Source organism: Phaseolus vulgaris, chromosome 10 (assembly GCF_051622355.1).
Source record: "Phaseolus vulgaris cultivar YP4 chromosome 10, ASM5162235v1, whole genome shotgun sequence".
Classification (NCBI taxonomy): Eukaryota; Viridiplantae; Streptophyta; class Magnoliopsida; order Fabales; family Fabaceae; genus Phaseolus; species Phaseolus vulgaris.
This window is the reverse complement of record NC_143507.1, coordinates 33,825,320-33,897,408: the sequence shown is the minus strand read 5'-3', so window position 1 is coordinate 33,897,408 and position 72,089 is coordinate 33,825,320. Positions and strand designations below refer to the sequence as shown.

The window sequence follows — 72,089 nt, the reverse complement described above, 5'->3', positions numbered from 1 at the left end:
TAAATTAATCTAAAAAAATTAATTTAAAATATAAATTAATTAATAACTAAATTTTTTATAACTAATAATTAGATATTAATTTAAAAATAATTTATAAATTTTTATTAATAATAAAAACTACTTTATACATCAATAAAATATTTTAAATTTAATTAATATAATAACTAATTATTTTATTCTTTAAAATTAATTTTTATTTAATAAATTATTTTTACTATTTCATCAAAATCAATTAACACAGTTTGAGAGTTGTAAATTATAAGAATGAGGTGAAATTGTTCTGGAGTGAGATGTTGTTAGAAAATTTAATGTGCCGATTCAATAATAAAGATTTGATAATTAAATCCCAAACATATGTCCTCACATGTCTTGTTAGAAGTAGTTGTTCAGTATACTAATGTATCATTTTGTCAACGTCCGATATTATTATATAATAATATCATTAAGGCATAAGTTTATCTTAAACACATTTCCAAACTTTATAATATTACTTACTAAAATAATTTAATAAAAAATAATTAATTATTACATTAACTAAATTAAATATTATTTTAGAAATTAAAAAAATATTAATATCTAATAATTTTTATTATTTATAAAATTTAAAAATTAGTTTCTAAATTAATATTTAATTATTTATCAAGATTTTAAAATAATTTTTTAATCTTTAAAATAATATATAATTTAATCAATACAATAACTAGTTTTTTTCTACAATTAATTATTTATTGATTTTTTTTAGTGTATATACAAAATTGATTTTATTATATAGATTAAATTAATTTTATTATATAGATTAAATTAATTTATTTGCAAGTACTTGAACTATATATTTAATAGTTTCTAAATAGGTCTTTTGGCTATTTTTTAAAATTGAGTACTTAAATTAATATTCGTTTTTTAATTGAGTTTTTCCATCAATTTTTTGTTACTGAAATTACAAGGGTCTAGTTTCTGAATCTGATACTGTCATCTTTGTAAACTAATTATTCTCACATATCTAAATCAATAAATTCTGAACCAGGTATTTGTTGATTTTGCCTTGATCCCAAGTCTCACATCGGTGGGTTCATTGTTTGGGAATGAGGTTTGAGGGTTATAAATTAAACGCTTATCCTTCACTGTTAGATATCCCAATTTGTAATATCTTCTCTCATAATAATAAAAGTGAGCTGTTTTTGCTGTGCTCGGAGATTAGGCTAAACAGGCCGAACTCCGTTAACAATTTTCGGGTGTGTTTTTTCCTCTTTATCTCTTTTATTATTCCGCTTTATTTATTCAATATTATTTGTCGGGTAGCTCTATTAGTGTTTTGATTTAATGGGAAAATTACCCATTTTTTCCAACAAGTGGTATCAAAAGCCGAAGGTTCGCCTTGGGTTGTTTGAAATTGTTTGTAATATTGAATACAATATTTTGAGTTTGTGATGGCAAGAGGTCGTCAGCAAAGTCAGACAAATGGGAGAAGAGGGAGGTCTAAGTCTAAAGGTCGAGCCGTTGCCAAAGATGAGTGTGCTTTCTGTCATGAGAAAGGACACTGGAAGAAAGATTGTTCAAAACTACATAAGAAAGGGAAGGCTCCACAAGATGCAAATGTTGCAGAATGCAAAAATGATATGGAATCAGATATCTCTTTAATTGTCTCGCTTTCAGCATCATCGTATCCAGATGAGTGGATATTGGATTCAGGTTGTACCTATCATATGTGTCCCATTCGGGAATGGTTCTTTGAATTTCAAGAACTCGATGGCGGGGTTGTTTACATGGGTAATGATAATCCATGTAAGACAGCTAGGATAGGTTCAATCAAGCTGCGGAATCATGATGGATCCACCAGAATTTTGCGGGATGTACGGTACGTGCCAAAGTTGAAGAAGAATCTCATCTCATTGGGGGCTTTAGAATCTAAAGGCCTAGTTGAGACGATGCGAGATGGAATTCTTAAAGCAACTTCAGGAGCACTGGTGATGTTGAAAGGCGTGAGGAAGAACAATTTGTATTACTACCAAGGTAGTACTGTGGTGGGGACAGTAGTGACAGCAACTTCTAGCTCTAAGAAGGATGCTGAGGCAACAAAGTTGTGGCATATGAGGTTGGGACATGCTGGAGAGAAATCCTTGCAAATTCTTACCAAGCAGGGATTGTTGAAAGGTACGAAGGCTTGCAAACTTGAATTTTGTGAGCATTGTGTTCTGGGAAAACAACGAAGAGTGAAGTTTGGCACTGCAATTCACAATACCAAGGGTATTCTGGATTATGTGCATTCAGATGTGTGGGGACCTACCAAGACTCCGTCAATCGGAGGTAGGCATTATTTTGTCACTTTTGTGGATGATTTTTCCAGGAGAGTTTGGGTGTTTACTATGAAGAACAAAAATGATGTGCTTGAAATTTTCCTTAAGTGGAAAGCTGAAGTTGAAAACCAGACAGGAAGGAAGATTAAGGTTCTCCGAACAGACAATGGAGGAGAATACAAGAGTGATCCGTTCCTGAAGGTATGCCAAGATTGTGGCATAGTTCGGCACTTCACTGTTAGAAAAACACCACAACAGAATGGGGTTTCAGAGCGTATGAACAAGACACTTATGGAGAAAGTTCGTTGTATGTTGTCTAATGCTGAGTTAGGCAGAGAGTTTTGGGCTGAGGCTGTGACATACACTCAGCATCTCGTCAATCGTTTGCCATCATCTGCTATAGATGGCAAAACCCCGTTAGAGGTATGGTCTGGAAAACCTGCAACTGATTATGATTATTTGCATGTTTTTGGTTCTATTGCATATTATCATATGATTGAATCAAAGTTGGGTCCACGGGCAAAGAAGGCTCTTTTCATGGGCTTTAGTCCTGGAGTGAAGGGATACCGTTTGTGGTGTCTAGAGGCAAAAAAGACGATTATCAGCAGGGATGTTACCTTTGATGAATCTTCCATGTTAAAGAAGGTAAATCCAGAAGGAGCTGATAGTACTCCACAACAGGTGGAGTGTGCCCGGAAGCAGGTGGAGTTTGAGCCGACAATGGTGATCCCAACACGAAATACCACAAGTGATTCTCCTATGGCAGAAGAAGAGTCAGATGAGGAAGAGGTTCCTACCCAAGAATCTCAACAGCAATCATTGCCAATTGCAGTTAGAAGACAGAGACGAGATATTCAGAAGCCTGCTCGTTTCATGGATATGGTGGCCTATGCACTTCCAGTTGTTGATGACATTCCATCCACTTACCCAGAAGCCATTCTGAGTTCAGAGAGTGGTAATTGGGCAGGTGCGATGGAAGAGGAGATGCAGTCTTTGAAGAAGAACAAGACGTGGAAGCTGGCACAATTACCAAAAGGTAAGAAGGCAATTGGGTATAAATGGGTATTTGCAAAGAAAGAAGGATTTTCTAATAAAGAAGATGTTCGCTACAAGGCAAGGTTGGTTGCTAAAGGCTTTGCTCAAAGGGAGGGAATTGATTATAATGAGGTATTTTCTCCAGTTGTTAAACATTCCTCCATTCGAATTTTGTTGGCCTTGGTAGCACAGTTGAATTTGGAGCTTGCTCAACTTGATGTAAAGACCGCGTTCCTACACGGTGATTTGAAGGAGGAAATCTATATGACTCAACCAGAAGGATACAAGGTTGATGGTAAAGAAGATTGGGTTTGTAAACTTAGCAAATCGTTGTACAGACTGAAACAATCTCCGAGACAATGGTACAAACGATTTGATAAGTTCATGAAGGATCAGAAGTACAAGAGAAGCAAATATGATCACTGTGTGTATTTGCGCAGACTTGAAGATGGTTCCTACATTTACTTACTCTTATATGTTGATGATATGCTGATTGCAGCAAAGAGCCAAGTTGAGATTGATAGGCTAATGGCTCAGTTGAGTAAAGAGTTCGAGATGAAGGATTTGGGGGAAGCCAAGAAGATTCTCGGCATGGAGATAAACAGGGACAGAGAGGGGAAAACTTTGGTTGTCACAAAAGCAGTATTTGCAGAAGGTACTACAACGTTTTGGTATACACGAAGATACAAAACCTGTAAGTACCCCACTTGCTCCTCATTTGAAATTGAGTAGCCGTTTATCTCCGACGACTGATGAAGAAGGAGAATACATGGCGAAAGTCCCATATGCAAATGCAGTTGGAAGCTTGATGTATGCAATGGTGTGTACGAGACCAGATATTTCACAGGCTGTGAGTGTTGTTAGCAGGTACATGCATGATCCGGGCAAGGGTCATTGGCAAGCTGTGAGATGGATTCTACGGTACCTCCAAAGTACCTTAGATGTTGGATTGACATTTGAGCAAGATGAATCACTTGGTCAATGCATAGTTGGATATTGTGATTCTGATTATGCAGGTGATTTGGATAAGCGATGGTCTACTACTGGCTATTTGTTCACTTTAGCAAAAGCGCCAGTTAGTTGGAAGTCTACCTTGCAGTCTACGGTGGCTTTGTCTACGACAGAGGCAGAGTATATGGCGATTACAGAGGCTGTGAATGAAGCAATTTGGCTTCATGGGTTGCTTAAAGACTTGGGAGTTGGTCAGAAACAACTTGAGTTATATTCTGACAGTCAGAGTGCTATTCATTTAGCAAAGAATCAAGTCTTTCATGCACGGACGAAGCACATTGATGTTCGTTATCACTTTGTGCGTGAGATTCTTGAAGAAGAGGAGATTGTTCTCCAGAAGATTCACACTACGGAGAATCCTGCTGATATGCTCACCAAGGTGGTTACAAGGACCAAGTTTGAACATTGTTTAGACTTGGTTAATATCTTGCACATTTGAAGTTGGCGCTCGGAGGCGCAAATTTGAAGCACTGCAAAGTTTGTTTTTGTTATGTTTTGAGAATATTTGTTTTAGGTGGGACTTGAAATTAAGCCAAGGTGGAGATTTGTTGATTTTGGCTTAATTTCAAGTCTCACATCGGTGGGTTCATTGTTTGGGAAGGAGGTTTGAGGGTTATAAATTAAACGCTTCTCCTTCACTGTTAGATATCCCAATTTGTAATATCTTTTCTCATAATAATAAAAGTGAGTTGTTTTTGCTGTACTCGGAGATTAGGCTAAACAGACCGAACTCCGTTAACAATTTTCGGGTGTGTTTTTTCCTCTTTATCTCTTTTATTATTCCACTTTATTTCTTCAATATTATTTGTCGGGTAGCTCTATTAGGGTTTTGATTTAGTGGGAAAATTACCCATTTTTCCCAACATATTCCCATCAAACAATTTCTTTTACAAACTCACAAAACTAACACACTCAATTAAATCAGACGAAAAAACCTGATTAAAATTAAATATAAATTCAAAGACTGAATTAAAAAATAATTAAAAAGCCCAGCTAAGAATTATCATTTTGAAATCTACACATTAAATATTGTCCTAATTTGATATTTGGGAGAGTTGAAAGCTTTCATACTTTGTTTTTATCCTATCAAAAGATTTGACCAATTGTGATGTGTACACTATATGGGTGTGGGGGTTGGTAGTTGAAATCCTACACTTAAATATCATTAACTTTTGTCTCGTCCCCATCTAACAATAAACAAAAACCTAGTTGCTATATATTAAAGAAATTACCAAGAAACTTGGCCTCTTGGTGTACCAAATTGGTGAAATGATTTGCTCAATCCAAGGGAAGAAAAAAGGCAACAATTCAAAATCATCACTTCCTTTCTTTTCTCTATTATTAGTACATTAAATAAGTGAAGATCTCTATATAGTTGAGGTGTGTGAAATTAAATTATTGTATCATATAGAATAAATATATAATAAGAAGGTAGTAGTATGAAAAATAGAGAAGACATTGAAAGTAAAGAGTAAATGCAGAATAAATGAGAGATGTTAAATTTTGACTGAGTGCATCGTCTACAGTGCTGTTGGTTGAATGGCTAACCAAGGCGTGTGGGCGTGAATGAATGAACTGTTACAGAGACTCTCTCTGTGTACAACCAAAACCATCACAGACTCAAACTCAGAAATGGTGAGAGAGAGAAAGAAGAAACCCACAAGAAAGAGCACGAGTGGCCATAGGGGCCCAATCATATGCCACATTACTGCTTCTTCTGTTGTCATTTTCCTCATTTTCTTATTCCATTTTTCTGCACTCAACAAAAAACACAGACAACTTCTCAGTCAGACACTGTCTCTGTCATCACCATCTTGTCTCTCCAACCATTCCACGTACTCACTACACAACCATTTCATATAAAACTATAAACATCCATCCAGAGCTTTCAACCATTTCATCTATTTTTTTACTACCAACTTTCTTCAAACTTTGCTGTTAAAAACTTTAATCAGTGTTTACTGTGCATGGTTGATGATAGATGTTTGTGAAACATATTTAGGGTAATTAAGGGACCATTAACTAGTAATATCCACTTGTCCTTTGCTTAGACAAAGTTAATTATACTGCTATAATATAATGTAGACGCTTAACATCTGATATATAGTGTTATAAAGTATTGTATTCTTATCTCTATCTTTGTTGCAGCATGTCCTTAATTTAGGCTAGTTTATTCATGAGGTTTAGAAGATGTTAATACGTAACTCCAGTTGAATAAAAAAAGAGAAAGAATATTTTGACAATTCTAAATAAAATACTCCTATTTAACAAATAATATAATAATATATATTAAGATTTTAAACTAAAAAATAAATATAATTTAAGTTGTTAAGTCAATGTTTTTTTATATTTTAGTAGTATCAAAGTATCATCAATGTAAAAAAAGTTATTTATACTGATGTAGAAAACCAGTTGATTTTAATATAATTAAAGTCAATTATGTAATGATTTACCTTATTCGATAATATATATTGAGTTTATGAGTAAACACTGGAGCTTAATTTTTACAAAACACATTTTTAAAAAGAGATTGGGCATTTTAAATAAGTACTCAGTCTTGAATTAAATATTAAACTTATGACTAAGTTAATAGGCAAAAAGAAATATATGTTGGAAGAATTATTGAATGTGTTAGATGAATTAATATTCTCAAACAATAATTCGGATGAGTGGATTTGGGAGGAATACTAGTATGAGACTATTCTCAATTAGGTCAGCATATAAGTTAAGTAAATTCAATAAAAAAAAAAAGGAGTTTATCAATTTCATATGCAAAGGCTTTATCTTCAGTCACATTTGACCAAAAGAGTTAAGCATGATAAAATTGCAACAAAAGAGTTAAGCATGATAAAATTGCAACAAAACATAATTTGATAAGAATGAACACTCAAATACTAACACTAAATTGTGTCATGTACAAATCAGGAGTTGAAGATACAAGCCATCTATTTTTTTAATGTTATGAAGTTGTTAAAATATGGAATAGTATTGTTAATTGGTTGGGTATCTATTTTGTTCACCATCATATACCTAGATTACACTTTATTGGCTTCGATTTTATGGGTTTTGAAAAAAAGAAAAATAAGATTCTAAAAATTATTTGGTTCGCAACAATCTAAACTATTTGGATTTTGAGAAACAATATCATTTTAAGAATCATATATCAGATTTGGAAACACATTTTCATGATCATTCATATTAAAACTTGACATGGATGATATACAAATTTCCCAAGGCCATTTTTTCTTATTCTATTTGGTGCATAGTCCTATCACATGCATCTTTTTGGTAAGTTAACCCTATCAGGCTTCATTGAGCTTAGATTTTCATTTGCAGGGTTTTTTTTTTTACTAAAGTATTGTTTTTTTATCAGTAAAGAATTAATTAAATTAAAGGAAACCACTTCAGAGGTGTCTCAACCTGTATACAAAAACGAAAACAAAAAATCAACATCAATTTGCTACCAAAGCACACCTACTGTAGTAGTAAACCACAAGCCCCACTAAACCCTAAAACACTGGAAGTATGTTCTGAAGCGATTCGTCGAATATAGATTTTCATGTGCTGGGATTTATTTTTGGACTAGAGTACATTATTTTTGTCTAGAAGTGACCTCTTCATCTTATCTGCAAGCCTGCAGGTGGTTTTTGAAGCAATGACTATGGACTGCTATGTGCTTTTATATCTTTTTGGTTGGAAGGTATGTGTTGAGGATGTTTGTAATCACACTCCTTATAAAAAACTATCAAATGTCAATTTTGATTTAATGGATACTACAAATATTAACATGTTTGTCCACATTTTATTAAGTTGGGTTGGTAAAAAATCAAGCATTAACTTTTAATAAACTTTTTGAAAAATGTAGTTGATGCTAAGTCTAAAGTCCACTTGGTTTAGAGGCAATATTTAAGATCTTAAAAATAATTTAGCAACTACGTATCTTTCACATTTAGATTGATTATAATTTTAGTGACAAAATTCGGAAAGAAAATTTTCAGTAATTAACTTTTAACTTAACAAAGCTAGAAGGGAAAATCTTGAAACTCTATCAACAAGAATAAAGAATAAATAAATAAAATTAAACTATACTTTAAATATTTTCTGATTAATGTTGGGATTTAGAATAGAAATAAATAAAACATTTTTTTTATTTACATGATTGTTGAATTAACATATAGTTAGCTTAAAAATAAAATAAACAGTGTGTAAGTTTTGTCTTTTACCAAAAGGTAAATCTGTGGTTAGCCAGAAAAACGCTATAATAAATATAACTATTAACGATAACGATGGTTTTACCAAATCTTAATATTTAGAATATAATATTAATTTTTTTTAAAATAGAACAACTTCTTTGAAGTTTATAATGGAACAACTTTTCTGGAAAATTAAGATTTATAAAAGTAGAATTATTACTGTTAAAAATTCGAAGAATGCAGATTGTAAATCTATCTCCACATTATGGAATTATTAAATTCAAAAGAAATATATAGATATAATAGCTAAATTCTTTTAGAAATTAGTGCACGCATGGATGGGATCTAACGAGTTCAAAGGTGCATAGACCTTAGTTTTTAATACAAGGTTAATATACATTTTTCGATTAAAAGATAATATATAGACGCTATATTATATATTAAATTAAGTGTTTGAAGATTGAGACCAAAGTTTAGGATCAATGTCTCTTATGCTTTTAGGACCTAAACAATCTATAGTCTTTATTTTTAATCACGTGACTTTTCTATTTGGAGACTTTGTTTGATTAAAAATAATGTACGTAATTTTAGGGTTTTCTTCTGAGTGCAATTTTTATTCGAAATTCTTAAAATGGACAAATTTATTTTTATTCCCAAAATGCGTCAACTGTATTAGAAGAGATTTTGATTAGGTGAAATCGCCCATCACATTAAAAAAAAATTAAAAATTAAAAATTATATATATGATTATGAGATTTTTAATTAAAATCGTATTTCATATATACAATTTTAATATTAAAATATTTTTCCTATATTAAATTTTAAAAAATTAAAATAAAAAAATCTTATATTTGAAATCGTATTTTCTTAAAATAACATAAGAGTTTTTATAAAATAAATCGTATTTTCCTAATACATTTTAAACATTATAACATATTATAACATATAATAATATACATAATTATAAATAATTATATAATAAATAAGTTTTAAATATTTTAATATATAATAATTTTAATATACATGTTTTTAGTATTTAAAATAGAAATACAAATAATAGAAAATTAGATAAATTTAATTTATTATTATAACGTTTTTATATATAATCAAAGAAAAATGAATTTTAATATTTAAAATAAAAATAAAAATAATAGAAAATTAGATAAATTTAATTTACTATTATAACTTTTTTATATAATTAAAGAAAATTAGATTTTTATAAAAAAATTAACTAAATAAGTTTTTAGATAATATTTTTTTATTATACATAAAAATTATTTTGAATTTATAATAAAATTAATGATGTAATACTTTAATAATATAAATTAATTATTTTAAATATTGATTAAATTAAATTTAATCCATAATAAAAAATTAAGTGAGTAAAATCCTTAATTTGAAATGCTAAAATAAAGTAGAAACTTGAAGTAAAATGGAGAACATTAATTGAAAACTTTAATTATATGATATGATGCGAAGAATGGGCTTCCACAATAGATGGATTGCATGGATCAGGGGATGCCTAGAGTTTACAACAATATCTGTCTTTGTTAATGGTAGTCCCACATCGGAGTTTAAACCTGCGAGAGGATTAAGACAGGGTGATCCTTTAGCCCTGTTCCTCTTTCTGGTGGTTGTTGAAGGCGTAGTTGGGTTGGTTAGACAGGCGACTAAAGCTAATTTACTCAAAAGTGTGAAGGTGGGTTTTGATGAAATTGATACTTGTATTCTTCGATTTGCGGATGGCACTCTTTTTCTGTGCCAAGATTCCTACTCCAATGTATTCTTTAAGGTTATTCTTAGGTGTTATGAACTTGCTTCTGGGTTGAAAATCAACTTCTACAAATCAAAGTTGGCAGGTTTTAACGTTACGAGGCAATCCCTTGGAGTATATGCTAAATCTTTACACTGTTCTCTTATGATGGTTCCCTTCATATAGCTCGGGTTAGAAGTACGAGGTAATCTGAGGAAGAAGCAGTTTTGGGAGCCAACAATAAATAAAATTAATTCTAAACTAAGCACCTGGAAGGGACGTTTTTTTATCTCTTGCTGGAAGAATTTGCCTTGTGAAATCGGTGTTTTCGTCGTTATCGCTATTTTATATGTCCTTCTTCAAAGCCCCGGAGGTGGTGCATGGCAAAATTATTAGCATCCAAAGGAGGTTTCTCTGGGGATAAGGGAGGGAGAAGAGTTCTATCTCATGAGTGAGCTGGGAGAACCTGTGTAAACCGTTGGAGGAGGGAGGACTAGGCATTAAAGATATTAGAAAGTTTAATACAACCCTCTTGGCTAAGTGGAAGTGGGGACTTTTAGAAGAAGAAAAAGGGAAGTGGAAAGATATCATCTTATCTAAGTATGGCTTGGTGCATAGATATTATCAACTTCCTCCGAAGTATCAGTCATGGTGGTGGAGAGACCTTTGTAAAAGTTGTGGTGAGGATAAGGAAGAGGATTGGTTTCGAGGTGCATTAGAATGGAAAGTGGGAGGTGGGGATAAGATTATATTTTGGGAGGATGCTTAGTGTGGCGGTGGTTCTCTATTATCTAAGTATCCCAAGATGTATTCCCTTTCATTGGATAAAGGGAAGAAGGTAGCAGAGGTAGGATGGTGGGAGGGTGGGAGGATTCATAGTGGAGGTGGCAGCTTAGGTAGAGGAGGGCTAGGTTCCAATGAGAACAAGAAGAGGAAATGTACTAGTATATATCCACTTTCTGATTTAGTAAGGAGGTTAAGGATGCTCAAGTATGGGGAGGTGATGCATCAGGGGAGTTCTCGGTGAGATATGCTTATGCTTGCCTAGCTAAGCTTGCCTGCAACCCATATAATAGTTTATTCAAGATCCTCTGGCAAGCCAAAGCTTTTCCAAATGTACTGACAACAGCATGGAGAGCCCTCATGGATAGGATTCCTACAAGAACGAGTTTATCTAGAAGAGGAATGTTAATCCCTTTAAATTGTGTGATGTGCTAAGATTCGGATGAATCCTCGCAACATCTTTTTCTTGGCTGTATCATTGCTCAATGGGTTTGGGTTCAGTGTTTCAGATGGACTGAGATTACGTTTGTCCAACACAATGATTTGAGGAATCATTTTGAGAATTTCGTCTTACCTTATGGCTCTCTCAAATAGAACTTGATGTGGAAAGGTATGTGGGCGGCAGTTGTGTGGTGTATATGGGATCAAAGGAACCATATTGATTTTAGGCAAGGAGAGGTGGACGCAGAGGAGATTTTCCAAATGGCACAACTAAAAACATGGCTTTGGATGAAACATAGGATGGATGTTTTTAACTACTCCTTTTTAGACTGGCATTTAAATCCCTTAATCTGCATTAAGATTGTCCTATGAAAGGAAGGATTAGCGCTAGTTTTTAGAGCACAAGTTTGATGGGCAAGGAAGAGTTGGTTTATGTTGTTGGAACCTGTTTTTTCTGAATGAAAAGCACAAGGGGGATGGTGAGTCAAGATGCAATTATACATTGGTCTAAAGATGTTGGTTTGCTATTGCACAGACGTTGGTTTTTTGCTATATAGACGTTGGTTTTCCGCTGTAGTTTTGGTGTTGTTTTTTGCTGGTTTTATGTAGTATAAATGTTGGTTTTCTGCTGCAGTTTTGGTACTGTTTTTTACTGATTTTATGTCGTATAAATGTTGGTTTTCTGTTGCAGATTTGATGTTGTTTTGGTGCTATTTTTGCTACATTTAAGGTGCTTTTTTATGTTCTTTTTTAGCCTAGGCACTTTTGTTTTCAAGTTTAGTAGCAGAGTGTTAAACATAGATTGTTTGAGTGTGTGACCTTGTTCTTTGGTGATGTTTGTAGTCATCTGTTATGTAGGTGATCTCTTTAGTTTTAGGCTCTTTTTTGTTATTTTAAAACAAGAGCCAAAGGAACCTAGATCTTTATGCTTGTTGTTTTGTAAGTTTTCTTTGTATAAGGGTTGAGACACCCCAAAAATGTTTCCTTTAATTCATTTCTCTATTGTTGATAAAAAAAACTTTAATTATCATAAAAAGCAAAAAAATAGGACAAGAGTCTACATTTTACTATTGTCTATATGGACAATTTGCTCTATTATGACCTTGATTCCTACAATAAGAGAATTTTTTTTTTGGCTTATTTGAAAGTGGTTTATCCATTTCATTATGTATGCGATTGATTTGTTGGTTTACTTGATTCCTTACGGTGCATGTGGGGGTCCGGGATGAAATTCGGTCCCATATAAGTAGATCTTTATGCTTCATTTTAAACTGGATGAAATTTAACTTCGTAAGCCTTCAAAATATACTGCAAACTATAGATAGGATCAACGAATGTTGTTAGTTGTAAATGACATGTCGAATAAACAACGATAACATGAGCACAAGGAAGTCAGAGAGCTTGAAACTCCCCACAATCACACCACTAGTCATTAAGTTTTACTGTGTATGACGTAGGTAGGTGATGAGAATCAAATAAAGGAGGCTTTTATTAATGGAGGAAGAGGACATCCACCCTCACATTTGAAGTTCTTCCTTCTAGTCTTCTCAAAATTAAAAGAAGAAATAAAATAAAGATGAGGCCCAAGCCCAAAGCCCAAGCCCAAGCCCAAGAAGGCCAAAGCCCAAAGAGCCCAAGTCCATCCCATGAGGGGCAATGCCAAGCTTTGAAATACTCTTGTATAGTTTTAGGAGGTTTGGTTATTAAATAAAGGTGTGTGAAAATGTAAAATAAAGTCACATTGTCCATGTGACTTAGGAGAGTGGTGTAGGTGTAGTTTTTGGGAGGTGTCATAGTAGAAAAAGGTCACACCTCCCATGTGACTTGTTTTTGGTGGGAATTTCAAATGAGTTTATTTGAAATTTCCCACCTATTTTTCAGCACCTTAGGCTATAAATAGAGGTGCTTCCTTTGTAAAATTCAGATTTGAATTTATCTAAAGAAACTATACTCAAAATTGGAGTGAGCATTTGGAGAGCTTTTGAGCTTCTACTCTAGTCTTATCTTGAAGGACCATGGTTTCCTCAAGTGGCGGCTTCCACACTCATCTAGGAGCATCCATACTTCTAGTGGCGTGATCATCCAACCTATCTTCCATCTTCATGAGCATTCTCTTCTCCTTCCTTTCTTCTTCTTCAATTGTTCTTGTTGCCTTGTGTTTTTGAGTTGTCTAGCTTTCGATTTTTCTATTTTCAGCACCTATATTCTGTTTTGTTTTTAATTCTGTTCGGTTCATATGATTAGTAGCTAATTCTGTTCGGTTAATCTAGTTTCTATTCCTTTGTTGATTCAATTTGACAATATTTGGTTCATCCAAATGAGTTTGGGATTTGGTACTTGTTATTGGTGAGTTCTTGATCTTAGAACCATGATCCAACTTCTAAGAAAGTGCCTCTACATTTTCCAGCTCAAGGTGATTCCTCAAAGTGTCAAGAATCTTGTTCTATGTGGCTATTGGAATCACATCATGTGGTATCATGAGTCTTAGGTTCATTCTTGTTTAATTGTTGAGTTGTGTGCACTTTATTTCAAGAGCTCTTTAATTTCTTGCAATTTAAGTTTCTGTTTTAGAATTTTAATTGAGTATTCTTGCTGTTTTTCTTTTGCTCCAAGTGTTTGTGGAAAGGTTTATGGCACTCATAATTCTTATGAGTAAGGTTGCTCTTTTGGAATGGCATTATCCTTCCTAGAGTTTACCTTAAGCTTCCTTTCACTTGTTACAATTTGTGTTGTGTCTTTTAATTTTTGAATCATGTCAAGTTTTGTCTTAAGTCATGTTATTCCATATATGTCATTACTTCTAGTAGTACTTTTATTGTTTTGATTGTTTCTTGCTTTAGTGTCATATAATTTTCTGAATTGATGTTGATCCTTTGTGCATTTTCTTTTTAGAATTGAGTTCATACTTGTATTCTAGACCTATACAAGTTCCAATACATCTTTTTCTATTATGTCTTTGCTAGTTCATCATCCTGTTTTTTATTCCTATTAGGATTCCTCTGTTTCTGAAAAAAGTGCTTACTGTTTTTCCTTATTGCAATTGATTTACGTACTGTAAAATTCTGAAATTCTGGATTTGAGATATTAAAAGTGTTAGAAAAGAATAGAAAAAAGAATCATTCAAAAATATGAAGTACACAAAAAATGATAAATAAAATAAAAAAAGTGTACATTTCTGCCGAAAAAAATACGGTAATCTGGCAGCGATTTTGAAAAATTTATTTCTCTCAATTGGCTTACTGTTTTTAATTGATTCCAGTGCCATTTTTGAGTTAACATCTTGAAGTTTCTGTGGTATAAATTTCATAATCCAGTTCGCTCTATAACGTTCCAGTTAAATCAGTGAATATCAAACACAGTTTGCATTAAAAAAAAATTTCCAGTAGCTAATATTTTTTGTTTTCCTCATCTACTCTAGTGCTTTTCCTTAGGTATTCTTTTGTGTGCCTACTTTTCTCATTGAGTTCTTTATTTTCTTGATTGTCTTTCATTCTTATTCTTTGAGTTTGTCTTACATATAGTATTCCTTTTGCAATTACCTTTCCTTGCTTATACCTTTTCTTGTTTGTCTTTATTGTTTCTTTGGTTTTGTGGTGGTTTGCTCTTAAGATTGGTGTGCTTGCTTTGACATATTTCATTTGAGGATTCCAAGGCCTCAAGATCAGATTGGTGCAAGAACATTATTTCTTTGAGAGTGATCTCTTTTTTCAGCCTCATTTCACTTCGGCAGTTTCATTGCCAAGCTCACTGTTTTTGCTAATTTTGTTTCTTAACTTGTTTGCTGTTTTTGTGTGTTTGCTGTTTTTTATTTGCAAAATGGCTGGCTATTCAAGTGGTGCATCTTACAAACAGCATTCTCCTTCCAAAGCTTCAGTCCTTGGTGAAGAAGAACATAGAAGAAGGAGGCATCACCATCATTCTCATGAAGAGAGCTATAACCGTGACCAAAGATATCACCAAGTGTTCAACATTGCTTGTAAAAAAGTCCCTAGTTTTAATGGTGATAGTGATCCTAATGTGTATTTAGAATGGGAGACTAAGGTTGACCATTATTTTCATGTGTATAAGGTCCAAGATGACCAAAAACTTAGAATAGTTTCTTTATCCTTTTTGGGCTATGCCAAAGAATGGTGGCATAAAATTGTAATGGACATTATATATCGCAAGAAACCTCCCGTGGTTTCTTGGAATGCTTTGAAAGAGTGTATGCGCGCGAGGTTTGTTCCTCCTTCTAGGAAGGAACACTTGTTGAAGTTCCAAAGGCTTCCTCAAAGACATAGGATGGTAGAAGAATACATTAAAGATTTTGAAACAACTTTGACTAAAATGAATATGCATGCTAATGAAGAGTCAAAGCTAAAATGGTTTGTACGTGGTTTGAGAAGAGATATTAGAGAAATTGTAGAATTAAATGAGTACTCTTCTTTAAAGAAAGTGTTTCGCCAAGCCATCAAGGTAGAATCCTATCTTTTGAAAACAACTTTCAAAAATACTCATGATTATAATTTCTACAACTCTTCTAGGAAGGATGCCAACAAAATGTCTACTCAAAATTGTCCTTCTAATTTTTCCAAACAAACCATGTTTCCAAACAAAGTTTCTACCACAAATCTTTCTGCTCCTAAGTCACCTACCAAAACTTCAAATATCAAATGTTTTAAATGTTTAGGTTTTGGGCACATAGCTCTTCATTGTCCACAAAAGCAAATCTTAAAGATAAACAAGGTAACACAAGACCTAACTCACCCACTTCCCACAAGTCAAAATAAAAAAGACAAAGAAGAACAAGTTGACATGAGTCTTCTCCTTTCACCTCCAAGGTGTTTTCCTTCCTTATCTTTTTCATTACCCAAGGTTTCTATTTCAACACCATCTTGGTTAAAAAGTGTTAGGGATGATTTCATACCTCCTAATGGTTTTCACCATTTAAGATGCCTTTTCCCAAAAGATATCATCATTCACAAACAAATTTTTCCAACTTGGTCGATTTATAGAAGCTCCTTTTCTGAAATCCCATTGTTTACAAAAGATAAGTCATGTTTACATTTTTCTTCCACTTTTAATTGTAAAACTAAACTGACTTTGTTATATGCAGGGATTCAGAATTCGTGGACGAATTCTCTCCAACTCGAGGAGTATGATGAGAATCAAATAAAGGAGGCTTTTATTAATGGAGGAAGAGGACATCCACCCTCACATTTGAAGTTCTTCCTTCTAGTCTTCTCAAAATTAAAAGAAGAAATAAAATAAAGATGAGGCCCAAGCCCAAAGCCCAAGCCCAAGCCCAAGAAGGCCAAAGCCCAAAGAGCCCAAGTCCATCCCATGAGGGGCAATGCCAAGCTTTGAAATACTCTTGTATAGTTTTAGGAGGTTTGGTTATTAAATAAAGGTGTGTGAAAATGTAAAATAAAGTCACATTGTCCATGTGACTTAGGAGAGTGGTGTAGGTGTAGTTTTTGGGAGGTGTCATAGTAGAAAAAGGTCACACCTCCCATGTGACTTGTTTTTGGTGGGAATTTCAAATGAGTTTATTTGAAATTTCCCACCTATTTTTCAGCACCTTAGGCTATAAATAGAGGTGCTTCCTTTGTAAAATTCAGATTTGAATTTATCTAAAGAAACTATACTCAAAATTGGAGTGAGCATTTGGAGAGCTTTTGAGCTTCTACTCTAGTCTTATCTTGAAGGACCATGGTTTCCTCAAGTGGCGGCTTCCACACTCATCTAGGAGCATCCATACTTCTAGTGGCGTGATCATCCAACCTATCTTCCATCTTCATGAGCATTCTCTTCTCCTTCCTTTCTTCTTCTTCAATTGTTCTTGTTGCCTTGTGTTTTTGAGTTGTCTAGCTTTCGATTTTTCTATTTTCAGCACCTATATTCTGTTTTGTTTTTAATTCTGTTCGGTTCATATGATTAGTAGCTAATTCTGTTCGGTTAATCTAGTTTCTATTCCTTTGTTGATTCAATTTGACAATATTTGGTTCATCCAAATGAGTTTGGGATTTGGTACTTGTTATTGGTGAGTTCTTGATCTTAGAACCATGATCCAACTTCTAAGAAAGTGCCTCTACATTTTCCAGCTCAAGGTGATTCCTCAAAGTGTCAAGAATCTTGTTCTATGTGGCTATTGGAATCACATCAGTAGGTGTCGTAGTTAGGCAATGGGTAGCTCTTGAACATCAAACTCTGAATTGTGTCTATTGCAGCTTTGGACATGACACATAGCAGATTGTTGTTCATTCTTCCGTAACAAAGCAGTAATATCTTCAAGATATTGATGACCAGCTCGTAACATGCACTCTATCTTCGTCCCTCGTTCAACCAACCAAGATTTGGTTCTTTCAAATCTTCACAAGAGCACATATGGATAACGATCGTGCTCCCTTTAATACAGAGTTCATGCAATCAACTAAATTTGTTGTCATGTGGTCATACCACCTATCTCCATCATATGCTTGTGTCCATTTTTCTAAAGGTATTTGATCTATCTAGACAAAAAAGCTTGTTGAAATCTTAGAGCCAACAACTTTTCCTGAACAGTTAATTGTTTCATTTTATAACCTATGACAGTGTAAAAAATTAAATGATTTAAAATGATTGTGTTGCAACAAGAATAATCAATATAAGTGAATTAAATTAAGATAAATAATCATGTTTATCAATTGTCTCTTCGCCTCGGTATTCTTAAACTTCTTATTGAAATTAAATGCAATGTGACTTATGCAATATACTAATAGGAGACCATGTCCTTTCCAAGCAACTTCTGGAGATTTTAATGCTGAGAAAATGGTCTTTCCTCTATCAGCTATCATGCAGATATTTTGTTGCAATATGACATGTGATCGCAACAGGCGAAAGAACCAGATCAATGCTACTTTTGTTTCACCTTCAACTATTGCAAAGGGTAAAGGGAATATGTTATGGTTGCCATCTTGACCAATTGCAGTTAGCAAAGTCCCGTGGTATTTTCCAGTCAAGAATGTTTTGTTAACTTGAACTATTGGCTTGCAGTAATTAAAGTCATCAATGCAAGGCTTGAAAGGCCAAAATACACATTCCAAGATCTGACACGAGTTGTCTTGAGCATCGTCTATAACAAAAGGCCGAGTTACATATTCAACAAATGTCCCAAGGAAACTTTCTTGAACCAACTGCAACCATCTTGGAAGATGATTATAGGATTCGTCCCAATCATCTAATTTTATGGCAAACGCCTTTTTCTTTTCCATCCATGCTTCTTTATACATTATAGAATAACCATAACGACTTTTAATTTTTGCAATTAAAGTTTTTCCAGGGATGGAGGGGTTTGCTTTAATGGAATTGACCATTATAGTTGCAATTTGTTTGGAGTCCAAATTTAAGTGATCATCAGAAAGAGTGGTTGACAAACATGTGTGGGGTGCTTCAATTTTTTTGATCTCCCATGTATCACGAATTTTACTGAAGGAGCTTTAAGACGCCATTTGTTCATTATGTGAGCTGAAGAACTATTGCAAGGGGTTTTGAAATGCAATTTTGTAATTAATGGTTTTGTGACTGTCTTTCACTATGTCATGAGTTCCACATAGGTGAATGTAATTTGTTCTTTAGGATAGGATGTTATTCTTGTTGTCATGACTGATGTCTTGTATTTTTGGGATTACATCTACATTTATACCTTGATAAAGGTTTTTGTATAAGGGTTAAAGTATCTCCTAATACTCCCATTTATTTCATGTTTTATTTATGATAAAAAAAATAAGAGTAAAAATTCAATAAATAAATAAACTAGAGTTATAATCTCAATTTAATAAAATAATTTACCATAAACACATATTTTAACACTTTAATTTAACCATTTTTTTTCTTGTGATTCTTCTTTATTCTTCCTTTGTTTGAATAATTTTATGTATGAATGAATGTATCTTCACAGTGAAACGTTAGTCAAAACACAAGTGCTTGTGACAATTATTTTTTAACATTAAATAATGTCTTTAGTATTTTTATTTTGGTAAAAAGAATATTTTACTTTAGGTTTATTAAATATTTACTTTTAGTGATAGGTAAAATTAAGTCTGTTCTTCAATTTCCTTCATGTAAATCTGGATTTTCACTTTTAATCAAAATGTCCACTTTCATGAAAAACCTGCAAAACAAATTGTCAAATTTTATCTCAAAATAAAAAATTAAAATTTCTACCATTCTTATTTGATATTTTTTTTAATCAGTAATAAATAAATAAAATAAAATAAATATTTCTGTGTGTACCAACCTTATACAAGACTCGTCCCACCTAAGTAACCATACAAAAATTCTAATCTTATCTGATATAAAACCTTTCGTATTTCATTATTTGTATACTGACTTTTTTTATTCATAAACTTTTGAAATATCATTTCGTATATCAAATTAATTAATTGTAAATTCTAAATATTTAAAACCTGCAAAATTAAGAGCTTTGAGTGAAAGAAAATTCTCAGAGGAACCAAATTTGCCTACTTTGAAAAAAAAAATTAAATTTATCAAAATAAAATTACACATTATTCAAATTAAAATTAATGACTGCAATTAAATCAAATCCTGATTAGTGACGTGCTGACATAAAATATATCTTTTAATGTTTGATTGAGCATTATCTGTATAATTGTGAAATTAGTATTTTAATAGAAGAGATAATTAGGTAAAGTCCAGATCAAGCTTCATTTGACTTTTAATATTACAGGGCAAATTTTCTTAAAATCATAATCGACCTGCAACCAATTACTATTAATAAGTAATAACTTAATATGTTTGAAAGTGACATATTTAAATTAAGACAAAACTTAAGATGCTATATATACTATTAATGCTATGGCGGAATCTAATTTAATGTTTTTCTTTTATATTTTATTAAAACACATTTTATGATATAAAAATAAAACTCTAAATATGATTAGAAAACAATATTAATAATGTTTATATAGTTTTTCTCCTTTAAATTATAACTATATTTAAATATATTTCTTTAAAGACTTTTAAATTATAAAATAAGACAAGAAGAACAAATACTTTTTTTTAAAGCTCAAATTATACTTAAAAAAATTATTAAATAAAAATTAATTTTAAAGATAAAAAATAATTAGTCACTATATTAATTAAATTAGATATTATTTTAAAAACTAAAAAAATTATAAAATTATTTTAATTATTGATAAAATTTATGAACCAGTTTTTTTTAAATTAACATCTAATTAGTTATCAATATCTTAAAGTTGAAAGTTAAAATTTTAATAACTAATTAAACACTAATTTAAAATCTGATTCATTTTTATTAATAATTAAAACTACTTTATATATAAATATTTTTTCTATCTTTAACATAATATCTAACTTAATTAATATAATGATTAATATTTTTTATCTCTAAAATTATTTTTTTATATTTAATATTTTTCTGTTAATTTAGGTACAAGTTAAAACAAATATAAAATAAACTATATGAAAAAAATAGATATTAACTTATATATGAGTTCATTCTAGTTTACTTTTTTAAAAATTATAAATTTAAAACAACTGAAAATAATAGTATTTGACCCTTAAAATAAAAATGAAAATTAAGTCCCAAAGTAAGTCTATTGAAGACTTTCAATCAAAACCTAATGAACACAAGAGAAACACATATGTCATAGAAACACATAAACAAGTTCCAATTCCAAGTAGAAGAAAGATGTATGCATGACCCTTGATGCCATTCTAACCACATCTTGATCACGACAATGATGAGTTCATCAACATTGGAGAGGTATTTTAACACCTTTGATAAAACATGAAAAGATAAGAAGGTGAAGAAGAAGAAGAAGAAGAATAATAATAATTAATGAAAGTGTGAAGAATAAAAATTTATTTTAAGGGTGACTCGAGGAAGTAGCGTTCCGTCTTCTTCTCCCTCTCCACGTTACTTTCGTCCTTCTCACCACATTATGGATCTCTCTCTTCTATGAGATGTGGACAAGTTGAAAGAAACCCTAATATTAGAAAAATGAAGTGTGATAATGCACCAAACCACCCCGTCTCTTTCTCAAGAAACAAACAAGCAATAAATAAAACTAAACGGCTACATTAAAATAAATGCTCAACAAAAAGCATCGTTTTCCATCTTGTTGTAGTCAACGATTCCTTCACCAACTCACTTCCTAGGTTCTAATCTCCAACTTTCTTCTTCACCAATGTGCATTTGAGAGAAAGAGAGAGAAAGTGCATTAGCGGTGTAGAATAGCTTTAGGGTTTTGGGTTCTGCATTTTAAATCACATTGGAAGGCATTATGCATCATCCAAAATGATGCTCTACTTCATTCAAAACTTAAAGCTTATCAAAGGGAGTATTCTTATTTTAATATGGATTATTTTAGTCAAAATATCATCATCTCATCATTTAAATTATTAGCCACTCGTGATTGAAGGGATGTAGGAGGCTGCCAAGGTTCTAGTGTGTATGTGGGTAAGGCACTCTTATGTTACCTTTTGTTGTGTAACATGTTTTAGGTTTAGGTATGTATGTGGATTTTGTTTCATGTACATGTGTATATGGATTGGAGTATTCGAATATTTTATTTTATTTTTATTTTTTTATAAAAATATTTCAAATTTTATATCATCGTCTAATAATAAATTAATTTAGAGATTTATTGAGCTTTATGAAAATTACTTGATAATCATATAAATAATGATTTATTATTATATGATATAGTATAAAAATATTTAAGATTGTGTATTAAACTTTGTGTAAGTTGTTCACTTTCAAAATCTCATCGATGTTTCATCTCAATGCACATATTCGTCGATATTTCATCTAAATAAACTAACTCGTTAGCTAATCATGTTGATTTAGACGTATATTTTATTTCCTTTCAAATTTATCTTTATTTTATCATCATATATTGAACCAATTGTTTGTGGAGAAAAATTATAATTCATAGTTAGTATATGATTCCTTTTACTTAAGAGTATAATGGTTTAAATATCACAATTCAATCATAACTCTCATCTAGTTTGTTATTGGACAAATGATGTAACTTTTAACCATGATTTCCTTGATAATTGTTTCATTAGGAATTTAATACAATTTGATTTTATCTTGGTCTACTTGGTCTCTGCCACTAGACAATTAATGCAACCCAGAATAATCCCTCCTTTATGAATTGTCCAACTAAAAATTGAAATCATGATTACGACTCTAATACCAATTGTTGAATCAAATGTTTATTATTACAAAAGTTATAATTAATAGTTTACTTTTTACTTAAGAGAATAGTAATTAAACACTAAAAATCAATTATGATTTAATTTACCTAACTTTCTTTGTAGAAACAATTTGATGCAACCAGCCACATCTTACACTCGTCACCTATCTCAAAAGAACAAAATTATCGAAGACTATATTTTAGTTGTCTTGTCACTTAGATTGTTAGTTGCATTAATGACACTAATCTTTTATTTTGAATAAGGGAGAGCAAAAGAAAGAAAGAAATGATAAGAAAAAGAGTGAAAAGTGAGGTTGTTTTGATTGAGGTGTAAGTGAAAAATGAAATAAAGGAATGGAAAGAGAGTGTAAATAAGGTTGTTTAATTGAAAGAAAGATAGTAAAAATTAACGGAAAATGAGTAAAAAAATTAGAAATGATCTAATTGATGTGATATAGAATAAAAAAATAATTAAAATATATAAAAATAATCAAATACCCTTGTGCTAAAAATGAGATGGGAATGACTATTAAAAAATGTTTTACTACATATTATTCTCATTCAATTAAAATATATATCTCATTATAAGCACGATATCCACTTTTTATAATATTTGTATACTTTCCTTATATGTAATAATGGTAAAATTTAATTTTAAAAGGCAAGTAAAGCAAAACCATTATATAATTGTCCATTTGAAGTAGATATTAATATTAACTCATCTCACCTGAAAGTAACATGCCTACTAGCAAAATTTTCTTTACACACTTCCAGAAATCCAACTAAGCTTCTAGTAAGTCAAATTTTTCAAACCCTACATTGATAACATCTCTCCTTTAATCAAAGTCTCAAAGAAATAAAGGAAAAGGAATTGAATACCAATAAGAAACAAAATACTTATCCTAATAAAGAATGTAACTGACTTATCTTAATCTTTATGTTGCTACCTACTCGGAGTTGTATTTTGTTCAGAAAAACAAATTAACTTCAAGCTTCAAAAATCTAGAGAGAGTTCAAATATAATGTAGTTTTGGAGAGAGATAATTTCTAATGAAATAAAGAGTGAATGTTTGTAACCTATTTATAGACTTTCTATCCTTTTTTTATGGACTTTCTATCCTTTTTATTTTAAAATTCATCTCTACTAATATTAAGAAGTGAACTTTAAGCCTAACTCAGCTTCATAAAATCGGCTTATAAAGTGAGGTTTGCACCCACTTATATACTATGAAATGCCTTAATCTCTAGTCGATGTGGGATCTACAACACACCCTCTCACACCGAGGTTACCAACTCGTGCTTGGGACAATATATTATGGGAGGTTCGATAAAGGCCCAGTAGTTGTGACCTAATAAGCCCAACAAACAATCACTAGGATGGGCTTGAAATGACTCTGATACCATATTAAGAAGTGGATTTTAAGCTTAAGTCTCCACTGAATTTAGAGAACACACAATAAATTACACTTGAATTATTATCCAAGATAATTTGTCACACTCAAGATCTTTCAAAAGACTTTATTTAGAAAGTCTAAAAAAAGAATAACACTTGACCCATAAAAACATCTTGAAAAAGCTATCTTTTTCATCCTATGCCAGGGTGGTTTATTGCACTTACTATGTAACATCTTAATGCACAAACCCCATTCAGCTTCTCAATATCTTAATTTGTGTGATTCAGATTATTAGGGGAGTCAAGGTATTTTCACTTTATATGGGTTCATGTACTTAATACTACAACCCTTTATGCCATGTACACAATATCATTTCAAGTACCTTGTACGTAATCATAATAGGCCATGATACCACACTAAGTATCCATAGTATACCACAATCAATATCATACATATATCCATATGCAATACATAACCTTATGCATATCATACTCTCTCATACATAACCTTATTCCGTCTAGGGGACTGAGGCAGGGTGACCCTCTGGCACCGTTTCTCTTTTTAGTTGTAGCTGAAGGTCTGACGGGGCTTGTAAGGCAATCAGTGAAAGCCCGATTGTTAAGCGGACTAAAAATAGGAAGGAAGGAGGTCGAGGTGAGCCTTCTCCAGTTTGCCGATGATACCCTGTTCCTGTGCGAGGATTCCTATGCCAATGTGGTTACTCTTAAGGCTATCCTCAGGGGCTTTGAGCTGGCATCGGGTTTGAAGATTAACTTCAATAAGTCAAAGTTAGCTGGTATTAATGTCCTTAGTAGAAATATCGAGTGCTACACAAAGACTTTGAATTGTGCACAGATGGGTATTCCGTTCCTGTACCTGGGTCTAGAAGTGGGGGGCAATCCAAGGAAGAAAAAGTTTTGGGAACCTGTCATAAACAAGCTGAAATCCAGGCTTAGTATGTGGAAAGGAAGATTCTTGTCTATGGCAGGCAGAATATGTCTAATAAAATCTGTTATATCAACGCTGCCTCTCTACTACCTATCCCTGTTTAAAGTGCCAGATTCGGTCAGTAAAATTATCATCAGTGTCCAAAGGAGATTTTTGTGGGGCTGGGGCAAGGAGACAAGACCAATATCTTGGGTTAGGTGGAAATACTTATGTAAACCAAAGGAAGAGGGAGGTCTAGGCATAAGAGACATCCGCAAGTTCAATGTAGCTCTCCTGGCTAAGTGGAAATGGCGTTGCATATCAAGTGAGAAAGGGAAATGGAAGGAGTGCCTGGATTCAAAGTATGGAACGGAGCAAGACGCTGTACAAATACCCCTGAAGTATCAATCATGGTGGTGGAGAGATTTAAGGAAAGTATGTGGGGAGGAAGGTGGAGTTGGGTGGTTTCAAGACGCAGTTGTTTAGAAAGTAGGGGTTGGGGACAAAGCTAGGTTCTGGGAGGATACATGGGTTGGTAGAGTCAACCTCAAATCTTTGTTTCCTAGACTGTATTCCTTATCTCTAAACCAAGGCCAGAAGGTACAAGAGGTTGGAGTTTGGGATGATCTGGAGTGGAGGTGGTCCCTAAGGTGGAGGCGAGATAGATTTGAGTGGGAAATACCTTTAGAACTTGAGCTCGGAGTGCTTTTGGCTAGTGCTCATGTTGTCAAGGAAGTCAACGATGCCCAGGTATGGACGGGTGATGAATCAGGAAGTTACTCTGTGAGATCAGCTTATGATCTCATAGACAAACCTGATAGGGGCCCTCAGTGTCAAGCTTTTAAGAATCTCTGGAAGGCTAAGGCTTTTCCCAATGTGATGATTACAGCCTGGAGGGTACTTTTGGGTAGAATTCCTACTAGAGTGAGCTTAAGTAGGAGAGGGGTGGTGATACAGAACACTCTATGTGCCTTGTGTCAAACAATGGAAGAATCATGCCAGCATCTATTCATGGAGTGTGATCATGCCATACAAGTGTGGAATCTGTGCCACAGATGGATTGGGATTTTATCTGTTCAACATAATGAGATTATGACTCACTTTGAAAGCTTCTACTTGGCTCAAGGCAGCAACAAACATAATCTGATTTGGAGAGGAGTGTGGGCAGCTGTAGTTCGGTGCATTTGGGAACAAAGGAACTTGATCGTGTTTGATAACGGAGTGGCAGACGCAGAAGAAATCTTCCACAAGGCACAGCTCAAATCTTGGCTATGGCTTAAACATAAAGAACAGGTTGTTGCTCGCTGTTTTGCGGACTGGATGATGAATCCAAGGTTGTGTATGAGTAGCTGTAATGAGAGAAGGTAGGAGGGCCAAAACTGATGGCAACTGGATGAAGGAGTCAACTTGTTGATATCGTTAAAGGCTAGCCGGGATGGCCTGTGGTGCAAAATCTGGCTCTTTACAACAGTACAGCTACCATAGATGGCTATCTACTAAGTCCTGGCTGTCAAGAAGAATATTGAAGATGTGCAGGGCAAAGACCGTGAGGACAGCAAACACTGAATTACAATGGAATCCACATGTGCAAGAAGGGGGAAACGCTGCAAGAAGGGGCCATGATATGCTGTAGGTATTCACTGATGTGTGCAAATTCAAATCCAGCAAGGTTTGTATGAGGAAATTTCCGCCACGTTCGCCGAAGTTATACAAGGTTAACATGATCGCCGGTCGATGAAACGGCGATCTCCACGCGGGCGTAGTCGGTGGTCATCGAAGGGTTGCAAAGGTCAACATGACCGTCGGTCGATGAAACGGCGATCTCCATGCGTGCGTAGTCGGTGGTCGCCGAAGGTATGCAAAGGTCAACATGATCGCCGGTTGATGAAGCGGCGTTCTGTTAACATGAACGCCGATCGACGAAGCGGCGTTCTCCATATGTGTGTAGTCGGAGGTTGCTGAAGTTATACAAGGTCAACATGATCGCCGGTTGATGAAACGGCGATCTCCATGTGCGTAGTCGGTGGTCGCCGTATGTATGCAAAGATCAACATGATCGCCGATCGTTGAATCGGCGTTCTCCATAGGTCAATATGATCGTTGGTTTATGAAACGGCGATCTCCATGTGCGTAGTCGGTGGCGTTCTCCATATGTGTGTAGTCGGAGGTTCCTGAAGTTATACAAGGTCAACATGATCGCCAGTTGATGAAACGGCGATCTCCATGTGCGTAGTCGGTGGTCGCCGTAGGTATGCAAAGATCAACATGATCGCCGATCGTTGAGGCGGCGTTCACCATTGTGTAATCTGTGGTCGCCGATGCTGGTTATTTTTTTGGGTAGGGTTTTCTCACTTTAAGGTTGTTCTGCTCCAACCATAAAGGAGAGTTTCACTTGTGGATATTATAGGAAGTCCACTTCTGGGTACTGTATATGGGTTGGGATACCCCTGATGTATCCCCTTTAATTTTATTTATTCATTGCTGATCAAAAAAAAATCTTGAAACATACACCCCACAATACAACACTCACACCACCAGTTTCACATCACTTGATCAAGCTTATCTCACTTCAATGACACCTGCTCTACAAAACTGAGAATTGATACGGTATCTCTTATTCAAGCGCCCTCTAATTATCTAAGTGATTATTCCTTTTGTATCGCCGAAGCATCACACTAGTGCTTGAGCGAGAAGACTTGTTCTATAATCAAAAAATCAAGAACACCAAACACCATCACTAACTCAACACTTAAGTTATCACTCAATTACTTAAGCATTAAAAGTTTCATAAAAAAGAAAATTGTCTCAACATTCAAGTCATAACTTGAACAACATGCTATGTTACTTGAGTGTCTATAATAATGCTTAAACAACCTTGAGAGTTGCATATAATGATTACTCACCACTTGAGTGATAATATAACACTTAAGCAATATACAAGTACACAAAAACCCATCCAATTATCCAATTATGTGTTGCAATTAAAATTTTAATTTTATAAATTATACATTATCTTAATTGTCTAAAACGTCAATTTTATAATCAATTATTATTGAATCACTATCACTCAAAATAGTTATCTCAAATCTTATATGCAACTTAACATAAGTTAATTCAAATATCACTATATTTTTAAATAATTACCACATATATGAAATTCTACCTCAATCCTCAAATCAATAATTTTGACACACCTAAATCAACTTGAATTAAATAAATGCAATTAACTTCCACTCATCTAGAATTTATGTGTCTTATTGATTAAACAACTCCAGCATATCTCAAATGCTGAAATTGAGTGGATAATACTTTGAAAGTATTAACCCTACAAAGTCGGGTATTTCCTCTTGATTATATTATTATCACACTTCCCTTCCAAAACCCAAGGAAAAACTATAATGGATTGAACTATTTGTAAGGAAATGTTAACTTACCTGAATCAATATTTCAATTATCAACTTAAACTTCTGATAATAAAATTATATAGAGAAAGAAACTTTCTTCTAACGAGAAGAATTTTTTAATAAAATAAAGATAAAATTGTTATAACCTATTTATAAACTTTTCATTCTTTATTACTTAAAATTATATCTAAAAAAAGCCAGATCTTACAATATCTATATGTTGATATAAAAAAAATTAACAAATGGTAGAATTCAGAATTTAACAATTTTAAAACTTCATTGATTATTAAAAATAGATTTGTTTAGATTGAGAAAAACGCACTACAAAAAAATTATTAAACAACAACCAAATTTAGAAACAAAATAATTAGTCACTACATTGATTAAATTAGATAATATTTTATAAACTAAAAAATTATTGATATCTAAAGTAGTTTTTATTATTAATAAAAATTTATAAAATAATTTTTAAATTGATATCTAAATTAACTACCAAGGTTTTAGTTACTAGTATTTTAGATTCTAAATTAGTCTCTAAAAGACTAATAGAGATTAATTTTAAAAAAAATTATCAACCAAAATAAATAAATAAATATGAATTAATTCATGAGTGATCCAACCCTTATATAAAAATGAACAAAAACGTACAACACCTCCCCCAAAAGCTTACCACAAATATCCTACTTGAGCAACTAAACAAAAATAAAGACACCTCAAAAACAACCTAACACCTCATCACAACCTTCTAAAAAACAAAAGGCCTGGAGTTTCAAAGTCTCTTGATCAAATACATACAAACCAAATGATCAAGACACCAATCAGAGTAAGAAAAACATACAGAGGCAAATGTAGAAGTAACCCAAGATCATACCTTTAAAAATATTCTTATTCTTATGTCTCCAAATCTCACTAACTATGATCCAAACATTTCCACAAACAGCATTGACATAAACAGGTACATTAACAATATCGAAATGCTAAAAATGTGAAAAATGATCGACTTCAACCCTAACCAAACATAACATTAGTTCCAAACGAACCAGACAATAAAAAGACTAATTTAAAATATAAAGTAGGGAATAACTAAAACATTGGTAGTTAATGGTTAGATACAAATTTAAAAATTATTTTATAAATTTGTATTAATAATAAAAATTATTTTAATATCAATAATTTTTTTAGTTTATAAAATTATCTCTAATTTAATAGTAACTAATTATTTTTATATCTATAATTAATTTTTATTTAATAATTTTCTTGTAGTGACGAAAGTTGTTTCCTTCCATATTTAGTTAGGTGAGTTCCACAAACCCTTTTTAATAATCTATTATTTATAATTAATTTTGATTAAATGATCTGTTGGAAGTTGTTTATATTTGAAAAATTAAAAACAACTTTGCTGTCAAAGTTGATATATAATTCCCATTCCAATGTTTTTTTTCTTTTACCTACTCAAGTCTTTAAGATACACTTCTTGAATGATGGTTTGTGTGGAAATAAAACTAAGACAGCTTGGCAATCTGTATGGTTTATTGTTGTTTAGTCTCTTTGCCTGCAGAGGAATGGTATCCCATTTAGAAATAAAGTACCTAACAGTGAATATGTTTAATTTACTTTCATAATATTAAAGTGTTAAATAAAAAGTGACAATTTTTCTGTTCTCCATTTTTAGTGGTCCACATTTTCTTTTACATGCTTGAAGAATTTATAGACTTGGCATATATCTTGTATAAAGCTTACTAACGACTTCAAATAAATAAAAAATATCTACATGTGCAAATTTTAAGTATTATAAAAAGTGTTGATCTGCACAATATTATAACTGGGAAGAGAAAATATTTTTTTATTGAAATGTCCACCATGAAGAGATGGAACAATTTAAAATTGTATTACGTGACATTATAATTATAAACTAATATCTTTCACTATTTATTTGTCAAAATAATATTTTTTTAAAATATTAAATATTTTCTATATTAATAAAAAAACAAAATATTGTGTCAATGTTTTTTTTTTCTTATAAACAACAACTAAGCATGATTATGTATTACAAAATTTGATTTGGAAAAATTGCATAGAGTTACGGAAGTTGATTGAGTAGGATAATTAGGTAAAGGGTGACGAATGGAATAAGCTATTACTTTGGTGACTTGTGTGACTAAGAAATAACTCTATATAATATTTCTAAGTTGTAACAGATGACACACACATCAACTATTTTAATTAGTTCAACAGAGCTGGCCAACCTTTAATATGTGTGGACCACTAATCAAAGGTCATATATATACAAATAATAAGGAAAAGAAGAACTTACCATCTTCCATGCATTTATAGGTATATGATGTGATAGCCATTTCCTTAGTTTTGGTGTCATTTTTTTTTATATGTTCATTGATGTTTTAGACACTTTATATTAATAATATCTGTTTCACAAAGTTTATTCTTCTGTTTAGTAAGAATTCCACTATATAAACAAGTTGTTGAAGCATTCCCCAGCTTTTCTTAGGCTTCTTCACCAATGAAGTTGCTGCTTAAAGATAGAGATACCTAAATTTCCGGCAGAATATTACAACCTCTGCCATATGTCAAAAAGCTTATATAACTGAACTCAACTTTTTTTTAAATTTTATGTTTAATTCAACCTTATAAAATTGGTTTATAGGGTAATATTTACTCTTACTTGTATACTATGAAATATCATAATTTTTAGTTGATGGAGGATCTCCAACACACCTCCTCCACGCCGAGGTTGTAAATTCGTACGTGGAATTATATATTTATGGGTGATTCGACAACGACATGATAACAAATGACCTGATAGGTCTAACAAATTTTTTCTAAAATATGCTTTAAATAACTGAAATACTAAGAAGTGAATTTTAAACCTAACTCAGCCTTATGAAATTGGTCAATAAAGTGATGTTTGCACCCATTTATATATGATGAAATATTCTAATTCCTAGTCGACATAAGATCTACAACAATTTTTTATATTAATTGTTGAACCATGCATATATATTTATTTTCTTGGAGGATAAGTATTAAGTTTTTTGTTCTGAATACTTCACAAATGTTACTTTGTAAGGGTTGAGTTAAAAAGGTGGATGAAAATGTGAAGAGTCAAGGGTTCCCATAATCAAGCAAAACAAAAACCAACGTTTGGTTCACGCTTATAGCTAAAATATATATAAAAAAAACATGTGTGTGTGTTGACATGTGTGTTTTGAATTTTGTGAATGACATTTAGTCCTCGAGAAAGACACATAAAATTGTTGAAAGATGATGGTAGTGGTGGAAGAAGAGCAGTATAAAGTATGGTTAGTTGCATTAATGAAAGTAAAGAAAAGAAATGGGAGGCACTAGTGTTAATCTTGATTAAAGAATAGTTAGTAAAGTTAATTAATCCATAGAGTGTGGACCACTTCCAAAAAAATGAAGTTTGAATGGCATGTGAAGGGCACCTATTGCATCGAGTGCAGCACGATGGTGCATGTTCTCACTCTTTTACAACCCGCTTTTCACTCAAACACATCTCTTCTCTTCCATGGAAAGCCAATCCAAACCCTTCAATTTTATCTTAATTAATTCAAACACCATTAGCAACCCATTATTTTAAGGGCTAAACAACCGACCAAACTCAACCCTTCATGTGACCGATTATCATACATTTCCAACCTTTCTTCTCATCATGCACCTCCTTAATTAACACTATTAATATATATTCACAATTCTCGTCGGATTATAACCAGAAAGAAAGATAACTAGTAGGTATAGTTTAATAGTAAAAGTGTGATTTGTTTCAGTCCGATCTTTTGTATGAACTACTCGTAATAACGAACTTGCAAAATGAATTTATTGAAATATAGATTATACATGAAGAGATAGAGTAACTTTGAAAGAAAAATGTTACTTTAATAACTATATATTAAATTATATCAGTTTACAAATGTAATATTGAAAAAATATTAAATTACCATTGTGATTTGACTAATACAATTTTAAAATTATTTTATTTCAAGAAAAAAAAAATATTTTTTTCCTCAATTGTGATCTGATGTAGGATTTTCAACATATCAACATTTATATTGGTGTCTTATATTATCTGTGGTTGTTAAAAATAACATTTCATTAATTAATTAACCTATTTCAGAATGAAGTTTAGGAAACCATTGGTGGCATAATGTCAACGATTTTCCTTGTTTTTGATTGGTGCTGCATGCTCTTAGTGGCAATCTTAAGTTGTTTCCATTATACATGTACTTTCAATTATTATTCTTTTTCTTGGTTCATAAACTATGGAGTATTTTGAATTTCAATGCATTGAACTTTTCTGAACTAAGGCCACATTTATTGTCGGGTCAACATTATTAATGACCCTTGCTGTTTAAAACCTTATCCTCATTTCCAGATTCAAACTCTAGAACAGCCAAAAACTTAAATGGTGTTTTCAGATTTCTTCTTCGAAGAAAAATTAGAGTTTTACTTTCGTAAATTTGTTTCATTAACATTTTATTAAATGTTAATGCAAATTACCCATGTACGTGTAATTAAGAAACTAAATCAGACGGAATCTTTAAGTTTTGTGTTCAGAAAAATTCTATGGTGTTCTTCAAAACTTAAAGATTTGATGTTGTTAATTATGAAAAAACTCTTCCTCCTTTACTTTTTTTTTATTTCGCGACCACAATATTCAACTATTAATCTAAATTAATCGTATGCACCAAAACTTTAAGTTTAGTAATAATATATCATATGAACTCTCTTTAGGTGGTTCTTGAATAAATGGAAGGCCTATTTTAGTGTTATGTTTGCTAGTAAGGAATCAGATTTAATCAAAATTATTTGAGATGGAAAAATTAACAGTCCAATTTTGAGATGTTAATAATGTAAATATTTTTATAATATTGTGTACTAATTAAAAACTAATTCAGATATGTTTTTTTTAAAATAAGCTTGACAAAAGTCAATAATTTATAACTACACACCAATATTATAAAAATGATAATGTTAAAAAATATCGTTCATATAATTTAGTGCCTATTATGTGTCGTGAATTTATTTATTTTATTAACAATAATAAATAAATAAATAAATGGGAGTGTTAAGGTTATCCAACTTATATAAAAAAATCTATAGAAAAAAATAGAATATCTGTGTTATGAATACTTGAAAATGTTATATATATATATATATATATATATATATATAAGAATTATGTAAGGATTTAATGATAATAGATGATTTCATATTTAGGAATCAAATTAACCATTCTCACGTGTATGTATGAGAAGTAAATATGGTTAACCAAAAATATTTAAACTATTATAGTGTTCTAGTTAAATTAAAAAGTAAAGAATCTTCTAAGTGTAAGTTAAAGGTAATGAATCTTGTATGAGTAAGTTATATTGTGAAGCTCATAATTCATTGGACAAACGAAAATTATTAAAAAAAAACATCGTACTATGTTTGAGGTATCGTAGTTTATGAAAAGGAGTGGAAGTGAAAAATATATTATTCCTTTGGAGATGAATTTTATATTTAGATTGCATTGTTATATATTTATATAAAATAAATAAATAATTAATTAATATAGGGTGATTCGCCTAGGAGAAAAAAAGGAAATAGTAGAAAGCTTAAAGAATTTAGTTCCCACATATTTGGAAGTGCATGCAATTATAGTTTAGAAACTTCTATGGGAAATTTGAAAAGTTTAGTAGTAATAAAATTGAGGTTTGTTGGAGCTTAGGGAACTTATAATAAAAGATATTATAATAAAGGAATGTTGTTAGGACACATTGGTGTTTGATGTGTATGAGAAAAGGAATTGTCTTTAAACAAATATACACACTTGAAAGAATGATTACTTAGAAACATGACTAGGTAGGGTTGTTTAATTAATACATTAATTATTCTTGTTTAAGCTATCAATAAAAAGTGTTTTTATTTTTATTCAATATGAAATGGTTTTGGCCATTAAAATTTGTATTTGGGAGGAATGATTGTTGGTAGAAACCTAAACAACTCAATAGATTAATGTGTAAGAGAGTAGTGAAAGTGTCACAATATCTGCTTTTGGTATAATTACTTTAAAAACATGTGGATTAAGCCACTTGTGATATAAAATCCATGCTTAGCAGAGTACTTTGCTTTCATTTTTTAATCTCTAATTTAATCAAAAATAACTTATAGATTGTGAACTAGATATACTCCTTTTATATATCATTCTTCTCCTTCTCTGTCCAACTTAAAATAACTCAAATTTAAGGGTTAAATATTATTTATAGAAAAAAAATTATAGTTAATCATCTAAAGATGGATTAGGCTTATAAACAAAACAATTTACCCATTTTACTCATATCAATTTGGTTGATTTAAACTTTAGTAAATGTGCATAACCTTTATACAACACTAAATTATCAAGTTTCTAGAAAATTTCAAATCAATTAGTAGGGTTAGGGTTGTTGTATTTAAGGTCCAATTTAATATTTTGTAGTTCCATTTTTTTCCTTAAAAAAAAGTACATTATTAAGTTAAAGAATAACCATGTTTACAAATTTTTAGTCTATTTGAAAAACTTATTGTTTTTTTTTTACTCTTAAATTATCTTAATTTTTGACATATGAAAAGCTTATAATCAGAATTTTCTAGAGAAATTTTAATCACAAGAACTTCCAAATTAAACAAAAGTTGTAACTATAAATAGGCATATAATCTTTCTAACAGAACAGAGTAGTATTTTTATCTAACAATGATTTAAAATTGAACTTTTTTTTATATTTTTTTCGTGGACGATGAAGAAAATAATTACAATTTCTTAAAATGTTTAACGTTGAATAGCAAAATTTGAGTTATTAATTCAATTGAGGAGTAACTAGCCTATTAAGACTCCTAGATTTTGAAAGTCTCTTTCTAATGGGCCCAAGGCCCGCTCCACTTATTGGGCAAATTCTTCAAGGCAGTTTCTTCCTGCACTCCTACGTTTTTCTTCCTGCATCCCATAATGTTATGTAAAGACAAATTTATCCCTATTATTTTCTAAAAACCCTAAAATGCACACAACATCCATATTCTATTCTTTCTTCTTCCTTGCACACAGACAAACTGCATTGCTCTCTCAATGGCGGTGCTATTCCATCTCTTGGCACAAGAAGGTGTTTCTCTTGGTGGTGATTTGTGGTGTCTCCAGTGACTTGGTAGTTCAGTGGTTTCTCTTGACGGTTCTCTGTTCAAAGAAGAAGGTAACTAATTTTTTTTTGCTTTTCGGATCTATAGTTTCATTTTTATTGCAGATTTTCGTTTCCGCAGTACATATATTGTGATTCCAGACAATGCAGCCCTCTAGGTTTACAGAACGGGGAATCCGCACTTTGTTTTTTGTCTTCCAGAATATTGAAACCGTAAAACTCTCAAATTTCAGATTTGTAAATCCATAGTATGTTTCCAGATTTCATAATCCATAATGCAAAAAAATGCATTCCAGATTCACAAATCTGTAATTCTAAAAATGCAGGTACCCTTTCCAAATAAAAGGTCAAGGCTATTTTTGTAATTTAAAACGTTGTGGGATGCAAGAAGAAAAACATAGGAATGCAGGAAGAAACTCTCATTCTTCAAACACCATATCAATTTCAAACTGTAACCTATCATTTTTAAAAAATTTCAAAATTACTCTTTATTCCGAATTTGAAAATCTTGAAATTCAAAAAAATACAATTCAAAAATCAAAATTTCTGAAAAATTAAATCCGAAATAAAAAATTACATTCCCAAAAAAAAATCCAAAACACTTTGAAAAAGAATTTTCAGAATTCAAAAATATATTTAAAAAATAAAATTCAAAAATGTATTTTGGAAAAGGAGTTCCATAAGTAAATTTTTTATTTACGCTTTCTTTTCATTTAAAATCATTTTCGTCATTTCGCAATAACATTTTTATTCTTTTATTGTCAAAGTGGATGTTTAATTAATATGGTGCATGGAGAATTAGCTCACTTGTCGGGTTTATGAAAGTTGTCGGCCCATTAAAATTAAAGTATTTACTAATTTAAAATAATATCATGTCCAAATAATTAACATTAGTCACAAATGAATCAATAAATTAGAAAATAAAATATAATATGTAAATAAAATTACGATAAAAGAAGTTTTTGGTCTCTCAAAATTCTTGTTTTAGTCTCTAAGTATACATCTTCACTCCTAATGAAAAATTAAAATTGCATCATCTTTTTTATATATATAAGGACTAAAGTATATTAAATTTTTATTATGGACTAAAAATACTATCTTGTTTTGATATTTTGAAGTACCTTAAAATACTTTTATAAATATATATTTCCTTTTCTACTAAAAAAATGTTCTTTATATTGATAAAGAATTTCACTTTTGATATAAAATAAATCTAGAAAAAATATTTAATATGTGTTTAAGATATATGTTGGTGATGATTATTATTCTTATCAATTAATAATTTATATTAATATTATTATTGTAGAAAAATAATACGTATTTAATTATTTAATTAAATGTCACACAAATATGAATTGAAGCCATAGATAAATGGTGTTATATAGCTATCTAATAATTTTTCTTCAACAAACACTACTTTATGATGGCCTAACGTAAAATTATCCATGTTAAGACGAATTTATAAATTTTATTAATAATAAAAGTTATTTTAATACAAATAAATTTTTATTTTATAAAATAGTATTTAATTAGTAAATATAATAATTAATTAGTTGTTATTTATAATTTTTATTAAAAAAATAAAACATGGTATAAAATTAAGTGTACCTTCATATGTGAATTTGATGTCACCTCATCATTTTCCTTCCTCCAAAAAGCATTATTTATGATCCATCTCACACTACAAAAAAAAGGTTTATTATCGTGGGATAAAAACGGAGGTTAAGTATGAAAAACCTACGCAAAAATGTCATTATCGTCGACATAGCGTTAATAAGAAATTTGAAGCTAATATACTCGACATAAACATATTGGCGGGTGCGGGCGACACATGACGGATGTTTTTTGCGTAGGTCAAGCGTGGGCTAGCCTACAAGGAGTTTAGAAATTTATAAAAAATTGTGAGTTTGACCTACGCTAAGCTCACACAAAATTATATTAGTGTGGGCCAAGCCTTCAAAATGTCCAAGTAGTTATAAAAAATTGTGAGTTTGACCCACGCTAAGCCCACACAAAATTATATTAGCGTGGGTCAAGCCTTCAAAATGTCCAAATAGAGTGAATTTAGCTACGAGGGGTACACAATAAGCGTAGGTTAAGCCTTCATATGTTGGCAACAAATTAGCGTGGGCTTAGCCTTCAAAATATTTTTTATATTATTTATTTGAAAAAGTGTAGGTTTAGGCTACAAGCTTGGCACACAAAGAATTTCATGTAACTGCAGTTTCCAGTTTCCAGTTTCCAGTTTGAAATATATTTTTATTGAAATAAATCAATTTTAAAAAAAACTATTTTTTATTAAAATAAATTAATTTTAAAATTACATTAACTAATGTGAAATCAATTTTAAATTACTTTATTTCTCTTTTTCTTATTGCATTTATCCTATTTTTTTACCTATTTCATTTTTTTCAATATAATTATTCAAAATTAAATTATTTTAGGGAGCAATCTAATATGAAGAAATGTTTTTCTTACTAAAAAAAATTTATTTATAACTTTTTTTTAAGAAATATTTAGTTACGTTAGTTTGGTTGAAAAGAATGTAGGAGGATTTATAATGATGGTAAAACTCTATATCTTATATACTAAAATTAATTTAAATTTTTTAATTAAAAAGCTAAAATTGAGAGCGTTAAGTAAAGTAAATGTTGAAACTCTGTAGTTCATAATGATAAAGCATAAGCTTAATAGTTACTTCTGTCTGCAAAGCTAACTGCACTCTTAATATTTTACCCTCCAAACAAACCAAAATTTCCACAAACAAATTACCAACTTTATATATTTTGCTTCATCAAGAAAATAAATATTCTAGTTTATTCTATTTGCATGCCAAAGGAAGAAAAAATAAAGCAAGGGAAGAATAGAAGAGGAAAATAAGAAAGGTAAGCAACGAATATACAAATAACTAAATGGTGTTTTGAATGTATCAGTTTCCTCTGAATGCCACCAAGACAGGAAACATGTCAAATGAATTATACAAAGAAAGCTTACAAAATAACAAGCATAAAGATCTAGGTTCTTTTGGTTCTTGTTTTAACATAACAAGAAAGAGTCTAAAACTAAAGAGATCATCCACATAACAAATGACTACAAACATTCCCAAAGAACAAGGACACACACTCAAACAAACTATGTTTAACACCTTGCTACTAAACCTGAAAACAACAGTGCCTAGGCTCCAAAAAGAACATCAAACTGCAGCAAAAACAACATCAAAACAGCACCAAACCAACACCAAAACTGCAGCATAAACCAACATTTATACAGCATAAAACCAGCTAAAACCAGTACCAAAACTGTAGCAGAAAATCGGCATTTGTACATCATAAAACCAGCACCAAAACTGCAGCAGAAAACCAACATTTATACAGCATAAAACCAGCAAAAAGCAGTACCAAAACTGCAGCAGCAAACCAGCATTTGCACAACATAAAAACCAGCACCAAAACTGCAGCAGAAAACCATCATAATCCTAGCAGCTACTTCGTGATATCTAACTCCCCCTGCATAATCATAATCATAATCATAAGTTGATCTATTAAATCCTACCCTGCTTACAACAAATCAGTATCTGCTACTATCTAATCACCCACCAAAAGAAAAGAAACTTCTACTTTCTGATTATTTTTTACATTATCAAACTTCATCAAGAGCAGTATGCGACATCAATGAAGGTAATGAAACATAATTTAGTTAATACAAGGAAAAGCAAGTTATAGTACCATACATAGATATTGTTTTAAGAAAACTTACAAAATGATGAACTCAAGGAAGGGGTTGATCATCAAAGTTCCGAGCATAGTGAGGGTGAACCTGACTTGTGCTTGTTGAGGTGTCACCCTGTTGTCGCTCCATCATCATGGTTAACTTTTGATCCATGAACTTTATTTTATCCTCCAATATTGCACACTTTTGATTTGCTTGAGCAGCTATTTGAGTTGTTTGATCGACTCTTTCATTTGCTTGCATCACTTGTTGATGAAGTTGTTCATTATGAGAAAAGTAATCACTGGAAGGAGCAAGTATTAAAGGTTGGGTTAGGGAATACACTCCATGGCGAATGTTAGAAGCCAAGTCTACAGTGTCATAACATCGACCTCTACTCTTGCCTCCAACAACATCCTTCCAGCATTGAAGTTTTGTTGTTGGATTGATCGGTTGGCTGTTGGAAGTTGATCCTTCAGAGTTGTCTGATTGGAGGGCTTTCAATCGCTCATGGTAGGTTTCCTAGTTCATTGTGAAAATTGTAAGTGGGACAATAATAATATAAATCATGTATACAAAAGTAGAGTAATAACTTTCGTAAGTCTGTTTGGCACGACTATCTACCCAAAGTCCATCCTTCTTAGTGTGTGTGGCTATGAATAATTCATCGGGTTGAACCGGTCGGCCAAATTTTCGTTCCTAAAATAAATGGAAAAGTTACCAATATTAGATATTATCTACTAAATTTAGGCTTATGCAACAAAATATAGATACTTACTAGGCCTAATGCAATGTCGAGGTGTGATTTATGACCAGTAGAGTGCAATGCCCCACCTCGAGTTGATGACCTATTCAATTTATTTTGGATTGATTGTTCTTTGAACTTTTTTCAAATCCCAATAGTCCAAGAGACCAATCCATGCTTGTTCACTAATCCAGTTAGGTCTAGTTGCTTTCATCCTAGCTTTACCAAGCATATCAGAGAGGCGTTTTCTCACCTTTGACTCGTACACTTTTCTAATTTGCCACTCATCATGAGGGGCCCAAGTCACTCGAGTCTGTAAAAAGAACAACAAATTTAAATAAAAGTTATTGAATATAATAAATGCTTAAATGGAAATGAGTGAAAATGTTATGTTAAGATCACCTTAAATTCAGTCCACCATTTAAGTTGGACTTCCTCTGGTGTTTCGTCATAGTGATAGTAAGGACCCCTAAATTGTGACCTAATTGCATGTCCAATTGCCTTAGTAGCACAATGATTAGGTGTTCATCTACAAAACATGCAAACCAAAATGTTAAACATGAAGTATAGCAAACAATTCACAATAAAGTTCAATGCGATAATAAACTTACCTTTTACCCACTGGTCGAATGATGACCCTCCCACTACCATCATGTTCTTCATTAGGGATATCATGGTGTGTCGTGGGTTGTACTGGCGTATCAGGGGACGGTTGCACTGATGCCTGAGTAGGCTGAACTGATGTATGAGTGGGTTGTACTGATGCCTGAGTGGGTTGAACTGATGTAAGAGTGGGTTGCACTAGAATTTGAGGAGTCACCTGAACGGATGGAGCACTAGAGAAGTGAACTAATGAGGGAGTAGTTGTGGACTGTAATGGACTGTATGTGGGAAAGAGTGTCGGAGTAGACAAATATTGGATTGCTAGAGCCACAGGCGACAGGACTTATATAATACGAGAGGTATAAGGAGGAACATTGTCCTGTCGCACTGCAAAACGAAAGGATGAGGAGGGGGTTGAGGAGGAAGGGGTCAAAGAAGAAGAAGGTGATGGCAAATTCATGAAGTTCTTTTTTGAATCATGTGAAGAAAGGTGCGGAAGCTATGGATGTGTATGAGCAAGATCCTCCTAAGAGCTATGGTGATCTTGAAGGTGCATGATATGTATGGAAGTAGGGAGGTTCGGCCAGCCCTATGGTAAGTGAGGAGGATGAAGATTAGAGCCTAGAAACTAGGTAGAAGCAAAGCTTGGCACAAAGTTGGCAGCATAACTTTACTATCAATAATCTTGCAATACATGAGGTTGGCTCCTCCTTTTATAGGCTAAGGAGGACCAGATTTGATGACCTAAATGCTACACAAATGTAAGCCAAATGAAATGTGAATGTGAAGCACATGGGTGCACATGGCACATGGGTGCACATGGTCCTTTATTAGTAAATGCTTCTAGAAACCTTTAGCTAATCAAGGTTAATGCTTCCTTAATTCTAATGTGCAGAAAATTAAACAATTGTTCACATGGTTATGCTATTTACACCTCATTTAAAGCTAAACTACACTTGATGGGCCTTCACGGAATATGTGCTATTAGGCCTTTTTCCATTCATAGCTTGATCCAAGTCTTCTTGTTCTAGACGCTCTTGGCTTGGTCTTAGACGCTCCTAGCTTGATCTTAGATGCTCCTAGCTTGGTCTTAGATGCTCCTAGCTTGGTCTTAGACGCTCCTAGCTTGGTCGTAGACGCTCCTAGCTTGATCTTTAGATGCTCCTAGCTTGGTCTTGGACGCTCCTAGCTTGGTCTTGGATGGTCTAGATGCTCTTGCCTTGGGGTCTAGACGTTCTTGACTTGGCTCTTGCCTTTCATGGAAGGGTGTGCTTGGCCCTCTTCCATCAGAAGGGGTGGAGGAAGAGGGCGTGAAGGATTGAGGAAAACGGGATTGGGGTGATGGGCCAGAATAAGGAATGGACCCTTGTTCTATTGCAAGACGGCCATGCATAGATGTGTGAACTCCACACCTAGCATTGTTATGTCTGATAACAGAATCATCCCTTCCTCTAGTCCTAGGCATTTTTCCTGGAAAAAAAATGGCATCATAAAAAATAAAGCATAATAAACATCAAAACCGGTGGAACTGATTTTTAGTGTTTGAACTTGGGAGAACTAACTAATAAACTTCAAAACCAGGTCAACTTTAACCATATTCATCTAATCCATATTCACCACAAAAAAAGAGAGAAGAAAGAAGAAGAAAAGAAAAGTAACCTGAAATTCAAATGATCGGCTGACAAGGTTCAGACCAAAGCTGACCAATTGTTGAAGTGGGATTACAGTATGTCGCAAATAAATCCAGGTCAAAGTATGTTAAGTGCTTTGTAAATAAAATCTTTCATGAAGCTATAGAAAGAATAATGGCATGAAGGCTCGAACTTAGGACTTCTGCAAACTACCTAAACAACACCTCAGTGGCTTCAAACACTAGTGTTTTAAAGCTACCCAATGGTTGTAATGTAAAGAATTCAAACAGGTTACGGGCCTCTTATTTTTTACCAGTAGAAGAGGATGACTGAGAAGGTAAGCTAAATGAGAATTTCCCACCATACTATGCCAAAGGAGAACACATCAACCTGCAGAGATAAAGGAGACAAGGGTAACAAACTAAAATGAATTTCAACAATTTCCTTCCAAGATACTATTGAGATGTAAATTACAAATATCCCATATGAACAAAAGATCTTCGAAGGTAGTAAGAGAATGAAGTAGGAGAATTTGAATGCTCAAAATTTCTTCTTCCTTTATTGTGTTATTCAATTTTGTTCCCTTTTAATGATCAAAATATTATATTAACATGGTACCACATACACCCATAACAAAATGAATGCTCCCTGCTAAATGTTTATTAGTTACCCTGATCGACAATAAATACACATTAACCATGAAGCTAATCCATGTGAATGTAATTATACTAATATCAACATATCGTATCTTGCTTTGTTAGTCACATAATTTGTTCAATTTATACTTAGTGGTAGATATTGTTACCAACCTGTCAAGTTATGTACTTAGCTATTATTTATTTCAACTTGCAATCTACTATATAAATAAAGACTGAAAAGGTGGTAAAATGTGTAGACAACACTTTGTAATAAAAAGTCTGCATTTTCATTTCTATAAAATCTTGAGTCATACTTTGGTTGTTGTCACTTGTTTCTACTTTATATTATACCATTTTATTTGTATAATATAAAAAATATGTACCAAATACTTAGATTTAGATGGTGATGTGCGTAATATAGAATTAAATGTAAGAAATGCGTAGATTGCATAAAGTACACAGACTTAGGATAAGTTATTAATGTAAGAATTTATAATTATTATAACTCCTACTAAAAAGAAGCATCATGGATGTAGCTTAGGCCATTGTAGTGCTTATCAGTTTTTACCAGGGAAGACTTCCTATTCCTAGATGAGCAGGAGAAGAAAAGTTAAAATACTGAGAACTCTTATTGAAGAATATGAAAACAACAGAACATACTAGGAGCGTCATCTCACATTTATTGTCATGTGAAATGAAGAAAATTTCTATCTAGAAAAAAAAAATCAATAAAAGACCTCATTACCTTAGTTAAATTTCAATTGAGTCATGTGATTGCAGAAAAACATTTTATAAAGATAAGTTGAAATATTACCTTTTCTGAGACCTTAATGTTGTTGCCATTCAGAAGCTCTGGTGCCATCCAAGGTAATGTCCCGCGCACACCACCAGTAACCAAAGTATTTCGCTTAATTTTTTATAAGCCAAAATCACCAACCTAGGTAAGAAAATTTCTTAGTCAACACAAAAATGTGATTTTTCATGCTGATAGAAAAATTTAAACTATTTTGATACAGATTCTACATATTATATGGATGGCTAACGAACAAAAGGCTTCATCTCAAATACATATTCTATTTAGCATTAACTATTTTGAATGTTTAAAAATTTAGTATATCATGTTAATTGAATATGTGTCACACAGATTATCTTAAAAGAAACAAATATTATCCAATCATTGGCACAAAAAATTGATTGTATGTATGTTGTAGAAAGATGTACATCCAATCAAAATCAAGCAAACAATATTTTAGGTGATAAGACAATAATTTTGAAATGTACCTGGAACAAGAAAAAGACACTTTTATTTTCTACACAGGTAACAAATCAGAAATTTCCCTATTCTTAAAATACTTACGATTAAAAAGTCAAATTCCTTTGTGATTGTCAAGAAAAGTTTTACACTAATTAGATAGTTCATCCGCCATTATAGCATATGGGAACAAGAGGTTCAAAGCTGAATAAGTTATTTAGCAGTGTTGAACTACTTAATTAGCCAGAAGTTATTCAAAGTCCCAATTGTCCATGTCATTGTCATCATGTTCTTTATCATCTTGACTTGATTCATTGACCTCATTTTCATCATCATCATCACATATTGTTTCCATAACATCATCATTGACGAGTTCAACAGTTAATGTGTCAGCTAAGCCTTCTACTTCCTCAATTCTACTAATTGGTAACACATTAGGCATTTCATCAAACTGATAAGGTAAATCATCTTGTATGTTATCAACTTCAACATGACCTCGGGGTTTTGTTGTGATTGCCACGCTCCAACCACGCAAGTTCCTACATATCTTTGGATAAGGCACATAGTAAACTTGTCTTACTTTTTGTGGAAGAATGAAGGGATCATATGGAATATATCTTCCACTCATCTTGATTTCTACAATGTTATATTCTGAATGAACTTTGGTGCCTCTATTATTGGTTGGGTCAAACCAATCACAAAAGAAAAGAGGAATCTTCTTACTCAAACCAAGATATTCTAATTCATAAATATGTTTGATGATGCCAAAGAAGTCATCTTGTCCTCCTTCTGTTACACCTTTTACATGCAACCCACAATTTGTGGTTTTCTTGCCTTCACTCCATGACTTTGTATGGAACTTGTATCCATTAACAAAGTACATGTTCCACGATGTTGTAGATGAATTAGGTCCCCAAGCTAATGCTTTCATGTTTGGGTCAATCACCCTATTCCTCTCATCATAAACCTACAAAATAGTTACATAGTTGTTAAATTAAGTAACACTTACTTAGTTGTTAAATTAAATAATACTTACGTAGTTTTTAAACCATTCTGGAAAATGTCTATGTATATTCATTGAACCCTCTTCGTTGTTGTTGTTAACTTGTAAGAACAATCTTGAAATAAATAAGTAATCAGTCATAAACTGCAATTTAAACGTAATCAATACAAATTATGTTGTTGTTAACTTACTCAAGTATTGGTTAACTTCATTGCAATTGATGAGGATATGTACATGGGCAGAATGATATTCATCATCATTTAGCCAATATTCTTTGAATGATCCACTAGGACGACCACATTTGTTGAGAACGGACAATGTTGATTCAACTCCCTCATTTGAACTAGTCCGAGGATCATTTCTCAAACTTGTATTTGACAACAAGCTTACATGTTGGAAATAATGAGAACAAAAATAAGTTATTTCACGGTGTAAGTAGAATGCACATATTGAACCTTCTACCCTTGCTAAATTAGCCACTGATCGTTTTGCATCTCTCATCAACCTACACCACATGTCAAGTTTTAAGTATTGAACAATAAAACTGAGGATTGGGTGATTACCTTTCAAATGGATACATCCATCTGTATTGGACAGGACCACCAAGTATTGCTTCAGTAGGAAGATGAATAACCAGGTGTTCCATTGAATCAAAGAAACCTGGTGGGAAAATTCTTTCCAATTTACATATAATGATAGATATATTCGCTTTCATTCGAATTAAATCATCCATCATCAAAGAGTTACAACATAAATCTCTGAAAAACCGACTTATTTCAGCTATCGCATTCCAAACAAATTCTGGTAATGAACGAAATGCAACTGGTAGTAAACACTCCATGAAGACATGACAATCATGACTTTTCATACTATGCATACTCCCTTTATCAATGTTTGCACACCTGGCAATGTTAGAAGCATATCCATCAGGCATTTTTAACTCTGTAATCCATTTATAAATTGATTTTGCATCTTTTTTTGTGAAAGTGTAGTTTGCCTTTGGCTTTCCTAACTTCCCATTTCGTAACTAAACCAATTCCAAGTCACCGCGTCCACAAAATTCAGCAACATCCATTCTTGCCTTGTGATTGTCCTTTGTTTTATCCTTGACATCCATCACAGTATTGAAGACATTATCAAAAAAGTTTTTTTCAATGTGCATGACATCAAGATTGTGTTTTAGCAAATTGTGTTTCCAATATGGCAGATCCCAAAAGATTGATCTTTTTGTCCAATTATGATATTGTCCATACCCTAATAAGATATCAAATGGACCATCAGTCACCTTTGGAAAGTCTCGAATAAATTCCCACAATTGCTCTCCATTTAGGAAATTAGGAGGCCCATCCGACTCAACCCTGTTTTTCGTAAATCTCCTCTTGCTTCTCCTAAATGGATGATCGGTAGGCAAGAATCAACGGTGACAGTCAAACCAACTACTATGGTAATGTAAAAGCTTTCGTGTCCTCCATACAATGGGGACATGCTAATTTCCCTTTAGTCCCCCATCCTGACAACATGCCATAAGCTGGAAAATCATTGATTGTGCACATCAAGCAAGCTCGCATGACAAAGTTTTCTCTTTTAGAGATGTCATATGTCATTACACCTTCATTCCACAATTGGTTAAGATCATCAATAAGAGGTTGCAAGTAGACATCTATTTTTTTAGTTGGGTTACTTGGGCCAGGTATGAGACAAGTTAGAAACATGTATGGTTTGGTCATACACATTTCAGAGGGCAAATTATAAGGAGTAAGAAATACAGGCCAACAAGAATATGGGGATGTTGAAGCTTGGACATAAGGAGTGAACCCATCGGAACATAAACCAAGTCTCACATGTCGTGGGTCAATAGCAAAATTCGGATATATCTTATCAAAGTGCTTCCAAGCTTCCCCATCACATGGATGTCGCAGTATGCCATCTTCTCTTTTGTTTTCAAAATTCCATCTCATTTGCTTAGCAGATTCTACTGATGCATACAGTCTTTGTAATCTTGGGATGATTGGCAAATAAAACATTCTCTTCCTTGGAATTTGTTTGTATCTTCCCTTGTCATCTATAGGAGGAAAATACCGAGGAAGATGACAAAATTTGCATTCAATTAAATGGTTGTCATCCTTGTAATATAACATGCATTAGTGAAAACAGTCTGATATGTGAAAACAGCTTGATCTGACTGACACCAACCTGATTCTGAGTTTTATTATACTCAGTATTAAAAACTTTCCACGACTTATATTGGTGATGTTGAAAAAACTGAATGACTTCACCATAACAATAACCTGTACTTTTTCCTTAGATGAACAATCATTAAACAATTTTCAAATTCATGTGCAGGTGAACAATGCAGGAATCAATGGGTTCGATACTTATCTAGATGGCATGGTCAATGAGCAGTTTTTTTTAAACTGTGTGAGGATATTGCTCTCTCTAGATTAAAGGCTTCTAAAAGTCATTTGGTTTCTTTACTCTAATGCAGGTGCCTTAAAAAATTAACTGGACGAGCTACCTCAATTTTGGTTAGATGAAATTCTAGTTTGCAGAATTCGACTTCTCTACCTCTGCCTTTTTTTCTCATCTCATCTGTATGAATTAAAAAAATTAGAGACTCTGTGCAATATGTTACCTAATACAATGATTAAGTTTTGGACACAACATAGTACCACGTTTTCATCTCATCCCTCACTTCTTCGTCTTCCTGTCATTCTTGCTAAAAAAAGGTTCAAAGAAATGGGAAGTTCCCAGAGATACAAAAAAGAAAATTATACACACTGTTACCACTATCATATTCATTTGGATGCATTGAATTCGAACAGTGTCAAAAATACAAAACTAATAAAAACCAGTGAATCCAGTATCATTGAGAATACAAAATACAAAATCACAGAGAATCACTGAAAATCAAAACACAATGTTAGGTCAAAACTGAGAGTAGAAATCAGGCAAAACTGAGAGTAGAAATAAAAAATAAAATTACACATAACACAGAAAAAAAAGGAATCGAGATGAAAACCTAGGGCAAAACTGCGAAGACTCCGTTGGCACGCTGCTTATGAACGACAGTGCTCAAGCTGAAGCTGAAGGCTATTCGAGACTTCTCCCTGGCATGCTGCTTCCTGAATGAACTTTAACAATTAAGAATAACAACATTTTCTGAAAAAGGGTTTAAAATTTTCTCAAAATATTCAAAACCTTAACAATTAAGAATTTTCAAATAAATACAAATTAATTGTTTGTGTGGGCTTCACCTTCAAAATTTAATTCTTTGTTTAAATTTAATTTAAAATATTTAGCGAGGGCTAAACCTTCAAACATTTAAATTTTTATTATTTTTATACTTTTAATAATGGTCGTTCCACCCACGCAACTTTTTTTTTATTCTTTTTTAAAAGTTTGCGTGGGTATAATCCACGTTTTCTCACATTTTATATGAATTTTGTGAAAAGAAAGGCTTATTTGATGCTATTTAGTGTCGACCTAAGACCTTCACTTTTCTTTTGCAGCTAAATAAGCAATTTCTTGTAATGTCACCTCAAAACGTGTGATTAAAGATAATAATGCACATATATTTTCATTTAATACTTAAATATCTATTTTTTATTTCTATATATTTATATTCTTTCAATATGTTATATCTTATTTTGTTCTCTTAAAATATGTATATAAAGTGATGATGAATATTTTGAAGGTGTATAAAATAATTTCATTGAAAAGGAAGAAATCACTTAATTAATAAAATATTTTGTATATATACTCTTACATTCTTTTTCAATTTTTATAATTATTGAGTATTTCAAGATAACAACAATTATTTGGAGTCAAAAATAGATTAAATTTTGTAATAATTCATTACAAAATAAAAATGTCAATAAATATACTTTTTAATATTAAAAGGTCTATCAATATCAATGTGAAATGAATGAATAAAATAATTAATTGTCATCTAAACTATTTAATCAACTTGATAAGAAAGAAGTTTGTGTCGTGCAAATCTCTCATTTCCTGCTATTTGACACTCCTATGGACACAAACTCATTAGTGGATTAAACCAATAAAAAACATACAAAACATTCCTTTTAAGTTTACAAAATCATTCATATCATAGCATAACACTGCATATAAATCTACAAAAATTCTATATTATTCTATGAAATAAGAAAGGTCACAAGAAAAATTATGTTCACAAGAATTAATTGTTTAATATTTCAATTGCTTATTTTACTAAAACATAAACTCATATATGATGTGAGAAGATGATTTTTTAAAAAAAATAATAAATCCTTATATATTTAACTTTTCAAAATGTCAAAGTAACATTTATTGAGACATGTATATATTGAGAAAAGAAAAGAAGAAAAAAGAGGAAATAATATACAGCACAGACACGAACACACTTGAAGCTCTAACTTGCAAGTCCACTTTGCATCATGGATCGAAATTCTTGAAAATCTACAAAACCATCTCCATTCTTATCAACACCTTTGATCATACGTTTGCACTCTCTGAGACTGCAGTTTTCACACCCTAGATTGAACAGAACTCTCTGCAGTTCCTTGGCTGAAATGAGGCCATTCTTGTCAGTATCAAAGACAAGAAAAGCATCCATGAGGTAACCATCAATCTTGTCTTCTTCTTCTTCTTCTTCTTCCTTTTCCTCTTCCTTTTCCATGCCATTCATGACAACCATGAACTCATCCAAGTCCACAAACCCATCTCCATTGAAGTCCAACACTCTCACCATGCCTTCAGCTTCCTTGGCAGCAGTGCACTTGCTGTATCCAAGGCATGCAAGCACTTCACTCAGCTCAGTGGTTGAGATCTTCCCATCCCCATTAGAGTCAATCAGCTTGAAAACTTGATGAAACTGAGTGGACAGCTCCATGTGAAGGAAAGAAGAGATTGACAAGTCCGAACCTGAAGAGAATTTTCTCTTGGGTCGGTTTCCTTTGTAGCATGCACTCATCATGATTCTTGGTTGGTTGAGGATGGATTTGGTTTTACTATGAAGAAAGGTGAAGAAAGTAGTGAAGGGTTGCAACATAGTTAATCGAGGATAAGAACTGTGATGATAGTAGAGTTGACTTAATGAAATATGTTGATCATGACATGCCCTTTTGACATCATCACCTTGTGAATGGTAATAATTCTCCAAGTTTTATTCCAAGGTCTCAAATCTGGTGGCTCTTTGCAAAAGGCTGAACTGAACCCTTCCTATGGGGTCTTTTTATGCTCTTCTCTTTCTTCTTTGTGTTGCATCAGCTGGTTTTGGAATTGTGGTTGATTAAAGCAGATACAGAATTAGATAAGGATTGAATCAGAGGGAGTGATGATTGATTAAGGTCTTAATTGGTGGCTGGTGTAGAAAAGTCATGAAGTATTATCATCACCATATACTATGTGCTACAAAGTTTCGCTTTCACAAGCCTACAATTATTTTTGTTATCTATCTGTTGTGGTCTCCGAAGGACTGCGTGCATCAAATTCATCAACCATTTCTCATTCGTAACTGTGTATTTGGATTTTGCATGCAAGAAGACAAATCATCTTTTCTGAGGAACTTGTGTTCTGTTAAGGATTTATAAAATCGTTATTTTGATCCTCAAAGTGACAAGTGTTATTCTTTTCAGTTACTAAAATTAAAATATATTATGTAATTAATTAATTAATTATTGGTTTGATTATGTGTTTAGTATGTAAAATTTAGGACAAATCTAGTTTTGGTTGCTCAAATTTTAAGATTCTTTGTAGTCCTTTAAAATTTTAAAAACATATTATTCCAATCCCTAAAACTAAGTTCAAACATTAAAACCTTTAATCCTAATTTTAAATCTTAAAGGACTTATTTTAGTTTTTCAAATGTACTGTTTCGAAACTAAAAAAAAAAATCATTTTGAAGAACTAAAAAAATTAAAATTTGAACAACCAATGTCATAATTATTTCAAATTTCAGAAAATTAAAATATAATTAAATCTTGATATTATATGTTACTTAATTTAATTGGTGATTTATATTCGAGTAATTATGGAGAATTATTTGATCATGCATTAAAAAATTGGAAAAAAACTTGTTTCTCTGACCTTTTAATTCTAATGGTTAACATTTAACTTTACATTTCTCTTTATTTCAACGACATATTAAAAAATAATACTGAAGATATGGAATGCAACTCACCTGAAAACATATTATAGTTAGCAATTGTTAGTAAAATAAAGTCACATAAAAGATCCATTAATCAATCAACTATTATTAAAAAGATCAATTATATCCATATAAAAGATAAAAACTTAATAACTTAACTGTGTTCTATTATATCTCTAATATAATATCAATGGTAATAAATGAACAAAAAGATAATTATTTATATCTTATATCCTAAAAGTAACGAGTTAAGAAAAATATATAATAACCCATTGTCAAACATCAATTCATACTCATTCAATACTTTATATTACATTTACTATGTTCATATCCTCTTTCTGACTACGAACTCCATTAACTTCTTAATAATACTTAAATAATGTTCTTCCATTATCGGAATCCACGTATTTACAAAGCTTAGAGATTTCGTCTCATCAACAACTTGTTGCATGCATATAAATAATATCTATAATTTATTACTTGATTATGTTTAATAACTTTGTATGCATAGTTTTTATTTTATATGAACTACTTTCATAATGATATCCGACAGAACAATAGTTGAACCTAAGGCACAGGTAAAATCAATAGTACATGTTATAGGAGTCACTCCGTAAAATTGAAAAGCTAAAAAGATTTTCTGAAGGAAACTTGTATCTTTGCAGCAGAAAAGTTGGATCCCCAACCCAGATATCTTTTCACTCACGAAGCTTAAGATTTCTCTTAAAACATTTTCAACAAAATCATTTATTAAAATAAAACAAATTCGCATGAAAGATAACTATTAATTAGGACTAAAGTTTCATAACCAGAAAATTTATTACCACATAATCTTTACAGTATATAATGCTGCGAAAGTAATTCTTTTTAAAAAATGAATAAAACGTAAAAAGTACAACATTGAGACTGATGGTAATACATATTAATTCTGACTGGAAAAGGTAGGTTCTAAAATACTAAAGTTATGAAGGTGTGGCTAAGAGAAAATCACTACTACCAACTTTTCGTACTGTTAAAGTATATTATTGACACGTAATCCAAGGCAAAGGAGAGCAGAGAAAATTATGAACAAAAAGATTTAAACAAAAAAATCGTACATCTGAAAATGCAGGGTGAACTTTACCAATATGATGAATCAACATGACTGTAGCAAAACAGGACCAACTGATAAAGTAAGCATGTCACTGAGAGCAACCTGGACTTCCTTGGAGCCATGTTCACAACGTACCAAGCTAGAAATAAGAGGGAAGAAATGAGACAGGTTCTTCTCAAAGGAAATATCTCCCAAACTACAAATAGCGTGCAGAGTAGCCACAATGAGAGGTGAACGAGAAGCCAATTCTCTACTCTTCCCGGAGCCCAAGGGAATATACCAATGTGGCTCTCGAACATGAGAAGATTCAGATTTTTGTCCAAAACCTGCAACTTCAATATAAAACTCCAAAACCTCCTGACAAAGCTGAATGAGATGAGATTCAACCTCATCCGCTTCATAGCTAGGAGGCTTGTCAACGACAAGGTTTTGTAAAAATGTAAGGCAGATCTGGTACGATTCATTCTCAAGGCGTAAGAGTGGAGGGTCTTGCATTTGGCTCATAGAACCAAACTCTTGAAGCTTTGAACGTAATATGGTATTGTTGTTAATCTGATGCGCGTGTAACGCTATAGCGTGCAAAGCATCAAACAGGACTAGCATGGCTTTTGCTGGAAGGTGAGAACGATACATGGCATAGATCTCCGTCACCGCCTGCCAATTTCAAAAAGAGTTAACATCATTTTTCAACATTACATGCATATATTTTGACTGGGACGCATAAAAGTGAACACTAATGAAGCAATTATGGGGTACTGAAAAGGAAGGACACATTTGCTCCCATCAGGTGCATAAATTAGTAAGAATTTAAATAACTTATAATAACAAATCATCTTAATCAAACAGTCCCAATCACAGCTACAGCACTTGGCTCCCTCATAATTTCCTTCTACCTGGCATTCTAAAATATTTTGGAGGAACAGAATATAAAATTACCTGAATCAATAAAAGCTGAACAGCAGCTCGGCATTTTGCATCAGTTAAGTGAGCATAAACACGACGAGTCCTCAAGTTGACTAAATTATCTGGAAAGCCAGATTCAGCAACATCTCTATCATCAGTGATTGAAGTATCCTCATGACTTCTAGTGAAGTCCTCGCTTTCCAGAAAATAAAAGTTAGGAAGTGTTGCCTTTGCTGCTTCTTTTAATGAGAAAACCACTTCTAACCACTTTTCATCAGAAAATAGCTCCCCCGCATTACTCATCAAACGAACAAAAGCCGCAATACCAATGCCTGCAAGGCTTTGATGAGGGCGATTTATAAAGTTAACCAGGAGCAACAGCACTTTTCTTAAAAGTGGATTGACAGTGTTGTAAAAGTTAACAAAAAGATCTACAACCAATTGGAGGGCCAATGTGCATGTCTCGTAAAGCCAAGCATCTGAATCATGCTCACCATCATCTGCCTCTACTTCATTTACTGGTGAACTACTCCCTGAAGGATCAATAGCATGTCGAACGTAATCGAATATTGGAAATAAGATAGACTCAAATACTCTTTCCCATAAATTTAGCGAAAAGAGATGGCCATGGTTACGTAAGGTTTCAAACAGGACATCCAAGGCACTCTTCCTAATCTCAGGTCTTGGGTCAAAGCTAAGCTCAGATAAACCTGCAGAAAATAGACAACAAATAAGTATATCTGTAATAGCTAAGCTTATTAAGGCATGAAGCAAGACGATAGCAAACGAAGCACCGATCATTTGACAATGATATGCAACATAAATTTAGTACTTTTGCCCTAATAGTTATGCCTAGATAAACTTCATATAATGTCTTCACCTGCCAATAAAGGAAACCAGAAATAGAGATGATCATCCTTGTCAGCAGCCTCTCCATTTTCATTTTTCCCCTCCTTCCTTGATTGAAGTGAAGATGGGGAAACCTTTCCAGAAAGTTCCTTATCCTTATTCCTTGATGATGAGCCAAGGTCTCCCGCTGCAAGTTTTGTGGTGCAAAACCGAAGAAAAGCAATGGCATTTAGGCTAATCTCTTTATTGAATCTACTATTGGTAAACGCAATTAGACAATTTACGCAGTCTGTGAAGGTTGTAGTCTCAGTCTCAGTGATGCATGGGAAGTAATCGCGAATAATCTTCTCAATCATTTCAAAAGCCAAGAGTACAATGTTTTTGTGGTCATCGTAAGCTGCTGTTGTGAATACCTGAAATCAGGTCTATGAGCAATAAGTACAACAGATAAAAAAAATTCAACAATCATTTGTGTTAACTGAAGCTCTCTACGGACAATAAGAGTTTATCAGATCTACCATGAACATGCTCTTCCATCCTGATTTGACATTGTTTACACGAGATAGAACCATTTGAGAGATACATCTGATAATTAATTCTCTAATTTCAACAGCTCTACTCTTTCGCATAACAATGACAAAAGGCTTCATAAATTCATTTTGAAAATTATAATTAGCCAGCTCTTCCCGCTCCAGAAATTTCATTGACAACTGACGCAAGGAATCCATTGCAAAAATGGCAATTGAAAGGTTTGCAGAACAACCAATAGTTACAAAGAAATCAGAGAGAACAAGCCAGATGCTTGACCACACAAGTCTTATGCGGTTCATATTGTAGTGCCTGTTAAATAAGAATCATGTCAAACAATATAAAAAGCAGAATATAAACATCAATCAATCATGCAAAAGATAAGAATCATATGCTTCATGCTCTGCCCAAACATTTGTTTTTCAAATGAATTACACTTTCCCACCTTGATCTTTGGGCACACTTGTAATGTCCTTCTCTTCAATAAAATTAAGCACGTTATCCCTGGGCTTACCATCTGAACCGAAACTGAGTGTTAAAAGACACAGGTGACCTCTTGACATGCAACCTCATGATATTTTATCAGAGTTGAACAGAAAATACAGTTCAATTCAACAATTTGCTCAGACTACAAATAAGTGACCACGAGAGTTGGGGATTTAATCAACCAAAAAGGAAAAACAGGTTGCCAACATGCTCAATTATAAACAACAATAAATATTGTCAAGTACTATTATTAACTATGCTTCTCTTGTAAAAGCCCAAACCAATGAACCCCATGATCCATGCGGAGAAGTAAACAGTTTAGATGTAATGTAACAAAGCATGTTTGAAGTACCAGGTGAGTAATACTTACGCAATCTCAACAATCTTTGTAAGGCTAAAAACACGTGGATCAGATGGAGACCTCAGTTCCTCCATGGAGACCTTGCACAGAGCCTTAACAAAATCTATTACGGCCTCGCTGTTCAACTTCTGACTCCGAGTGAATATGCGACTCATTTCAGAGTTTCCAACTTGTTCCAACATATTTAAATTAGAAACTAGACTGTTCACCTGTTCTGATGTGACTCCAGAACCAGTACTACCAATTCCAGTGCTATCATATGAACCCCGCATCAATGAAGCAGCTGCATACTGCATCCTCCCAAGTCCCTTCTTCTTCAAAACAGGAAGAATGGTTGACTTTGCTTGCTTTGTTTTTTCTGAATCATTCTGAGGAAATGCAAAGAATGTGGCATCTGGTGGAGCCCCCTCTCCAAGAAGATGTAAATGCTCAAACCGAGAAACGCAAGTCAAGATATGTTCCCAAGCTTCTTGTAAGTAATTTCCATCTTCATCAGCAATAACAACTATTGCCTAAAACAGATGGTAATTAGTCATATGTAATCATCAAAAACTGAACATTGAATTCAAGTACATTATCCATAACTTAAAAGATCAACAAATAATGACTATTGTATGCCTTTATACATTGTTTCCAGAATCATTTTCAAAACTCCACAAAAGATACTATGTTAATTAGGTAATTATCATATTTGCAGAACAAGATACGAAAGTCCAAATGCAGAGAGTGTAGCTTTGGAAAGGATAAAACATGCAGTTAAGGGATGTATATATATGAACTTGAAATGATAAAAGATGCTATGGGAATGTAATAACATACAAACAACGATGCATTTTGAAAGGGGGCATTACACCATGAGTATGAAGTAACATAACACAATGAGAATAGCAAATTGATAATCACTTCAGCATTCGTGTTGTTCATCAGTCAGGTGGAACATAAGTTAAAGTTTACTAACCTTAATCGCATCGACATTTTTCTGCTTAATATCTGCCGGTGAATGTAGTGAGGTAAACTTTGCTAATGACGTCACAAAAGCATCTCTATGAGTCTTCATCGACATTACTGAAGTAACATGAATCGCATGGCGGAAACCTTCAAGACACAGAGATATTACAACCTCATCGTCACTTTGATCAAGAGGAACACTGAAGGCGGCTAACATCGGTGCCCAGCACACCTCAATCATGAATCTAAGGATTACAACATCTGTTGCTGCATAATAAATTGATCTGCAAATTGCAATTAAAAGCATATCAAATCAACAAAAGAAAAATCTAGGAACTATTTTTGTTTAACCAGTCACTTACAAAAATTTCCAAACAAGTGATATAACTGTCATTAAAATATTAGAGAAAAAGAAAGAGTAAAAAAATTGGTGAAAACTTTAGCTAGATACACCTCACACTTCAAACAGACATGGATCATGTAATAAGCAGCTAAATACTACTAGATATGGTAGAATTCACAGACAGGTTAAAAACACCAGGTTCAATGTTTCGCTCAACCTGAGAAGACTTGAAAAGTAAATTTATCACTTCCAGAGAAAGAAAGAAAAAAAATACAAACATACTCAGATCTGCGAGCTTTTTCTTTGAATTGTTCTTGCATATGACGGATAAGATCGTCACTGGTCTCCATATTCTCTTCACCACGTTTGGGGATCACAATATTCAATATACTATCCAAGCCTAAAAGTCGATTAGGGTTCACAGCCTGCTTTTGTAGAGGAGCCGCATCATTTTCTTTCATTTTGATCTCATTTCTAGATATTCTGTCAAACAAGGACTTCAAGTATTCCTCAGGCAGATCTTTTCCATCATCAATGCCACGATTGTTTCTTATGAAATCATCAGGAGACATCTGCATAACTCAATAACCAAAAAGAATTAAGCCATTGTGTCTGTGATAATTATTTGTATATCAATTTACAGAACAGAAGAACTGTGAGCACACCTTATTCTTCACCATGGGATTGTGAGCATCGGTATTAAGCATTATAACAGAATAGGCAAGAACATAAGCTGTGTCAGCACTAGAAAAGGCCTTTGAATTACATTTGCAGTAACGTTCAGCAAACTTTTCCATGATCCTATCAATTTTCTGTGCCTCACCAGGCAGTCTAAATCCTTGAAGAAAGACCCTGATTGCCTCATCAAACTCCATACCTTGAAAGTTAAAGGAATCCACATAGGCATGCATTACCTTCAAGGGTAACTCTTCTCTTTCTCCCAGGTAATCACCAATCAAAGTCTTGTTCAACCCGGATGCTTCTTTAAGAAAAGCAGCTATATCCTCTGGTGAATCACCCACCTTGTTGGCATTGATGAGAAACTCAATTCCTTTCTTAGGCCTCCTATTAAAAAGTGATATACCTTCCTGTCATACACTTGCATTAGCTTCATTGGTAAAAAGCCACAGTAAAGATATACTTTGTTCATTGGTAAAAAACTTCGTTCATTTGTTTACCTGGAGTTCCAGTTTATAAGCCCGGCGTTGCTCAATATTTGAAACATCAGAAGCATCATTGGAGACTTCTGATTGAGTGTCAGATCCATCAGGAGGGTCTTCTCCATTCCCATTTACCATGGTAAAACCTCCAGATTCAGGGCTGTTATCCAATGCTTCAACTTTCTTGGCTGAACGAGGGTCCGGAATGCGCAATTGTTTGTTCATCCAGTTCCCCATTGATTTTAGAACTGCGACCAAGCTTTTCATGGCTTCAAGTTTTAGTGTTGCTTCCTGGGGTGGCAAAAGCGTGGTTGTTACACCAGGAGGAACACCTTGTGCAGTTTTAAGGAGTCCATTTACCATCCTAGGAGGCATATAACAATTACATATAAATTATACAGTGTATACTACGTGACAATGATGAAAACCTTAGCCACACCAGCATGACCAGTGAAAGGTGTATGAAAAACAATCCAACAACACTGAAATGCTATTAAACTTGATATCAATATTCTAAACATGAAATTGCAGATATTTTTAATGTAACACAAAATAACCAGAGAAAATAAATAAAATAATACATAGCACACCTCTCAAATATGTTGGATGAATTGACATCACAGTCATAGTTTATAAATATGTCGACCAATATCTGTGAATCAACACAGAGCTTTTCCAGAAATCGAAGCACTATCATCTTCTGCTGAAAATTAGGTTGAGAAACATTTTCTAGGACCCTGAGAACTATCATAGGAAAAAATACTCCAATTTCTGCTTTCAATCCAACTCTAAATCTTGACACCAGACTGATGAAAATGGAGCATGACAGCTGAAATACAATTAAAAGAGTTGAAGCACTGTTCTTCAACAAGGATAAACATAAGTACTGTTTGATGGCACCTAAAAACCTGCTCAAGCACAACCAAAATTTAATCATCAGCACTATTTTTTGTCATCCAGTAAAATTAAAAAGTAAACAAAAAACAGTTTCAAGTGGTGTATATATAGAATATATGCTACTTTTAAATAATGATGAGGGGGAAAAGGATCCATCTTAAACTAAAGAGTCAAACACAAAAAGAATATTTCAAAACACAGTAATGGTCCATACTAAAAAAGTATGATAGCAGAAGATGATGCACGTGTAATTCATAGACAGCAGGTGCATTAATACTAGTTTCTGATGAATCAGTTATGAAGACAGAAGGGGTGGGTATTCAAACGTATGTTTGGAATGACTAAAAACGTTAAACTAAATAAGGAAAAAATTATGCATGATCAAAATTATGGCAATTCAATAGTTCCTTTAATTTTACAGGCAGCTAGCTACAAATAGAGATTGCATAGGCACAAGACTTTTCTAAGAATGTTTTTTAGGACTATTTCAACTCCACAAATCTCACTTCTAAAGTAAGATTTGCACCTCACTTATATACTTTATTTTAACTATATCACTCATCAAAGTGGAATTAAACTATAACCCTTGATGTTGCAATTTAGGTTAAGGCAGCTTTCCAACAACTTTCATGGCCATGTTAGCCTGTGAAGAATTCTTAAGATGGCAGAAATACAAATACCAAGACGTACATAGCATAATTTATAGTGAATGGAAATAAAACCACGACGACAATTGTGAAACTGCAGTTGTAAATTGCAAGAAAATGTTGGGTAGAAGCAAAACCAAAATAACTAGAAGCGAGTATTTGGAGTACATATTTCAAGTGGATCATAAATGTGTACTAGAAAAATATTCTTCCTAATCTATATGTCAAATAATCCCAAATACCCAGGAAAGACTGCAAAATCTTGATTATAGAATATACTACTTGAATAAATAAGATGTGAGGAAAAATAGTGTATGCTTTTATTAATGTATATATAGGAGTACCAAAATAAGTCAAGGAACTTACCTTAAACCCTAACCTTAAAGTTGCGTACACACAAAAGAAATAATTATAAAATACAATTGCAATACATTTTAACACTACCCTCAACTTGAAGCATATAGGTCACATGCACCAAGCATGGAACATATAAACTAAATCCTAGGTCCTTCTAGAGATTTAGTTAGAATGTCCACGAGTTGTTCATCAAAATTGACAATCAAACTTCATATTTTTAGTTCTCTCATGAAACACTGGATTGGAGGCAATAAGAGTTGTCTGATTGTCACAATACAACTTTACCTGCTCATTCTCATAAAATTTGAACTCTTGAAGGAGGTTTTTAATCCACACAAGTTCACATGTAAGTAGGGCCATAGACCTATATTCAGCATTTGTGGAAGATCGAGCAGCAACACGTTTTCAAACTTTTCCAAGATATAAGATTCCCTCCAAGGAATACATAATATCTTTTGGTAGATTTCCTGTTAATGGGACAACTAACCCAATCTGCGTCACAATACCTTAAGACTTGAATAATTCTTGTCCTGGGATCCCTTTTACAAATTTGAGAATGTGAATCACCGCATCCCAATGATCAATGAAGGGTTCTACATAAATTGACTCAACTCCCACTAGAAAAGAAAGATCAAGTCTTCTTATAGTGAGAAAGATGAGTTTTCCCACCAACTTCCTATATCTCTTTGGGTTTGAGAAAAGTTCCCATCCATAGAACTCATTAAGTTTTGTCAATCAATGAAGAGTATAGAGCTTCCCATGTTCAATGGGGAAGACCCTGCAGGTTGAGTATCGAGAACGATATCTACTCCAAAGTACAAAAAAATGAAGTTATGAGAGTGAACCTTGCTCAACTATGCATGGAGGGAGGAAAGATACATTTCTTCAATTCTTTATTGAACAATTATGTCGATCTAACATGGATGGACATGAAGAAAGAGTTGTTGGACAGGTACGGTTGAATGGGAGAGAAAGTGTATTCGACCAACTTATGGCCCTTTGTCAAACAGAGACATGAAAATTTACATAAGGCAATTTGAGTACTTAATTACACAAGTAGGCTTCATGACAACTAGTACTTCTCATATTTCACTCATGGGCTCCGTGATGAAATCAGAGCACCAATTTGCAGTTTGTAGGTTGCAAATCCTCTAACAAGAGGTAAGTTGATTAATGTCACAAGGACTGTCGATGTGAAAGTGTCATGAGATAAGAAAGGGTGGCAGAGAAAGGAAGACATAAATGGAGAAGGAGGTAGCTATTCAGGTTATAGATCCAGGTCCAATATCTCGATCCAGGTCACAATTGAATTAGAAGTAGGTTAATGTTTATTTGTTCGATTTGGAAGACATTCGTATTGTTTTGGGAACGTCCCAGTTGATTACAGTGGGAGAAATGATTGTTGATTGGAACAAACAAACAATGAAAATAGAAATGCCCAAAGGGTCCGGTCCGAAGTCTTTAACAAAATATCTCAAGAAGAATCATTGGGTTTTGCCCTATATGGAATGATAGGTGAAGACGCGGAGAAGAATAATCTTAGTGTGGGGCAGCAAACATCTCTGGAAGGGATTTTATAGAACTTCATGGATGTTTGCGAAGAGCCCGAGGGAACACCTTCTATCAATGCCAAGGAACATAGACTCTTTCTCAAACCTGGACAAATTGATTAACGTCAAGACATACCGTTACCCCTACCATCAAAAGAATGAAATTAAAAGGCAGGTTTATGAGTTGTTGGAAATAAGGCACATACATTACAGCCAAAATGTTTTCTCCAACCCAATGATATTGGTGAAGAAGAAGAAAAACGAACAGAGAATGTGTGTACACTGGGCCCTTCCAAAGCAACCATTTCTGACAAATTTCCAATATCAATTATCAAGGAGCTCTCAAACAAATTACACAGTGCAAGGTATTTCTCAAAACTGGACTTAAAATCTAGATACTACCAGGTTAGAATAATGGAGGAAGATATACATAAGACAACAATTCAGACACGTGAAGATTATTATGAATATCTTGTAATGCCTTTCGGGGTCATGAATGAGGTTTTTAGAGACTTACTGAGAAAGGAAGTTTAGGTATTTTTTTATGACATTCTCATATACAATAAGGGATGGGAAGAACACTTGTAGCATTTGACTAAAGTGCTCAAAATTTTGAGACCACCAATTATATGCCAACAAAGACAAGTGCAGTTTTGGCCTAAAAAGGGTGGAGTATCTTAGACAAGTAATATCTATTCACAAAGTTCTTGTTGAACTAGCAAGAGTCAATGTTGTGGAGTGGCCCATAACAAAAAATGTAAAGGGAGTTTGTGGGTTCCTCAGCATTACTGGATATTACAAGAAATTCATTAAGAAATATAGTAAAATTGCAAGGTCACTCGTTGAATTAACCAAAAAGGATGGTTTGGGTGGAGTGATGAGGCTCTTAAAGAATTAAAAAGAAACATCACCACAGCACCAGTATTATGCTTTCCAGACTTTGAAAAAGAGTTTGAGTTTGAGTTTGAGTTTGAGTTCTAATTGGGGAAATTTTAACGCAAGATAGAAAGCTTGTGGCATATTACAACAAAGCCTTGAGCCCCACAAACGTATTTAGCATACAAAAGGGAATTAATGGTTGTTGCTTTGGCTATTTAGCATTGGAGTTCATATTTAATAGGGAGGAAATTCAAGGTTTACTCATATCAGAAGAGTCTTAAGCAGTTGATGCAACAGAGAATCACAACTGAAAGCCGGCAGAATTGGGTGGCAAAGCTTCTAAGTTCCAATTTTGAGATAGTGTACAAGCTAGACGAAGAGAATAAAGGTGTGAACGCTTTGTTAAGAACTATCAAGGAACCAGAATTAAAGATATGATATATGCCCCTATTTGACTTGACTGCCAAGAGTTGATGGCAAATGTTCATGAAATTGGAAGAAAGAGGTAGAGGAGCTGCAAAAAGGAAATAATGATAAGGCCTACACCGGGTTCACATATAAGCATGATTTGGCGTTTTGTTATACTAGAGAAGATAGGTTATTGCCAAGAAATCCCATTGCATTACAATGTTTCTAAAAGAGTTTCATGCCTCTTATAAGAAGAGAGAGTTATCACAAAGTTTCATTTAATAAATGCTAACAGACGAAGTTTACACTTGATAGATGATCTGTCAAGTAGTTTTCTTAAGGATATCATCTAATGAAGATCGTCAAACGCACCTTTAAGTGTGACAAACACTGTAAAAAATTCTTTTTGAAAAAACTTGTTTTTAGCAAGACTCTCCTTCTTAAGTTAGATGAAGGTTAATAACATGCAATTTAAGAATATAAGCAACGAAAAAGATTTACCCAAGTTATTTTTATACTGATTTGTCTCTAAACAACAGACTAAATCCAGTTCTCGATCAATTGATCAAATTTCACTAAGCAGACTAATGCTACGAAAATACAAACGAATATTATTTGGACATCAACCACTTCTGACTAAAACAACCCAAGTATTTTTTGAACACGCAACCACTCCTAGTTAAAAAATCAAGTAATGATTTCATTTAAGGAAGTTTTTCAAAATGGAAGGGACCATTTTTTGGATGATTACAACATACCACCTCATACAGATGGACAGACGAAGTGACTAACTATTTATGGTGTTTCATTAAAGGCCAACCCAAGGAATGGGTTAAATGGGCAGAATTTTGGTTCAACACCACATTTCATAAGTCTACAAGTGCCACACCACTTGAAGTTGTGTATGGGCGTCAACCTCCTAAGATAGTACAAGTTATAGAAGGGGAAATAAGAGTCGAAGCTATTCAAAGAGAACTCATGGATAGAGATGAAGCTTTTGGGCAATTGAAGAAGCACCTATTGAGGGCACAAGATTAAATGAGGGTGCAAGCCAATAAACATCGTACAAAGAGGAGTTTGAGGTTGGTGATTTAGTTTTCCTTAAACTCAAACAAAACCGTCAACATTTTGTGATGAATATAACAAGCCCCAAGCTAAGTGCAAGGTATTACGGCCCTTTTAAGATTCTAGAGAAGATTGGAGAAGTTGCCTATCATTTGAAATTGCCACCTTCTTCAAGGATACAATCCATGTTCCAAGTTTCCTTGCTTAAGAAGGCAGTGGGTGACAATAAGGCAAAAGATGAAATACCTACAAGGCTAGAAGATGAAAATGAGGAAATCATTTTGAGCCTAATTCAGCATTGGCTTCAAGAAGCATTATGAAGAGGGGGGAATGAGTTAACCAATGGTTGGTTCATTAGAAGAGAAAGACAGCAAAGGAGGCTACTTGGGAAGATGAGATTTCTTTAAGAAGTCAATTTTCAAGATTGAGTCTTAACGACAAGATAGTTATTCAAGAGGAGCGTATTGATGGTACCCAAAGAGTTAATGGGCTTAGCGAGCCTCTAGCCCATAAATTGAGCCACAAGTCAAGATGGGGAATTGTGAATGAGAAAGAAGACTAGGGATACTGATGTGGCATGACTAGGGAGAGCGGTTAGTAAAGGAGAGAGAGTGAGAAAGAGAGAATATTTTCCATTACTAGTATCAGGTGTGGGGAGTGAAGGGGGTATTCTGTTTTGCTGCATGTTGGTTTGCTCTAGAAGAGCCTAGCTCTAGGTAGTAGGATTGTTCATCCTTCTGTATTTATTTTTCACGCAATCAAAAAGAATCTCAGAGTTATTATTATCTTCCATTTCCTTCTATTTCTTTTGCTTAATTTGTGGCGTGGATTTACTCCCATCATGATTGAGAAACTCTAAGAGTGAATAATTGTGGGAATTCTTCTTTAATCCTAATAATATGGGAATGAAGCAAAACATTGAACAATCATTTGCAACATGGAAAAGGACCTTAATCATTGTAGTTTGCATTGAGTTCCAGATAATAAGTTCTAAAGGAGGGGGAAGATGCGGGAGGAGCAAGATATCAACAGCAACAAAGAGCACACTGCCCATACACGTATCAATGATGTATCCAAACCTATGAAGCACAAATGCTTTATGATAATGATTTACATTTTTTTATTTTGGCAATGTCCAAGAAATATGATTTTAATTTGGGCTAAAATCTCTATCTAGTGTATCTAGCTCTTCCTTCTTAAAATATATTTTGTTCATGTCAAAATTCTAAAAAGACTTTCGTCCCATGTAGCACTTTGTTCTAACATTTGTGTCACAATATTTCTAAATCCTTAACTGTATAACGTACAAGCAAGAAAGTAATGGTTGTGACTTCAGTTCACTCCTAGACAGAACATCAAGACAATGCAATATTCACTACTATATTCAACACAGAAAATTCACCGTCCTGCAACTACCAGAAAAAATAAAATAATACACATCTTCTCCCTGACTGGCCACAAAATGCCAAACTCCAAACTAGTCCTAAAAATGAACTTCAGTAAAATGCAATACCTTTCACTAGTCCTGAACACGGCCCCAGCATTCTCCAGCAAAATCTTCAGCAACTCCAGAGCAACGATCTTCCCCTTCATCAACTGCGGGTCCCCTACCACCTCCTTCGGAGGCGTCTTCATGGACAACTTACAAAGCGCCCTAAACACCAAAAAAGCATCTCTCCTCAACTTGTTTCCAATCTGAACCTCCAAATCATCGTCTCTCTCCACCACTTCCCCATCCACAAGCTCCCCCTTCCGTCCCTCTAACGCCGTCTTATACATACTAATCTCCCAATACTTAGCATCCAACATGTCTTTATCAGTAGAATCCAACAAATCAGTAGGGTTCGTAGTCTCCACCGTGGTGGTCTCAAACGCACCGTCGTGCCCACCTAACAAATTAACCTTCCCACTCGGCGTCGTAGGGTTCAAAACGCCGTCAATGTCCTGCATTATCTTCGTTATAAAGCCCTGCACAAACTGCGTCATTGAATTGTCTCCATCGGATTTCTCCACAGGCTCCATCAATTCCGCCACTACAATCGGCTGAATCGGCACAGTGGAGGAATCCGCCTCCATGCGGCGGAACACGATCACCAGCATTTGGATCAGCGACGCCTTCGCCGTCGTCTGATTCACCACATTCTTACTCACGAGATATATATCGTAGCATGTCCGCACAATGAGAAGCAAGGAATCACCGTGGATGCGGAGCGAAATTGACGTCACTGCGGAGAGCAAGGTCTTGAGGAGCAGCAACTCCATCGCCTCGTCGCCGAAATCGTGGCATTTGCAGACCGATGCTATGAGGTTGGACAGGAGCTTCGCCTCCGGCGCCGCAGCCGCAGAGTCCGGGTCCGGGTCCACCTCGCCGCGGAGGAAGCCATGCGCAATGAGCTTCTGAATGGCATCGACGGCAGGATCAGCGATCTTGAGGACGCCGGAGCCGGCAGCATTGATGAAAGGCGCGAGGATAGACTCGGACTCTGCCAAGGAGAACTCCAATGGACCGCCGTCATGGAGCGGGCCAGGGACGGCGGCCTCCGCTTCGGTGTCGGAGGGAGATCCCGGCGTCGGAAAGTGCTGGTGCTGGTGGCCGAACCTCTCGATGACGGATTTGCACTCATGAGCGAGTTTGGCGTGCTTCCGCCACGACGCATTCTTGATTATCTTCTCAAGCGCGGGGACCACGACCAGACTCAGACGGGAATCGGCTTCCGGAGAAGCCATTCCCGAGCTCGGAGCGATTGCGACTCGGCGACGCCGCGGAGGTTGAGATCTTCGACGGGAATCGAATGCGGCGCGTCTACACTACGATATGGGTGCCATGAGCTGCGAGAGCGAGTTGACTCACTGAGTTTTCGCCGAATCGAGAAGGTAAAAAAGAAATAGTTAGTGAAGAAAGTTGAGCGATCTGAATCTCAGGGAAAGACAAAGTTACTTGATGTTTGAGTTTCTGAGATCGCTTTTTTGGGTTTGCCACTTCCTCACTCTCTACTTGATTTGACAAAAAAGCCCCTTCCTTAATTGTGACGTTACACGATTATTGGATGCAATGAAATGGATAACGTAGGGGTAGTTCTGGATTTTCCACTATCTCAGATCGCCGGAGAAGTTGAAAAGCGTTTAGTTATTATTCTTCTTCTCTTCCTTTTAATAAGGATAATATTTTATATTAAAATTCTTTTGTCATTAATTACTTTATATTTACATTTAAAAATATGTAATAATACATAATTACGTTAAATATTATATCACAATTTTGAAAAAACTGAAAGAATTGAATTTGATCCCCGCCACACTGTTACAAAAAGTCTGTGCAACATTTTGATACTTGAGAATTGATAATAAAACAAAGATTAGTGAGATGTAATAATTTTGTGGGGATAGAGAAGGATGTTTCATAAAAAATTTGTAGGTTAATTATCGTAGTAAAATTTTAAAAATTATCAAAATTAATAAATCAAGTTAAGTTTACCTAATTTTATTATAAATAATGTGTTTTAGTTTATTTAAACTGATGAAATGGTGATAATGTGGTATAATTTCATACTATTTTAGTATTAAATTTAATTATAACTTTTAATTAATATTTAAATTGTGATAAAATAACACGATTTAATTATTTTAATAATTTTTGAAAATTTCATCTATTTTAATAATTAATTTATAAATTTTTTCTAATTTGATAAAAAAAATCTTTAAAATGAGAGTAAAGATGGATTTTTTTTCCTATTTGTGATTAGTCAAAAAATTATAATTGCATTAAAAGATGAGGGTTTTGTTTTGTGGGTGTTTCTATAACTTCTTTTTCATAATTATTTCCATGGCACTCCGAGATCAATAAAAAAATGTTGAAGGAGTCTTAGCTTGCATGAAATAATAGTCAATCTAGAAAACTATTTGTTTATGTGGCATGTGGTTCATGGGAAGTGGACCTTATAGAAGGTTTGACTTTTAACCAAACTTAATTCATACTTTTATCAAAAAGAAATTCAACAAATATTACTTATAAGCTATAACACAGATAAACTGATTCAACATTAATACGATATATCCTATAACACAGATAAACTGATTCAACATTAATACGGATACGGATATATGTATAAGATACAACATAAATACGGATATAGAGATATGTATAATTTGACCATCAATGTGACTAATGTATAACTTAATGGTGTTCTAAACCCTGCGCACACGTCAAAACGTTGCTGCGTGGGAAACTAAAAGCTTCTGTGCTGTGATTGCAACCTTTTAATACGGGGAAGACGGGAGCGAAGCGGTTACGGTGGAAGCCCAGTGAGGAAAATCGAAGTGGGTACTTGGTGACGGCGACGATTAGGGTTTTTACGGCGGCGGTTAGGGTTTTTAGGGTTTTTTTACATAGAAGATTAGGTTCTTTTCCCACTGCTTGGATCTGCACTTTCCGCTCTTTCTTCCATTCTCGCACGCCAACTCCTTCATATTTGTTGGGTGGTCCAAGAGGGAGAGGGTTCTAGATTGGCGTGGCTCTGGTTCGTCAGAATTGGGTTTTTGGTTTGCTTTCAAAGCCAAATTGCCTCACTTCATCAGTGGAATAGCTGGAGGTGCGGCGCGGAGTTCTTGGCGGCAACTTATTAGCCTTCTAAAATGACGGAGGGTTCTGCGGGTTTTCTCATACCATGGGCTTGTTTGATGGATCGGGAAGTATGTCCTGATAAAAAAATATATTCTATATCCGGTCAAAGGAAGACTTTTGCTCAGGCTTTGGGAAATACATGTGACATTCCTTTGTCCCAGCTACCTACTCCTTGTATTAAGGGTGACATGATTGCTGTCCGGATTGATGAGGCAGATTACTTGGCTGGTCTTGAGGATTGCAAAACCCATCTCCATGGTCGGCTTATTCTATCTAAGGGGGATAAACCTCTTACACACCTGGATTTAACTAAAAAGTTGCAGCCGGTGTGGAAAGCTCTTGGACCATGGAAAGCAATTCCTCTTGGAAAAGGTTTCTATGAGTTTGAGTTCGCTTCTATAGAAGACATGCGATGGGCCCTCGGGATGGGTTCGCTGAAGTTATCTCCTGGTTTATTGAGATTGTTTGCCTGGACAAAAGACTTTGTCCCAGCTACCATGAAGAGTACCAAAGTTCAGACATGGGTTAGAATCTACCATTTGCCTTTGGAGTATTGGAAACCAAAGACAATATATTTCATCGTTAGAGGCCTTGGTACTCCTTTGTCTTTGGATGAGCATACTATGAGAAAGAATAGGGGTATGTTTGCTAGAGTGTTGGTGGATATTGATCTACTGTCCCTTCTCTCCGATCAACTTTTGGTTGAACGTCCAGACTTTGCTTTTGTAGCTGGTGTGGAATATGAATGGCTTCCTCCATTTTGCTCTCATTGTAAGATGATTGGGCACGAGCTTGCTCAGTGTCGGGCGATCCATGACCAGGGTCGCGTTCTTGGGCCGCAACATAAACCTTCTCAGAAGGCATCTTCTGATGAACGGGACCAAGGGAGGACCGTGATTCCTAAACAACGTAAACAATATAGGAAAAAAGATCCGGAGACAAAACTCGTGGAAGGCCTCATTGATAAGTTGAAAGTTGACGAAACAGGTGGAGGGGAGGATGATTTTGTAGATATGCCTCCTCTTGAGGATGCTTCGGATCATGATAGGTCCTCACCCAAGCAGGGGTTGTCCACTCCCACTTTGGATTCACTTGTTGTTATGCAAGCTAAGGACTCAGAGACAAATTCAACAACTTTTATTGATGATCATCATGTGGAGGTATCTGTTCCTGTGATTGTATCATCTCCGTTGCGTACTACCTCTCCTCGGAGGGTTAAATCACATGCGGATACTAATGCACTAGTTCCTAATGTGGAGGTCTCTGCTATTGTGACTGTACCATCTCAGTCGCCTCATACCTCCCCTCGGAAGGCTAAATATCTTGGGGATGTTAAAGCAATATCGTTGGTCCTTCAAAATCACTTTTCTTCTCTTGATGGTTTGGAAACTACAGATGTGGGAGGTGATTCTCATATTGGAGCGTCACCTATTCCGCCTACCATTGTTGGAATTAATTCTGATCATATTGAAAATCAGGTTGTTTCAAAATTCTGGGCTGACTCTAATGACTTGGAGGAGGATGACAGTGATAATGGGGAGGAAAAAGTTTGCACTAAAAGAAAACCAGGGAGACCACCTAAGGGGACTGGTAAATCCAGGAAAACTGCTAAGGCAGTTCTCTCTACAACGTCGCAATGAAGGTCTCTTCATTTTTTTGGAATGTCAGAGGATTGGGAAACCACAAAACTGTGGAGATGTTGCTTAGTTTACTTAACCTACATAAACCTCTCCTGGTTTTTCTTGCTGAACCCATGATGCCGTACACTAATGCTTTCGACGTCCTTTTCAAATCTGTTAATATGCATTTGGTGGCTACGTCTCCTATTGTTAATAAAGTTGCTAAGCTTTGGTGTTTGTCGGTTCCTAATCTTGTCCAAAATTTCTTGGTTAATGATCAATTTATCTCTGTAACTTGTCGTCTGCAGGATAAAAGTTTTAGCTTTGCAGGTGTTTATGGTGCTAACACATACTTGTCTAGACGATTTTTATGGAGGGATCTTAGTTTCTTCACAGGGCCTTGGTGTATTCTGGGAGATTTTAATGTTGTGCTCTCGGCGAATGACTGTAAAGGGGGGGTGGCTCCTAATCAGGTTTCTTGTAATGAATTCCTGGACTGGATTAATACTAATGATCTTTCTTGTATGCCTTTTACTGGATCTTGTTATACTTGGTGTAACGGAAGGAGAGGGTTGCATAGAATTCACAGAAGACTGGATAGGGCTTTATGTAATGGAGTGTGTCTGGATGAATGGGAATCTTGTACTTATCAGGTTCTTGTTAAAAATTGTTCTGATCATTCCCCTATTCTTGCTAGTCTTGCTAGTAATTCTTTGCGGAAGGTTAGCAATTTTCGTTTCTTTTCGATGTGGCTTCAGGACACTTCGTGTCTAAAGCTTATTCATGATTCTTGGGCTAATCAGGTTGTTGGTTGTCCTATGTTTATCTTGCAACATAAGTTAAAAAGGTTGAAACTTGAGCTCCGAGACTGGAATAAAAATTCTTTTGGTAATGTTCATAATGGAGTTCTTCTTAAGCAGGGCATCCTTCTTGGGATTCAAAAAAGCTTAGAGGCTGCTAGTTTGTCTGATAGTGATGGAATTCTCTGTCAAGAAAAGATTGCTAAGGAGGAGCTTGATCATGCTCTTCACTGTCAATATTTGTTTTGGAAAGAAAGGGCTAGGATGTTATGGTTCAAGGATGGAGATCGAAATACTGCTTTTTTCCATGCGGTGGTCAAAAGGAGAAATAATTCTAGTGGGATTCATCGTCTACGGATTGATAATGAGGTTACGGAGGATCCTAAAATCATTGAGGATCATATTTTGGACTTTTATAAAAATCTTTATGCTGAGTCTATTTCTAATGTTCTGGATACTGATAATATGGAAGATTTTATTGGTACTTATATTCCTGAGATGGTTTCCTTTGAGGAGAATATGATGTTGATTAAATGTCCAGATTTTTCTGAAATTAAAAATGCTGTTTTTAATCTTAACGGTAATAGTGCTCCTGGTCCTGATGGTTTTGGTGGTGCAGCAAGAAGGATTCTATATCCGTAACTTTCTTGATACACCTTATCACCTTCAAGACCAGGAGCACTATTACTTTGGATTTTGATATCAAGAAGGTCATTTTCATACTTCATTTAAGCTTTCGGATGGGCATATCCGAAAGTGAATTATGAGTTCTGAATTTTCATATCCATAATGGTGTGTTGTAAATGGTGTTGAAGATCGAGATGCAGAACTCATTTATGTTTACTTACGGATCTTGATATCCAAAAGTCATTTATGTTGTCTAGATAAGTTTCTGGATGGCGACATATTAGTTTCGGATTTGTATATCCAAAACTTTGTAATTTAACTTATAGATATGAATATCTGAAAGATAAAAAATTTTAAATTATTAAAGACAAAACGTACATTCCGCATAAATGTGTTGAGTGTGAATTTAAATTGATATGGTGCAGAAAGAATCAACCGAATTTCTTATATATGACCCCATAGCAAGTCCTAAACCCTAAACAAATATGCATAAGGAAAATTCTTCCTGCAACTCATTATAACACGTAAAATGATAATTTTGTTTTTCCTTTTTATTTTTTTACACCTTTCTTTTTTCTTTTTTTTTTAGATTCTAAGATT

At 33.7% G+C, this 72,089-nt stretch overlaps 2 protein-coding genes and 2 pseudogenes across 6 annotated transcripts; 1 reads left to right on the top strand and 3 right to left on the bottom strand.

Annotated features, from left to right (window-relative positions):
* Positions 1-38,797: 38,797 nt before the first annotated feature.
* Positions 38,798-43,810, bottom strand: LOC150024743 (uncharacterized; annotated as a pseudogene).
* A 5,774-nt stretch (positions 43,811-49,584) lies between these two features.
* LOC137819338 (uncharacterized) lies at positions 49,585-50,808 on the bottom strand. Its single transcript, XM_068623147.2, has one exon. It carries the CDS (start codon positions 50,248-50,250, stop codon positions 49,612-49,614), a length of 639 nt encoding a protein of 212 aa, XP_068479248.1. The 5' UTR covers positions 50,251-50,808; the 3' UTR covers positions 49,585-49,611.
* A 1,340-nt stretch (positions 50,809-52,148) lies between these two features.
* Positions 52,149-66,850, bottom strand: LOC137818228 (SEC7-like guanine nucleotide exchange family protein). 5 transcript variants are annotated; one of them, XR_016516322.1, is made up of 11 exons: positions 65,336-66,850; positions 58,610-58,927; positions 58,038-58,383; positions 57,525-57,947; positions 57,142-57,431; positions 56,527-56,800; positions 55,578-56,073; positions 54,712-55,033; positions 54,225-54,606; positions 53,378-54,054; positions 52,149-53,095 (listed from the first exon to the last, which is right to left on the bottom strand). XR_016516322.1 is itself a non-coding variant. In XM_068621518.2 (11 exons), the coding sequence occupies exons 1-11, from the start codon at positions 66,547-66,549 to the stop codon at positions 52,484-52,486; spliced, it is 5,361 nt and encodes a 1,786-aa protein (XP_068477619.2). In that variant the 5' UTR covers positions 66,550-66,850; the 3' UTR covers positions 52,149-52,483. The 5 variants fall into 5 exon arrangements, 1 of the variants encoding a protein (XP_068477619.2); XM_068621518.2 differs by having other exon boundaries at positions 55,578-56,080; XR_016516320.1 differs by having other exon boundaries at positions 52,196-53,095; positions 54,225-54,618; positions 55,578-56,080.
* On the top strand, positions 60,504-61,128 carry LOC150024742 (uncharacterized; annotated as a pseudogene).
* Positions 66,851-72,089: the final 5,239 nt, after the last annotated feature.

What these genes read in the sequence shown, in the direction of transcription:
- LOC137819338 (XM_068623147.2), bottom strand. Translation starts at nt 50,250, where the DNA reads ATGTTGCAACCCTTCACTACTTTCTTCACCTTTCTTCATAGTAAAACC.
- LOC137818228 (XM_068621518.2), bottom strand. Translation starts at nt 66,549, where the DNA reads ATGGCTTCTCCGGAAGCCGATTCCCGTCTGAGTCTGGTCGTGGTCCCC. An exon ending in CTGGTTTCCTTTATTGGCAG is followed by an intron (nt 54,055 to 54,224) that starts GTGAAGACATTA and finishes TATTTTCTGCAG; the next exon opens with GTTTATCTGAGCTTAGCTTT. An exon ending in TTCAGCTTTTATTGATTCAG is followed by an intron (nt 53,096 to 53,377) that starts GTAATTTTATAT and finishes TGAAATTGGCAG; the next exon opens with GCGGTGACGGAGATCTATGC.